This window comes from Podarcis bocagei, assembly GCF_964188305.1.
Source record: "Podarcis bocagei genome assembly, chromosome: 15".
In the NCBI taxonomy this organism is placed as follows: Eukaryota; Metazoa; Chordata; class Lepidosauria; order Squamata; family Lacertidae; genus Podarcis; species Podarcis bocagei.
Window position 1 is genome coordinate 14,316,842 of NC_138141.1, and position 63,664 is coordinate 14,380,505.

A 63,664-nucleotide genomic window follows, 5' to 3' on the forward strand; every position below is an offset into this window, starting at 1 on the left:
CGTGCTTTCGAACTGCTAGGTTGGCAGGAGCAGGGACCAAACATCGGGAGCTCAACCCGTTGCAGGAATTCGAACCGCCGACCTTCTGATCGGCAAGCCCTAGGCTCTGTGGTTTAACCCACAGTGCTACCCACATCCCATGAGAGTACAGTGGTGCCTCGCAAGACAAAAAGAATCCGTTCCGCGAGTCTCTTCGTCTTGCGGTTTTTTCGTCTTGCAAAGCAAGCCCATTAGCGGCTTAGCAGATTAGCGCTATTAGCGGCTTAGCGGATCAGCTGATAAGCGGTTTAGCGGCTTAGCGGATCAGCTGATAAGCGGCTTAGCGGATCAGCTGTTAAGCGGCTTAGCGGCTTAGGATCAGCTGATAAGCGGCTTAGCGGCTTGGGAAAAGGGGGGGAGGGAAAAAATCCCGCAGGAACTCGCAAGACATTTTCGTCTTGTGAAGCAAGCCCATAGGAAATTTGTTTTGCGAAGCACCTCCAAAACGGAAAACCCTTTCGTCTAGCGGGTTTTCCGTCTTGCGAGGCATTCGTCTTGCAGGGCACCACTGTACTGTACCCCTAAACATTATTTTAAGAGAAAAAGCACTGTGTGCATGTGTGTGTATATTGGTCTCCGCATTTTCACAAGGGTGGCTGTGAATGCTGCGAAGCAAAAGGCTGGCAGCTGCCATTTTCATTTCCACAGAATTCTCAGAGCATGTATTCAGGTTGCAAAATTGAGATTTGGGGTGCGGGGATCCTGGGAGTGCATTTCCATTTGGGAAATCCTGGGAGAGTATTTGTACATGGGGAGGCTTGGAGAAAATGGAGGGATGTATCTATGCACATGGTACATGACTTTGATGCAAGCATGTGAACGGATAGTTTTTGGTGCTTCTGTGTGAGATTTTGTGTGTGTGTGATCCTGAAAAAAGAGAGTGCTTTAGGTTGGGTAACCCTGGGAGAACATTTGGGGCAGAAGAGATTTCCTGAGTTTTAGTGGGGTGGTTTGGCAGGAATGTTTAAGCTGTGCCACCAATTAGGGTGAACCTGAATATATGTAATTAAACTCAAGATATTACGAGACACTCATAAGTCTGCAAGGATGCGCTTCCTAATTAAATCTGGGTAAGCGTATTCATGTGTTAAGAGTTCTTGGCTTTTAACGACTGTTTTATTGAAAAGTTTGAATTATGATTTGGATCACAACGAGAATAAAGTTTGAACCTAAGTGCTAAAAAAAAAAAAAAAAAAGAGTTGCACCCCTGCACATCCTGTTTGGGTAAGCAGGAGAAGTGTAACAATACGTGTGCTGTTTTTGTTTCTGTGCAACCTGGAAGCCCCCAGCTCAGGTGTGGTGAACCTTTGGCCCCCAAAATGTTGCAGTACAACTCCCGTCCACTGGCCATGCTTGATGGAGCTGATAGTTGTAGTTTGTCAACATCCAGAAGGCCAAATGTCCCCCACAAGTGATTTTGTTGGCAAACGATTATTGGGTCCTTTGGTCTGATTGAGCAATGCTCTTCTAATGTTGGGATGCCAAACCAGGAATAGGAATAGGAGGAGGAGGAGGAGGAGGAAGAAGAAGAAGAAGAAGAAGAAGAAGAAGAAGAGGAGGAGGAGGAGGAGGAGGAGGAGGAGGAGGAGGAGTTGTAGTTTGGATTTGATATCCCGCCTTTCTCTCCCTTTAAGGAGTCTCAAAGCGGCTAACATTCTCCTTTCCCTTCCTCCCCCACAACAAACACTCTGTGAGGTGAGTGGGGCTGAGAGACTTCAGAGAAGTGCGACTAGCCCAAAGTCACCCAGCAGCTGCATGTGGAGGAGCGGAGACGCGAACCCGGTTCCCCAGATTACGAGGCTACTGCTCTTAACCACTACACCACACTGGCTCTAGAAATACTATTAATTCATACAAATTGCATTAAGTGCTGCAAGCACTCAGTTTTAGCATGTCACTTTTTGATTGGTTAACCCAGTTTTGCTTGGGAGCCTACAGAAAGTGTAATACATTGGTACTTGAATGGCTTATAAAACCATTCCATTCCCACCGACAATACTAACCTCTTAATCCCACCAGTTCCTAATTCCAGCTCTATTAACAGAGCATTCCTGGCCCCAAGATGATGCTAGCATTGTCCCAAATAATTCTTGAAGATTCTTTGAATTTAAATCCTCTGAACTGGCTGCGCCCCAATATGCTACGCTTTACCCCACCTTATGGACTTACCTGCTGCGAAAGTGAGCATCATTGAAAAGCCAAACACCAGAACCTTATTCGCTTTAGTTTTCATTCTATAAAGGGCAGAGAGACAAAAAGAACCCGCTCAAGTCTGGTCTAAACAGCATGTGAGGTTTCCCAAGTCTCCTCTGCCATATTACGTGGTGGTGTTGAAACAGTCCGGATTACCTATTTATATTCTCAGTCTTGGACGAGGTTATCAGTCAACAGGAGACAGAACAGCCAGTAATTATTATGATGCAGACATGCACACCTACAAACATCAATTCGTTGGTTTGGTGCTTCGGGCAACAAACAGCCCACAAAATGTTCCAAGGACAGGTGCTTTTCCCCTTTAGTCTCCTACGGTTCCTTATCTGTCATACGGGATGGCACAAACTAGCAGTTTTATTTTTAAAAAATCCAGAACTGTACATGCTAAAATGACGTAGCTTCCCCAATTCAGAGCAGCTTTTCTGTCACATGTCAGAAACACAGGCAAGACCACCACCCCCTTCCTATCCAGAGTAAAGAGGGAAGAAATGTGCCAGTTTTGGCCTTTCTTTTCCCAGGGAAATTTTAAAAAATCCCTTGTTGGGCAACCCATGAAGAAACATGTTGGGAGCCACTGAATGCAGACCACAGATAATAAATATACCAGTAAGATGTATCATCTGAGTGCAGTACAAGTATACTGTTAGTATCTGGTGCTTTTTCCCAACATATACATGTGTGGGGTTGCTGCTAATATGGACTGAAAACATGTGCTTGTCACAGCAAAAAAAAAAAACCTCACAAAACTTCACTGTGCTACATAGAAGCTACATAAATACATGGAGTGGAACCTCAGGTTTTGAACATCTCCACTGACAAACATTTCAGAACCCAAACGCCAAAAACACGAATAAATGCTTCCATTTTCAAACGCGCCTCAGAAATCGAACTTCCAAGGCGGCTTCCATTTTGAGTTTCCCTATTGTACAGTGGTACCTCGGGTTACATACGCTTCAGGTTACATACGCTTACAGACTCCGCTAACCCAGAAATAGTGCCTCGGGGTTAAGAACTTTGCTTCAGGATGAGAACAGAAATCGTGCTCCGGCGGCACGGCAGCAGCAGGAGGCCCCATTAGCTAAAGTGGTGCTTCAGGTTTAGAAACAGTTTCAGGTTAAGAACGGACCTCCGGAACGAATTATGTATGTAACCAGAGGTACTGCTGAATTGAGGCTTCCATATTGAGTTTTCGGTTTTCGAATCTTTCGGTTTTCGAACCTTTCGGAACCTGTTCGGAAGTCGAACAGTCTTCTGGAACGGATTATGTTCAGAAACTGAGGTTCTACTGTACAGTGGTACCTCGGGTTACATACGCTTCAGGTTACACACCCCGCTAACCCAGAAATATTGCTTCATGTTAAGAACTTTGCTTCAGGATGAGAACAGAAATCGCGCTGTGGCAGTGGGAGGCCCCATTAGCTAAAGTGGTGCTTCAGGTTAAGAACAGTTTCAGGTTAAGAACGGACCTCCGGAACGAATTAAGTACCCGAGGTACCACTGTACGAGTATCAATGGGAACACACTGTATGCCACACCACATCTCCCTACAAGATCTTCAGTTACTGAAACCACTAGAATTTTCTCAATTTAACACATAAGTTAAGTTCCCCAGAAATACTTCCGTCCATTTTGGTTGCCCAAAGCGTATATACCTTTGTGATGTAGTTTATTCCAAACCACCTTGCTACAAGAGGGAATTATCAGGATCTTCCATTTCGGGTGAATAAAGAAGAAAACTTGCATGCTATACACTGACAGCGTTCTTTTAATCTGAGATCATTCTTTATTTTGCAAATTGTTTTATTTTCTTTACAGACACGTTAAAAAATTCACAGTTTTGTAGATTTAAGCATGGGTCAGGAAGTATGGTCAGAAACAAGGTTTGTGTGTCATCCTCTTACTCTCTTAGTGCAGGGGTAGCCAACCTGGTGCCCTCCGGATTTTGCTAGACTACAACTCCGATCAGCCCCATGGTCAATGGTCAGGAATGATGACAGCTGCAGTCTAGCATCCGGCCACCTCCACGCTAGTGTATTTGCATGGTACATTCAAGTTTAACCAGTTTGAAAGAAGTTTGCTTCCCAAAAGGCAGAACAGTACAAAAGGAAATAAAAAGAGTGAGGGGTCTGTTAATCCATTACATCTCTTTCCATTTAGACTGGTGTTTCCCAAACTTGGGCCTCCAGCTGTTTTGGACTACAGTTCCCATCATCCCTGACCACTGGTCTTGCTAGCTAGAGATGATGGGAGTTGTAGTCCAAAAACAGCTGGGGACCCAAGTTTGGGAAACCCTGATTTAGACTAAAGATGGGGCACCTATGGCCCCACAAGATGATGTTAAGACTACAAAATCCATTATCTTTGCCCACCCTGGTTTGCCCACTTCTACTTTAGAGGCTCAGCCAGTCTGATCAGACCTATTCAAGGACTGGAGGAGAGAGAATTATACCCTAAAAATAGAAGAGAAATATTTTAAAATTGGAACTGATGCTAAAAACAAGCACTGGGCTTTATGTTTTCTCAAGGGTGACAGTAGAAACCAAAAGCAATGAACTGCAACTGTATAGCTTCATTCAGAAGCCCTGACTTTGGGAGCAAATAATCATAAACCGAGTGAAGTGATTTGAGGAGGACCTTATTCTGGACCCAACATTCCTACAACTCTTATCATGTTTATATAAAATAAACTTATTTTTTTGTTGTTGTTTTTTAAAACCAAAGTCATCGAAGGAGCATGATAACACTCATGTTATGTTTTACAAAGGAGCAACTTTCAAGCTCAGTCTGAATTTTTTTTTTACTTTGGAAAAAAGAAGGGAAACACATGTATATGGATGAGGAGCTTGAGCAACCTACAAAAACCCCCACTTCTAAGTCAAGAATGTGAACTAAGCTAAGCCATTCGTGACTTGCATGATCATAATCAAGGGTGGGGTACCCCAGCCAACCATTGCAAATGTGCACCTTCACAACAGTTATTGCCTGTTACCATATGTGGATAGCTTGAACGCCTATCCCCATAAAACCTAAACAAAACAAAAGATTTCCATTGAATGACTGGAGTTTGGGGTGTGGCAGGCATGACTGTCCCTTAGCAGAAGCCGCTGAATCAAAACAGAGCCGCTCTCAACCACAACGCCATCATGTGACAGGAAGCCACAGCTTCTGTGTGCTGACGACATCACTCAGCTTCCCTTTGATCTTCAGGAAATGCCTCTTAAACTCCAAGCCGTCACCCTGCACAGGGAAGGGAGGTGGGGAAGAATCCAAGTGAGTATATGTCATTGGAAGGGCACGTATTAACTAGAGAAACGATACAAGAGGGAAGTAAACCACCTTATGAGTACAGCCGTACCTCGGAAGTCGAACGGAATCCATTCCGGAAGTCTGTTCGACTTCCCAAACATTCAGAAAGCAAAGCACGGCTTCCGATTGGCCGCAAGAAGCTCCCACAGCCAATCAGAAGCCCCGTTGGATATTAGGGTTCCAAAGAACGTTCGCCTGTCTAGCTGCCGCATTCTGGATTAGTTGTAGTTTCCGGGTCACCTTCAAAGATAGCCCCACATAGAGCGCATATCATCCGCATAGCTGAGCTTTCCACTAAGCACCCTGCAGCTCTTGAACCAAGCAGAAGGCTAACCACCAGCCCCAGCCCATACAGTATGCTAGAACAGATTAGAAAATAAAATGACTGCAATGGCAAATATAATATTCTGAATCAGAACATGTTGGCAGCTGGCAGTGTGAAAGCATTCTGCAGTACTGAGGAGCTACCACTGGATGGAGCCCAAGTACTATTCCAGCACATAAAACATTCTCCCCACAAATTGCAAATCTCTCAAGAGATTAAAAAACCCAGGTCAAATCAAATCTTTGTTTTCTATTGTGCTAGGTAAAAATGTAGCTTTATTCCTATTTAAGTAAGTTTGACTGGTTAGGTTAATATCTACTATAAGTGCCAAGGCATCCTTCTTATCCTTAGAATGAAATGTGTTGGTTAACTTTGTATATACCTTAGACAGGCGGAAGTCAACAAGTATTTTGTCATCCATTTCCAGGAGGTTTGCCTTGAAAATCAGTTTGTTGTTTCTTCTATCTGTGGTTGATATGGTAACCTTAGAAGGAAAGCGAGTATTTTATCAGGGGAAAGAGGTTTACAAAGCATATTTACAATCAATAATGCTCACTCTTTTTATGCTGTCAACCACCCTGAGGTCTGCCGATATAAGGTAGTATACAAATCAAAACAAATCAAAAAACAAATCTCTGGAGTTGCAAAGTTAGGCTCTCTAAGTTTACGGCAGCTTTCACACTATTTTTCTCACTAGCAACCGAATGAGGATGCATCTGTCGAAAGATCTCCCCAACAGGCCCTGAATTCAAAAATGACTATTTCTTCCAGGACATTGTGTATCTCCTAGCTCAACAAATCATATACAGTGGTGCCTCGCAAGACGAAATTAATTCGTTCCGCGAGTTTTTTCGTCTAGCGAATTTTTCGTCTTGCGAAGCACGGTGTCGGAAAAGTTTTGGAAAAGCTTCAGAAATCGCCAAAAACCTCAAAAAAGGCTACCACACCGCGTTCTATGAGTTGCTCCTCGAAGTCAAGTCGCAACTGTATTAACGGTGTTAAGAAAAAGGAAACAAACTTGCAAAAAACGCAAGACGTTTTCGTCTTGCGAAGCAAGCCCATAGGGAAATTTGTCTTGCGAAGCAGCTCAAAAACCGCAAAACCCTTTCGTCTAGCGAGTTTTTCGTCTTGCGAGGCATTCGTCTTGCGGGATACCACTGTATATTTATTTTGTATGCAAACGCATACAAGCAGTGCTTTTTTTCTAAAAATGTTTAGAGGTACGCATACCCCTGTGTCCCCCCAGAAAAAAGCACAGCATAAAAGTATGTAAACACAAATTAATTATTTTTTTTAATTACCTGCCCTACTCGGTGCTGCTTACAACTTAAAATCACAGAGTGAAAATATAAGAAAATCACGTTGAATAAAATAAAAATAAAGAAACAAACAGAAATGCAAAAGAGAAGAATTAAAAATACAACAAAAGCAAGCATCACAGGCAAATCACGACTTTTAGAGCAGGTTTTCCCTGCCAACTGACAGAATAAAAATGTATGTACCAAGCAACAACTACAACTACCAGAGAAGGAATGATCCATCTCTCACAGGGCCAGGTGTTCTATAATACTGATGCACCCACTGAGAAGACCCTCTCTCTTGCTGCCATCAATTGTGCCTACACCACAGTGCCTGTCTGTCCGTCTTGTGTGTGATGTACACACACAATTAATTCACACCTGGTTTGTGCAGCCCTTCTTCCAGACGTAGCCCATTTTTTCGCAAACCTCCTTCAATACGTGGTAAGACTGGTCAGCGTCTAGCTTCAAAAAGAAACGGGTCATTCTCTTCACTAAGCGCTGCCATGAATTCTAAGAGAGAAAGGAAAGGAAGACACCAGAAGTCAATTGAAGGCTAAAACAAATGTCGAGTTTTCATCAAGGCTTTGCATTGTTTTATGACGCTAAAGAATTGCATATATGTGCCCTGTGCATGAACCAAATATATGTACCCTTGTGCAAATTAATTGAAACAAAGCATGTTTTCTATCTTACTCGTAATCCTGTACTCAAAACAAACACGAAAATTCAGTTGATCATTATGGTGTCGGAAGCCTGCAGCCAGTAGAAGGAATGATGCGCTCGCCACAATATATTGAGGTTCTACGAAAGAGTTATTCCAGAGCTGGAAATGAGGTATCCTGACGGTTCTGGGATATTGCAGCAGGATCTATCCCCCTGTCACACATCGAAAGCGGTGAAGAAATTCATGACAGAGCAGCAAATACAGATACTTGATTGGCCAGGGAATTCCCCAGATGTAAATCCCATTAAGAATTTGTGGGTTATATGCAAAATCTCCATGCTGTAGACTGGAAGACTCATACAGGTGCTGATTCAAGTGTGGTACAGTGAATGTTCAAAACTAGTAGACTCCATGCCAAACCGTGTTCAAATGCTGCTTAAAAATAGCGGAGGTCATATCCGTTACTAATATAGGTATCTGTGAGGTTTGTACATGTATACAGTGGTACCTCAGGTTAAGTACTTAATTCTCTCCGGAGGTCCATTCTTAACCTGAAACTGTTCTTAACCTGAAGCACCACTTTAGCTAATGGGGCCTCCTGCTGCTGCTGCGCCGCCGGAGCCCGATTTCTGTTCTCATCCTGAAGCAAAGTTCTTAACCTGAAGCACTATTTCTGGGTTAGCAGAGTCTGTAACATGAAGCGTATGTAACCCAAGGTACCACTGTATGTGATTTTTGTACAATAAACTACATTGTTTGTTTCAATAAATTTGCACAAGGGTGTATATATATTTTTTTGAGGGCTGAAGCATTAAATTAGGGAGGGGGGTTGCTGTTACGGTGCAAAACAAAAGCACAAGGGCCTCTACAAGTTCCAAAAACAACGAAAGACGATAGCCGAGCCACCGGACCAAGTTACCTGGGAAGAACTGGGAGTGCCAAGCAGTTGGCTGTTGAGCAGCATGTGTTCAGGGCAGGCTGGCTGGGAGAAGCTGATGCCTTGCACGAGCTTATCAATGCCAGCTGGACCGCTATCCCACAAAGAAAGTCCAGTGCCAGGTTCCGGCTGAGAATTGGAGCAGGTCTTTTTCTCCTCACTGCAGCAATGAAAACAAAGCAGTGTTACATTCCTAAATGGCGCAACAACAAATTGTCTAGAACTTTTTTTGTTTCCAGGAGTTAATCGCTACATGCGTTGGCCCTCATAACTGGGCATTAAGGTGGCCTTTTTCTTGGCAATTTTCATCATTATTTAAATCATTCTATCATGATTGAATTGCCTTAATGCAGGCACGTCCAACCGGTAGATCACTGGATGTCTGTGGTAGATCACTGGTAGATCACTGGAGCTCTTTGGTATGCTTGAATGGTTACAAGTCTATCTCTATTCTAGCTATTATTCTAGTAAATTTGGTTTTATACTTATAAGCCAGTTTGTGGCGGTGTTGTTTTGATGCAAAGAAGCTCAACAACTTAGGCTGCCCGTAAAAAAAAAGCTCAACATTTTTGCCCTGCACCCGCCAAAAACGGGGCTTTCCTCCTCCCTAAAGAAAGCTCCTTAGGGACGCGGGTGGCGCTGAGGGTTAAACCACAGAGCCTGGGACTTGGTGATCAGAAGGTCAGCGGTTCGAATCCCCGTGACGGGGTGAGCTCCTGTTGCTCGGTCCCTGCTCCTGCTAACCTAGCAGTTCGAAAGCATGTTAAAGTGCAAGTAGATAAATAGGTACCGCTCCAGCGGGAAGGTAAACAGCGTTTCCGTGTGCTGCTCTGGTTCGCCAGAAGCGGCTTAGTCATGTTGGCCACATGACCCGGAAGCTGTACGCCGGCTCCCTCTGCCAATAAAGCGAGATGAGCGCCGCAACCCCAGAGTCGGTCACGACTGGACCTAATGGTCAGGGGTCCCTTTACTTTTACAAGTCTCCCTGCACTCTAGGGCTGTGTGTACACTATACTTTACATTCAAAACACAATATTTCCCTCAAATAGTTCTCAACATTGCTGTTTACCCCTCAGAGTTACTATTCCCGACAACCCTTACTACCATGCCCAGAATTATCTGGGGGAAAGAATGTACCGTAGGTGCTGTCGATTATGAGGGGTTTTTTTGGATTCTGTCAAGTCAAGGGGGCAGACAACAATGCAGAGAAGGAGAGGCAAGAAGGAAGTGCAGATTTGGCTCTGCTAAACTGGCTACTGCAGCCTAGTGGCACAGTGCAGACATGCCATAGATCACCTCTGGTTTTGTTACTCGCGGAACACGAGGAGAAGAAGAAGAAGAGGAGGAGGAGGAGGAGTTTGGATTTGATATCCTGCTTTATCATTACCTGAAGGAGTCTCAAAGTGGCTAACACTCTCCTTCCTCTCCCACAACAAACACTCTGTGAGGTGAGTGGGGCTGAGAGACTTCAAAGAAGTGTGACTGGCCCAAGGTCACCCAGCAGCTGCATGTGGAGGAGCGGAGACGCGAACCCGGTTCCCCAGATTACGAGTCTACCGCTCTTAACCACTACACCACACTGGCTTAAGATATGGCAGCACAGAATAAGCCATTGTAGAGCTTCAGAGTAAAAATAAAATAAAAAGTTCCCCATCAAGTTAAAAATATTAGCCGGACACCACATAGACACACATTTTTGCCTGTGTGTTGGACACGATGAATGAATATATTTTTCACCTGCGTGCACTTTTCACTGGAGAGAAGTCCGTATCGGATCGGATGTGCTTAGAAAAACACCCTGGGGAATCGGATAGTCCCCCCGAGGAGACTCGAGGCCGCTTGATGCCTAGAAAGAAAAACTAGTACTCAGTTTTCAAAGGGGGAAAAAATTATTTTTGTCATTCACTGTTAAGTACATAGTAAATTCCAAGTAAAATAATTGAATTGTTGCTGTTGTTTTTTAATGGCTCCAACCTTTCCAAAGGTGCTATGTGCCAGTCTGCCACTCTTCCCAAGACCAGAAGAAGCTAAACACACATCACTTGTATTTGTGAACACTAATGTAAACTCAAAACCACCGACAGTGGTACCTTGGTAGTCGAACGGCTTAGTTGTCGAACAAATAGGCTCCCGAATGTTGCAAACCCAGAAGTGAGTGTTCCGGTTTGCGAATGTTCTTTGGAAGCCGAACGTCCGATGCGGGTTCCACAGTGGAAGCTGCACCTTGGTTTTTGAACCGTTCTGGGAGCCAAACAGACTCCCAGAATGGGTTAAATTTGAGAACCAAGGTACCACTGTATTCAAACTTCATGAATGGTGGGATCAAATAATTGCAATAGAACTGCCAAATGATCTGCAGAATTCTCAGGCCAACAACCAACCTCTTCCCATTGTTAGAGCTAGTTAAAATGTGATTCAAAGTGACTAAGGAGGCTTTCCGGATCAGAGTTTTCATTTAGATGGGTGCTCCCACATGTCACTCAGGAGGGGTGTGAGTGCAGGATCATAATATTGGAATGATTTACACTGGTTTTCATCCTAGAGTCAAACGTGAATGTACCGATTCCAGGCATAGGCAAACTCGGCCCTCCAGATGTTTTGGGACTACAGCTCCCATGATCCCTAGCTAACAGGACCAGTGGTCAGGGATGATGGGAATTGTAGTCCCAAAAACATCTGGAGGGCCGAGTTTGCCTATGCCTGGATTAACCCAAGATGAGCCCTTATTAGTAGCAGACCTTGATAAATGGGACTGATCAGCAAAGGGGATGAAAAAGCAAGCAAAATCTATCTTCAAGTAAGATTAAAATAGGGTGAGCCACCTAAACTGTAAATATCAGTATCTTTAAATTCGCTCCTTTCGGTGGCATATATGAGAGATGTCAACTGAACCGTTTTCAGATGTCAAAAGATTTCAAATATGCAACTACATATAAAATTCACATGCATTTATTTATTTTTAAATTACCTTTCTTTAAAGCTTTTGTGTACCACCTGTCCTTTTTAAGGTCTTCAATAGTAAGCCTTGATGCGGGGTCCTCAGTTAATAGTTTGAGGAGTAACGCTGCAAAGAAATAAATAATTTGGTTATATGCATGGCCTACAAGTTCTGAAATTGTCCACCTTCTGTGGCAATGGCTTGCAATCCAATTGAGATGCCCTCAAACATTGTTCCAGCAGTTTCCAAATAAATCATTGCAATTTTTACATGAACCAGAGCCACCCAACTTTTAAAGATGTTCTTTGGAGGATATGATCTGTACTCAGAAAAATAACACACTCATTTCTTAGCAAAGCTATCAAGACTGCCCGCCAAGTAAATATAAAAACAGTCAGTAAAGGTCTGTAAAGGTACCCCTGCCCGTATGGGCCAGTCGTGTCCGACTCTAGGGTTGCGCGCTCATCTCGCTCAAGAGGCCGTGAGCCGGCGCCGTCCAAAGACACTTCCGGGTCACGTAGCCAGCGTGACGAAGCTGCAGCTGGCAGGCCAGCACCAGCGCAGCACACGGAAACGCCGTTTACGTTTACCTTCCCACTATAAAGCAGTACCTATTTATCTACTTGCACTTAGGGGTGCTTTCGAACTGCTAGGTGGGCAGGAGCTGGGACCGAACAACGGGAGATCACCCCACCGCGGGGATTCGAACCGCCGACCATACGATCAGCAAGTCCTAGGCACTGAGGTTTTACCCACAGCGCTACCCGCGTCCCTACCTAGTGGTCTGTACCTAGACCACTGTACCTAGACCCGCGTCTGTACCTAGTGGCAACGAGTCTATCTTCTTCCATGGTGACAAATATGTTTTCTTTTCTTTCCAATCACAGTATTCTTGACAGGTGTCAACAGGCTGGTCCCATGGCAGTTCTGCAAGAAAGAAAGCCACATTTCTTGACAAAACTTGTCAGTGATCTGGGGACAAACTAAGAAGGTATTTGGGCTTCAACCAAATGGATGTTAGTATTTTAAGAGGAAGTGACACACCCAAGGGTTATAATAAGGTCACTAATAACCACATTAGTTACACAGCAAATTCAAAACGTGGAATTAATAACTACTTAGACTAGTAGAATAGTCTCCATTAAAGCTGTGAGCAAGGAAAATCTCCAGCAATTTCTTTTTTTCTGTTCCAGCTTGGCTACAAATGTCACACTATCAGAAATCATGGTTACTATGCAATATGCTCCAGATTTATGCAGTAAGCTAAATCCCTCGAAAAATTCTTGCAGATACACTTGTTTTAAAATTAATTTTATTATATATATTACAACATTTATATCCTACCCTTCTGGTACAAAAGCACTGCTCAGGGGTGCTTGCAATATTTAAAACTATACGAAGCTATCTACCACTGAGAGAATCAGTAGTTGTATGCTGTTAAAACTGTGAAGAATTCATTAATTACTATTATTATTATTATTATTATTATTATTATTATTATTATTATTAATGCTGGTTTTGGCAACACATTTATAAATGAACATTCTATGCTGAATGTATAGAATGCTTTAACTTAAATGGCTCTTCCTTCCAAAGCATTAAAAAAATAATAATGCAGTATCTTGCAGGTTTATCAAAACACTGGAAATTTGTTGTGGTGTATTATTGCTACTTTTAGTGTTGAATCGGTAGAAATGCTTGTGCTTTTATTCTATCTGCTTAAATTTGATCTAAAAATATATTATTATTTTTAAAAGGATGTATTGAAGGAGAGGGAAAAGTTCACATAGCTGTTTTTAAGAGAAGAGCTTTCTTGTGGTAGACAGTTGGAGAGATGTTCTCAGCTATTCTTGGGAGTAACCATACAGAGAGTGATGGTTAGAGGGTAATTAATTAGCTTCAACAATCTCCCCTTAGCTACACTGGAAGAAAGATTTAGTGGCACTCCATATATGAATTGTGTAACTGTGTGCTAATAAATGTGCTACTATGGTATCATTTTTAAAGAGGAAAAAGGAACCACTTGTATTTGTCCTCTGATGGCTCCCTTTGCAACTCAAGCTTTAGAGTGGTGTACGACCTTCCAAGCCATGGGTGCCTCATCTCATGTAACCAAATCAGTCACTAAGTTTGTACTTCAAGTTAATAAGATCAGCTAGCAACTTTTGCAGAACTGCTGTGGGTGTTGGTTGTTCTACTCTTGCTTAAATTTTTCAAGAATGAAAAATGTACATGGGCCTTTCTCTGTTTTTTTAATGTCCCCTCCCCACCAGCAAATTTGTTCTGCTGAATCGTGAAGGCCTGTAGATTATTACAGTGGTACCTTGGTTCTCAAACGCCTTGGTACTCAAACAACTTGGAATCCAAACACTGCAAACCCAGAAGTAAGTGTTCTGGTTTGCGAACCTTTTTTGGAAGCCGAACGTACTCCGATTTGAGTGTTACGCTTCTGATCTGAGTGCCACACTTCCATTTTGAGTGTTACGTTGAGGTCTGTCTGTTTTTGCTATTCATTTTACATTTTTGTTTTTGCGGGTCTTTTTGTTTTGTTTTTGTGACTGTGTGGAACCCAGTTCAGCTACTGATGGATTGATTGTGTGACTGCAGTACACCGTTTATTGCTTTCATTTTATGAATCAATGGTCTCGTTAGAGAGTAAGATTCATGTTAAATTGGTGTTTTAGGCATTGTTTTTAAAAGTCTGGAACATTACTTTCTATGGGAAAGCGTGCCTTGGTTTTGGATAGCTTTGGTTTTGGAACAGAGTTCTGGAATGGATTAAGTATGAGAACCTAGGTACCACTGTCAGGAACTAGATCAAGAACCACACCTTAATAAATATCCTGAATTCCCAAGAGATAATACACCAAGGCGCACTGCTGATCTGCATCCCTGTTGTGTAAATGTAGAGCATTAGTTTTAGGAGGCAAATCCTTATCAACAAACTAATGTTAATCAAACGAATTAAAACTTGGGTAGCTCTTACCTCCTGCCAACATGGCAGTGAGTACGATTCCACATGACCAAACATCAACGGGCTCGGCATGGAATTCTTTTCTTTTAAGGACTTCTGGCGCAATGTACGGGAGCGTGCCACACATCTTGTTCAACAATCGCTCACGACCATTGTACTTAAACACAGTTGCTAGTCCAAAGTCAGAGATTTTGAGATTATCTAAACAAATACAAGAATAAAGAAGGTATCTTGCACATCATTCTAATTCATCATCTTTGTTTGAGGCACACTAAAGCATGGGTAGGCAAACTAAGGCCTGGGGGCTGGATCCGGCCCAATCACCTTCTAAATCCGGCCTGCAGACAGTCTGGGAATCAGCGTGTTTTTACATGAGTAGAATGTGTCCTTTTATTTAAAATGCATCTCTGGGTTATTTGTGGGGCCTGCCTGGTGTTTTTACATGAGTAGAATGCGTCCTTTTATTTAAAATGCATCTCTGGGTTATTTGTGGGGCATAAGAATTCATTCATATATTTTTTTCAAAATATAGTCCGGCCCCCCAACAAGGTCTGAGGGACAGTGGACCGGTCCCCTGCTGCCTGCTGAAAACGTTTGCTGACCCCTGCACTAAAGTAACATTGATCTAAAGACACAAGCATTTAACTTTTTTAAAAATGGTCCTTTTAAGTATGCCAGCTCAGAAATTTGTCACCAATACTAATCTACCCTACTCCTTAGTATGCCAGTTCCAAAATATCCCATTGATACTAGTGGGCCATGTCTACATAAGCAGACATTAAGTGTTCTATTGCTGCTCCAAATCAAGGATAGCCGAGTGAAATGCTAAAAAAAACCAAACCCAAGTCCTCTGACTGCTTGATGTTTGGTGTTAGCAACAGAGAGGACTTGTTGCTTTCACATCCAAAGTGTGGGCTGCTTTTTAACTTGTGGAAAATTGATACTGAACTATAGAAATTAGTGATGTATGGAAGTGAGAGCTGGACCATAAGTAAGGCTGATCGCTGAAGAATTGATGCTTTTGAATTATGGTGTTGGAGGAGACTCTTGAGAGTCCCATGGACTGCAAGAAGATCAAACCTCTCCATTCTGAAGGAAATCAGCCCTGAGTGCTCACTGGAAGGACAGATCCTGAAGCTGAGGTTCCAATACTTTGGCCACCTCATGAGAAGAGAAGACTCCCTGGAAAAGACCCTGATGTTGGGAAAGATGGAGGGCACAAGGAAAAGGGGACGACAGAGGGCGAGATGGTTGGACAGTGTTCTCGAAGCTACCAGCATGAGTTTGACCAAACTGCGGGAGGCAGTGGAAGACAGGAGTGTCTGGCGTGCTCTGGTCCATGGGGTCACAAAGAGTCAGACACGACTAAACGACTAAACAACAACAACAAGAACAAAGTGGTCTCTCTCTCTTACCCATTCCATTTAGCAGCAGGTTCTCAGGCTTAATATCCCGATGTGTTACTCCTATACTGTGAAGGTAGACCTTTCAAAATGATACAAGGCATTAATAGAAAGCATTCATTCAACCTGCTTTCACACACAAAAAAGAGCTTGAAAAAGCAACATAAATAAACTTACGACTCCAGCTATAAGCTGGTGGAAAAATTTCTGTGCTTCTGCTTCAGGCATTCCTACATCTGGCTCTGCAAGGAAGGCACCATAGCTTCATGAAGAAACATACTAATGAAATTTACACAGTGATAGCAGTGTTTCTAATGAATATAACCTTTCTGGTTGTTTGCTCTGAAATAGTTATGGCCGAAGGCATTATTGGTAACAAACTGAACACCATGTTTCACAGTAGCATTGATAGCAGCAAACACCATTTTTGTTTGGATTTAAGTTCATAAAATGATTGCAGGCTACCATAGAGGCTTGCTTTGAATGTGTTTAAATATCCCTGAAATGCAAGTTGCAGTGGTACCTCGGAAGTCGAAGGGAATCTGTTCCAGAAGTCTGTTCGACTTCCAAAACATTTGGAAACCCAAGGCACGGCTTCCAATTGGCCACAGGAAGCTCCTGCAGCCAATCGGAAGCCACAGAAGCCCTGTCGGACGTTCGGGTTTTGAAGAACGTTCACAAACTGGAAGTCACTTCCAAGTTTGTGGCGTTCAGGAGACAAAACATTCACGTCGCAAGGTGTTCAGGATCCAAGGAACAACTGTATATAGATGACTTAAATAAATAAACCATTTGACCCTTGGAGAGCATCCTCATCCAATGACCAGTCTGTGGCCTGCCTTCCTATTCCATAAAATCCCCTGTACCTATTCGGTCAAAGAGTTCTCCCCCGCTGCAGTACTCTAGGAACAGATACTGAATAGTGCCTTCTCGCCGATGTCCGTAAAACTTGACAATGTTCTCGTGATTTAACATTTTGTTAATGCAGATCTCCTTCTTTATCTGATCTGGGCACTCTATAGCGCATTTCATGTCAACAATCTTCACCGCCACTGCTTCTTCCGTGCGTCTGTTCACAGCCAACTGAACTCTATAAAGAGAAAGCGGAAAGCAGGGTTTTTTTTATAGATAGGCTTTCCTCACCGAACATTATTACTAAAAATTACACGTTAAGTCTCAGCTTTGCTTGCCAGCCACAGCACACATTTTCTCCTCCTGGAAAAAAATGGGCAAATTCAACTACCCAAATTAAAGCTCTTGTGATTTTTGACAACCCTCGACACAAGAATACAGCAGCAGTTTCAATATACCATTTACTCTTGTTCTGAAACCATTCATTTGCCTCCATGTATTATAATATGTTACATGTTATTGCCTAAGCTATACTCACTCTCCATAAGCGCCTTCCCCAAGGGTCTGCACTAAGTCCCAGTCTTCCACAAAAGGCACGGCCATCTTGACAAACAGAACACACTCTGCAGATCAAAGAAATAAGGAATTGGAAGTCAAGGGTCATAAGTATTTGGCTGCCAAGACCGGGGGGGGGGCAGTGGCAGAGAATTTATTTTGCATGAACTAGATCCCACATTCCAGTAGTGATGTATGGAAGTGAGAGCTGGACCATAAAGAAGGCTGATCACCAAAGAATTGATGCTTTTGAATTATGGTGCTGGAGGAGACTCTTGAGAGTCCCATGGACTGCAAGAAGATCAAACCTATCCATTCTTAAGGAAATCAGCCCTGAGTGCTCACTGGAAGGACAGATCCTGAAGCTGAGGCTCCAATACTTTGGCCACCTCATGAGAAGACTCCCTGGAAAAGACCCTGATGTTGGGAAAGGACACAGGGCACAGGGAGAAGGGGACGACAGAGTATGAGATGGTTGGACAGTGTTCTCGAAGCTACCAGCATGAGTTTGAACAAAATGCGGGAGGCAGTGGAAGACAGGAGCGCCTGGCAGGCTCTGGTCCATGGGGTCACGAAGAGTCGGACACGACTAAACAACAACAACAAAGATCCCACATTCAATCCCCAGCATCTCCAAGTAAGGCTAAGAGAGAACCCTATTTGAAATCTTGGAGAGCTGCATCCGGTAATTGTAGTAACATTGAGCTAGATGGACTAACAGACTGATCAGTATAAGGCAGCTTATTTCTGAAAAAACGCTAAAGGGGATAATAAAGCAGTCTTACCTCAGAATGCTAGGGGTTGTACTCAGTGCTAGTCCTACTCAAGAGTAGGCGCACTAAAGTTCATGTTTATACTGTATATATAATTTTTATTAAATTTTCTGTTTTACAATTTAGAATACTCATTTAAACATCCTTAAAATATCCCTAACTTTCCTTCTTCTCTTTCCATGGTTCATCTTGCATATCTTATATCCTTGAATATTTTACATAAACTAAACCATTCAGTATCCCATTACAGTTGTACCTTGTTTGCCACAAACCCGGAAGTGACTATTCCGGTTTGCAAATGTTCTTTGGAACCCAAACATCTGACAGGGCTTCTGCGGCTTCCGATTGGCTGCAGGAGTTTCCTGCAGCCAATCGGAAGCCGTGCTTTGGTTTCCGAATGTTTTGGAAGTCAAACGGACTTCCAGAACAGATTCTATACGACTTCCAAGGTACGACTGTATTACATCCATCAAAACTTATTTACACCGTTGAATTAATCTTAATGCTGCCAACGTTTTCAAGTGTACACAATTCCCCCCATATATTCAATAAACATTTTCCAGTTTTCTCAAAACATTTGTTCTTCTTGTTCTCTTAGTCTATATGTAAAGTCTGCAAGGTGTGTGTATTCCATGGCTGGCGGGAGTAGAGACTATAGGATGGATGTGGATTATTTGGGTTTTTTAAATACTGTACTGTACAAGTAAGGCTTCTAATCTCCTATACCTTTTTATGCAGGCCTGTAGAACCTCACTTGTTGAATTGCTCCTGTCAACAAGCTTTTAAAAGGTACTGTGGAATGAAACACCCACTGTAAAGAATACCTGGTTCCACAAAACAAGGCAAGTAGGACAAAACAAATTCAAATCTTTTAGGACCACTATTAATTCGGACAAGCTTTCAATTACACAGAATTTTGTGCGACACAGCTTGCTTTTCAAGTTTTGTTTTTTTAATGAGAAATGAAAAGGACTCAATGAATGACTCAACATTTGTTGCCTTCTCTGCAATACACATTGTTGCATCCCTCATTCACACACTTTAAAGAACTGCTAAACAGGAAGTACATCAACAGGTGAGGCTTTCTCCAGTTCTGCAGACACAGTGATGAAGTGCTACACCTATTGATTGCAGCAAAGTCACTCTTAGAGGTACAGGAGCAGTACCAGGAAGTTGGGGGGGGGGATTTGAAAAAACATTAACAATGCCCACGCATCCTATACTATTAGCAAACTTAATTCTCATCGAGGTTATCTTTATCCAAAAGAAAGGTTTGCAGAAATAAATAAAAATTGAGGACCGTAAGCCACAAAAACAGCAAAATGAGGAGTGCGGATTGACCGAAGAATGTGAATTAAATGGAGCTTCCTAGAAGACATATCTGGATGGCACCTTGCACAGGAGCACACTGCACTGTTTTTTGTTGCATGCAGGTCCCAACACTTTATTGCATGCAAACCTGCCAGGCCATTTATTGCACAAACCAACTTTCAACCATTACAGCAGTTTAGCAGCATTCATAAAACAGATCGTGAATATAAATCAAAGTTTAAAACTAAAAATCCCTTATCTGCCCCAATTCCTGCTCTCCGTCAAAAGTTTATCCCAACCCAGAACCCTTACACACACACACACACACACACACGTGTCTCCCTCAAATATCCCCCATGCTCACTTTTCAGAAAGGTACCAAAACCCGCAAAGACACAACATGTATGAATTGCCGCCCACCCTTTTGAAAACATCCGTGCATTAGGACACAGAAGGGCACGTGCATGAACAACCAATGAAATGGGCTGTTTTTTTAAAAATGAAGTTATTAGTCTCCAATATGGACACCCGAATTAAAACAGCAGCGAAAAGCACAAATAGCCACGACGACGCTCCTTTGGCCCTGCGAGCCGACCTCACAGGGTTGTTTGGGAGGGCAAATTGGGGAGAACATATGCATGCCGTTCCTTGGAGGGGAAAGCGGGATGCGCGAAGGAAACAAGGAAGAAAAGTCTCCCACGGTGGGGGGGGGGGGGCTGGCAAGCCAAAGCATCTCTCCCACGCCCCGCTCCCTAAGAATAGAGACCCTCCTCCGCCCCACGTGGGGAGGAAAGAAGAGCGAGAGGAAAGGGGAGCAGCCCACCCTCCCTCTCCACATTTTGGGCATTTTTTGTCCTCACCCGCCCAGCGGCGAGGGCCGCTTCCCCGGCTGATCAGCAAGCGGCGTTTCCCGCCGAAGAGCGTCGAGAGCAAGAGCCGGGCAGAGACTGGGAGAGAGCCGGGAGGAAGAGGCGGCGGCGAGGGGCCGAGGGGAGGAATCCGGCGCCGGCTCCGCCTCCTGCCCCGGCCGCCCGGGTGAGGCAGCATAATGGCGTCCCGAGGCCAGAGAGAGCGCAGGAGCTGCCGCTTTGCTAACTAATGCGAACTCGCGGCATCTTTAAGCTGTCGGTCCCGATCCGGCTGGCGCGGGAGTAGGAAGCGCCTCACTGCATCCCGCCGCGGGGCTTCTTGCTTCCGAGTAGACGCGGTGCGGTGTTTGGCTAGAAACTGCTCCTGCACGCTTGTAGGGAGATTTTTTGAGACTTGTCCCCCCCCCCCCCGGGGTCAGAAGAAAGTGATTTCAAATAACTGTTGCTGAGACCCTTTCCATTCCGAATCTGCTAGACAAAAAGTCAGGCAGAGGGTGATGACACTCGGGCTTCCTGCCTCCACTAACACAATTTTTATAATTTGATTTTACATGTTCATTCACAGAAATGATATTCTTGCAAATTTTAACATTTTACACTAGATGCTTTCAAATCCTAGGACTTCCCTCCTCCCCTCTGTGAGTTCTTTAGGCAACTTTTTCAACTGCATATTAGTCCAGTTTACAGTCCTCCATTACGTATACCCAAAGTCTGTGTATCATTGCAGGAGTTATTTAAAGCCTGCCCAAGAGTTCATGTGTTTGCAGTGGTATTTTAAATACTACCTACATTTGCCCCCTTCTCTGTTGCAGTTTTGATCCTCCCGGTTTCTGATTTTCCCAGTTAATCTTGCAATCTCCACATAGTCCAATAATTTCATCTGCCAGTCTGCCCTCGCAGGTATTTTATCATCTTTCCAGCTCTGGGCAAGCAGACTAACATAATAGAAATCTGTAGCCCTCCCTTCCCCACAGGTTGCTGGACAACCACGTCATTCCAAGCGGTCCCTGTGTTGTAACAAGCGCATGCATCTCGGAAGAGGATCCTGCCCTTCCCCATGCTCATGTTCATTCTAGAGATGCATTCACACGTTGGCTTGTACTCCTGTCGTGTACAAGTGTTTGTATGAGTGCACACTTGCCAGTTTACACCACTCAGCTATTGTGCTGACTGAAGACGTGCAGCCCAACTATGTGTGCAAATGGTCCAGTTGTTGAATGTAAGAGTGTGAACGCCCTTTAGGAGGTGCTAACGTTTTGCACTTGGGTGTTCTTGAACTCCAGCTCCCTGCACCTTGACCGTGGCATTGGCTGGGCTGACTGGGGCTGATGGGAGGCAGATCAAACATCTGCACAGCCACGTTTCCCATGCCTGCTTTGATGTGCTGCAAGGCTTGTTTCTTTGGGTTTCTGTGAACAGTGCTGCCCCTTTTTATATCTTCTGGGAGATGCCTGGCTAAACTTTGGGTAAATTAGTAGCACCGTCATTTTTCAAAGTTCAGCCTCAGCTGAATCCAGTAATGAAGGAACCTATCTTATACCAAATTAGACAATTGGCCCATCTAGCTCAGTACTGTCTGCAAGTCCCCCCTCCCCCAGGTTTTAGGCAGAGGTCTTTCCCAACCACTTTTGGAGATGCTGGGATTTGAACCTGGGAGCAAATTCTCTACCACAGACCTACTGCCCTTCCCCAGGACCCCTAGGACTCAGGTTCCCACTCTAGTGTATGGGGAAGACTGTCTAGGTGATCTATGTCCCCAGTGTACTACTGTCCAGATGTAGCAGTTAATGGGCAACTTTGAGAGCCCTGGTTTCTCTTAAGGTTCTCTTTCAACTGGACATAGACCAACTTCAGACCACTCTACCAGAAATCCTAGGGCTAAGTTTCACTGAACAGAATGGGTCTTCCCTAAGTAAACGTACATAAGATTGCATTGCAAATTTAGGATCGTATTATACATACTTACTTGAAAGCAAGCCTGGCTGAACAGTGAGCTCAGTAAATAAAGGTAAATGACTGCCAAAGTGCTAGTTACTTAAGCATAACTTTTACTTGAGAAGCTTTACAACACTAGGACTCTGGCTCAAAATTCAGGAGTTTAAAGTAAAGGCCATGAGAACAAGGGGACAATTCTCAATCAGGCTTGTTCATTTACCCAATATGGCTGCCACTTTTTGGTTTTGCTCACCCCTGACCTTTAGAATACATGTGATATGTCTGGAGACTCACTTTGGGGTTAATGCAAATTTTAAGAGCCTAGTTTTTAAGATGCCTACTGCATATGAAAATATACTTCATTTATACACAAAGTACTTGGATTCCCTCAATGGCAACAGCTGGAGGGAGGCTTGCTCTTTGTATGGCAAGTGTGTGTGTAAATTAACAAGCTAGGCTTATTTACACAGGTGGAAGACCTATTCCAGCTGCTTCATTCTCTTACAAGAGGGAACAAGGAAAAGTAATTCAAGTGTTGACAGATCCTCTTTCTCCGAGCTACTTATGTCTGATCATGTAGAATATAACTGAAAACCATCAAGTGAAGGGACAGAGATAAATGAATACAAATGCACACTTTTTCCATACCCCTTTTAATGATCCCATCATAAAGCTACTGTTTCTGATTTGGTAGCCGGTTCATATTTATAAAAATCATTCCATCTAATACAGACTCATTACATGAGGACGGGATTTCTTGGGCAATTAAATCCCAATTCCTTACTGACAAACAGTATAAAAAAATTCCAACTGCTTCACAGGCAATGGCTCGGTCAGTGCTCATTATTGTGTATCTGAAGGCAAATTACGTTCTCGACAATCCACGATTATCCAAGTCCTTTACCTGTTAAGGCAAAATTAATATTAAAAAAAAGTTTTTTGCAGTTTAGCTTTATTAGGAAAAGGTCTCTAACCAGTAAAAACAGAGGACTCTTCTATGAAATCTCTGATAATTAACCTAGCAATTAACAAAGGATTTTATATCTTCAATAGAGAAAGACATGGCTCTTTATGCTTTTGCTATTCAGTGCTGTTGAGAAATCTAATAATTTAACATTCTCCAATCGTTCCCCAACACCATCCTGTCTGGGTAAAAAGCAGAGCAACCATTCCACTTCACTAGTATTGTGATGTAGTGGCTCATGATAGATCTAAATGTTGTAGCAAGACAGTGTTAATTACTTTCTAGGGTTTAGGACTTTGAACAGCCCAGACACATACCATTCCAGAAGCAAATGGGGCCCATGCGACATTTCTCCCATGACTTTCAAATACAGGAAAGAAAACTCAGTGTCTGGAAGCAGACAGACACCACACACAGCACAACAACTTACTTTGTATATTCGGACTAGCCAGTGTTCTGTGGTATATGCCTCTTCCAATACATCAAGCTCAAAGTCCTTGTTGCCAATCTCAGCATTTCTCACTCTGTCATAACCTGGAGGACGCTCTGGAAAAGAGAGGTGGGAGAGAGAATGAACAAAAGTCGCTTCAGTCAGTTCCCTGGTGCCCTTCTCCCTATTAAGTCTAGTTTTACCACTGTAAGAAAAAATCTGTTCATGTTAGCAAAAATGTAGACGCTTCAACATCAACTCCCCCCCCCCCCGCCCCGCTAGCTTTCCATCAATTCACAGCCAATGACTTGTTAAATAAAAGGGGAGTGAGAGGAAGCAAATTAAACAGGATGTAATGTGAGATTGAAAGAAAAAAACCTCCCCTGCCACAATCTATTATGCGATAAACACTAATTACGTGTCAGGAAGAAGACCAGGGATCATCCAAAAACACAACTCCTAGGCAAAATTTCTGGTTCTCATTTGCAGTGCCCAGATAAAAGTGACTTACTGGCTTCTGTATAGACTTGGCCAAAGCGATAGTAGCACATCTTGTACATGAGGCAGTTAAGCAGCACAGGAGAGCCCTCCCTGTCCACACGGAACTCTCCTGTTGGTGTGTAGTAATCATGCTCTTTTATGTGCTTTCCAGTGTCTGTGCTGCCTCCTATTCGCACCATCCACAGAAATTTATTGATATCTAAGGAAGAAGCAGCAACTTTGTCAATGTAATAGAGCAGAAAACCCATTAATATAGAACAATTAAAGGTCCATTCATGGGAAATTTGCACAATACAGGTATGAGATTACCATCCGAGGAATATCCAGTGAGGCCTCCAAATATTACCAGCACATAACTGACATCCAGCTCCCTCATAATCTCGTAAGCTCGCTCTTCGGTGGATGCCATAGCCTGAAAATTAAACAAACAGCAGCTTATAAATTCACGTATCTCAGTTACCATGCCTTCTATTATCTATGTATAAATAAAGAGTCTAAACTCCTTCATTCAATTTTGTAGTTCATAATAAATAGCTGGGGCAAGAAAACTGCAAAATGCCTTCAGTTTCTCTGGAATGCAATGGAAAAAATCCCCCTGGTATTCACAGAGCTACTGCACCTACCTGACCAACTCGAGAAATGTGGGTGTTATTCCAAGTGTTGTTATCCACAAGAATTGTTCGGTTTGCCATGGCTGTTATCTGATATCCATAATCCCACCAGGACATTACTTTCGCATCCTGTAGTGAATTAAAAGGCAGTAAATGAGTTTGAGCTGATTTGTGATGCAGTGAAAGGACAAAATGACTACAAAAAATTATCTTTGTGGGTCAGTATCCTAGGATTATCAGTTGAATGGAAATGACAGTATTCTCAAAAATTCATATGTGACCATATGAAGCAGGTTTTTGCAAAACAGAAGAATGATGAATTTGCCACTGTGAACAGATTTAATACGTATGCCGACAAAGTATTTTTAATAATAGAAGTGTTTTAATTAGAAACCATTCTGCTTGGGCTTGGAGACTCTTCACATGCCATTTTCCATTAGTAATTTTCTAAAAAGCTTTTTAAAAAGTATTTACAAGAATTGTACAGTGCCAATTCATTATATGTATTTTAAATTATTGGGGGATGAGGAAGAATTTAGTTTTTTAATACTATGTATCTGCACGTGTGTCCCAATTAATTATAAAACATTCTGGAGTTTCAACAGATTCTGAAGGTTCAACATTCACCAGATTCAGTAGCCAACAGCATTTTCCCTTCCCCCCTTGAAGTTCGTTCAAGACAATTAGAGACCGCACACATTCAGACAGGTACCAGTGCCACCACAAATATTTTATATTGAAGGAGAAAATATATGCAGATTCCCTAAAATGTAAACTAACCACCTGCTTCCAAATAAACTTGATGGATCATCAAAATAATCTTCAGAGGCCCTACTCAGGATCCCTACCCTTGTCCTCAACTCCCACTCACTTGCCAGGGAACCTCCTTGATGATTTTTAGGGGAAGCAACGCTTTATTCCTCAGTAGGATCTGATCCATAATGCTTCTACTGAATCTGTAGATTATTTTATCAGTTCAAATACTGCTGTCTAATGATTTTCTTTTCATGTATTGTTAGCTGCCTCAGGAATCTTTGTGAATGAAATATTGAAAGTATTTATAATAGCTGACACGTGTGCTTTAGACTAAACTTCAGCCAACATAAAGATTAGGAAGCATACCTGCTCCTTTAGGGCAGGCCCTCCAACCTCTCCACAGAGCCTAAAACAAACTCAATGTGTGTGCAGAGACCAGCCCTGTAGAGATTCATACCTCTGGTGTATTGTGACGAAGCCAATAATAAGCTTCCCTGAAGTCATCAAAGATTATTCTGCTGCCGTCACCACCACGTGCCGACAGCACTATGGAGGGAGAAGAGTAGGCTTCACTGGTTACCCAAGTTGAATGGAAAGTGTAGGTGATCAAGAAGAAAGCCATGACCAGGATCATGCCACTGGCAACCTAGGAAAGCAAGAGTAGCCATCAAAATGTAAAACAGCCACTTAGTAGTTATACAGAAACTACCTTACTTACAACACAAAAACTGTTACCCATATATAGCAGGTGATCTGTAGACTATTCAAGTGCAATTCCCACAATATTTCTTTCCTATGCACATCTTAGTGGAGTACCTGGCCTTCTTCTTTTGACTCATATTTTTAGTATCTTCCAGAAAAGTATGATAAAAATCTAACAAGCAAGGAACCTCACATAGCAACTTACTTCGTTTTTGATGGGGTAAGTAGCATCCTGTTGCTTTTTTGTCTTCTTGTCAGGTCGGCTGATATCTAAATTTTTCATGTAAGTTGACAACACTTGGGAGACTCCAATGCCAGACAGAATGCACATAACTGGGGCCAATACCAGCATGAGACGAACCTGTTAAGACAGAGGCATACTGAGTGCTTGGCTACCATGCAAATGAAATAAAAACTGTGGAAGCATAGGGACAGCAGAAACAAAGAGATTCCATGAAAAAATTGCCAGTCCCATAAGTCAACTCTCAGTACTCACCATCACCGCTGAGAAGTACATGCTGGTCACACCATACATGATGATAAAAATGCGGGCATCAGACAAATTACTGAAGCAATAATACAGTCCAACTGTAACAGAAAAAGAAATGAGTCAGCTGCCAGAAGAGTTACATCTATGCATTAGGGCAGGTTTTCCCAGCCTGGAGCCCTCAAAATGTTTGGGGCTAAAACTCCTTGCAGTTCCAGCCAGTGTGGATAATAGTCAAGAATAATGGAGGTTGCCTAAAATATCTGGAGGGCACCAGATGGTGGAAGGGTGTTTTAGAGACTAGCAGTCACCAACTCAAGAGTCAGATATTCCACAGAAGGTGGGTGGTATGAAAGCATAGTAAAAAGCTATGCTAAACTCACCTGGGAACATGAAAACAAGGAGTTGCAGATCAAAATAGTAGGATGACCATGTGGTAGGCTGATGCTCAGAAACTGAAGCAATGATGGGAATATTGTTCTTCGCATAGGAAGGATCCAGCAGTGAATAGAAGCGGCCAGTCCATGGGGAGATCTTTCCTGTATGAGAGTAAGAGATCCAAATGTACATGTTCAAGTTTACAGAGTAATTAATATCTCTCAACAAGTTTACACAATATCTCATTTCCAATATGCATATTCTATACCTAAATTTCCCCAAAGCTCAAATTTAAAAGTTCAGTTTCCTAAAAGGTAAAAGGTAAAACAAAACCTGATGGACCCCTAGTGATGTTTGTTTTTCAGTGTTTTCAGGTAAACATCAAAACAGGTTTCTTCCCCTTTCCTTAAGCAAATTCAACATAAAATAAGGATATTATTAATTCAGTTATTGTTACTGAGACTGTATCTAAATAAAAACTGTTATTCCCAGCATGGCAAAACCAAATGCTTACACAGTTCAGCTACTGTGTGTATGCACACAGCTGAGAAAAACAAGTATTAAAATATTTAATGGAAAAAATGGTTCCAGACAAAAACATGAAAATTCTCTACTGATTAGGAAAAATATTGTTCCTACTGTAAGAGTATAGGAATCGCATGCATTTTAGTAGCACCAACTGCACCTGTAAGCATCAGAACGGCTCCTATTGACAGAAGGACAAACCCAACCAGGGAGATTACACTCCTGAAGAGAATCTCGAACTGCTGAGGGTTCAGTTTGCTGCGCAAATAATCCACAAAGGCATGAATCTGGCACAGGCCAAATACACCCAAGGCAGCCATATGTTCAGAAGACAGGACAGGCTGCGGGAAAGAACAAACATGCACTGTTAAGCTGCATTATGTGACAACTAAATAATTTGTCTCTGGCCAACAGTCTCACATAGAATACATTTACCTACTAGCCCCGTTTCTATTATTGTTACTTTATATGGGTCTGATGAGTGTCTCCCCCTCCAATTTTCTATTTCAGTTCAATAACATTTATCTTAATGGGGCTGAGGCAGAGCTAAACGATCTGGGTAAAGCCCAGAAAGACCATGCTTTTCTGTGGCGAATATAATAAAGAGAGAATATGGTTGTTTTATAGCAAAAGTGGCATTTTATCAAGAGGCAACAATGCAATAATGCTCCTCTATTAAATGAGAAATGCTATTTGAGGACTGATCCTGATGGATGATCTTATCTTTTCCCTATCATACAGTAAGGAAGCTTCTGCTAGCCATGGATTTGCACAAAATCACAACCAACTTTCTTCAGTATCCCAGATTTCTCACCTGGAAGCCAACGAAAGATATCTGCATTGATAAGATGGTTCCTAGGCAATATACTGTGCAGTAAGCCACATATATCCGATGGGAGAATCGTCCAGTTAGCATCAGCACCAGTACATGAAGGGGAATGAGGTTAATCAAAAACACATAACCACCCCATGAAGAAACCTGAAAAAAGATTAAAGGGGGCACAGCATTTTACATCTATAAATACTATTGTTTGTTTACTCCACAAAGCAAAATATTTTTAACTTCTAAGTAGAAGTCAATACTACAGAGGCATACTTTTACAAAAGAGCCTTGTTCAATTGCTAAATGAAAAGGCCACTCAATACCCCTGTTGAGCTAGTGGGAGAAAAAGCTGGGCCTGGGCCGGATCTCACAGATGGAGGGATGTGGTGAAGATGATTGCTTAAGGTTTTCTTGTGTATTCATGACTCAAGCAAAATTTACACAAGAGAATCTGAAGGCTCACAGACAACTTGACTGTTATGGCACCAATCACCAATTCAACCACCACCACCCCTCCCACAAATACAGCAATAACAATATTGCTGAGTACTCCTTATTACCAATACCTAGTCCCTTCACAAACTTGCAGTGATGTTGGATCCAGGATTGCAAAACATATTCAGCTTGGTAGGCTGAATTCCACTCACTCTAGCCAGCTCTGATGATGGAAGATTAATCTGATGGGTGAAACAACTGCTGCTCAAGAAATTCAAAGCATTATTGAAAAATCGCTTACCATGTAGAAATAGGCAAGTGCACACATGGCTGCCCAATAAATGGAGCCTGTTTTCACTGCTTTGATCCACATGTAGTAAGTCAGAAGCATACAGAATATAGCAATACCTGGAAATAAACAAGACATAGGAGTCAACCGCATGAAGAAACCCCCATCATGCAATCTCCACATGCCAGTAAGCAGTGTGCTTTAAACACTGATCTTACCTTCATTGTCATAGGATCCAGCGACAGAACGAGATATGTAACCAGGTACCACAGCTATCATTGCTGCAGCCAAGAGACCTGCCCCTGCATCCTAGACAGAATAAAAAAATAAATTGAACTTTGATTGCCCAGACTGTCTTTCACGATATGTAACAAAAGACTTCCCGGTTCCTTCTTCCTCATCAATCCCAATATTGACTTTAAGATCTGTACAGGCTTCAGGTTAGCAAGTATGCATTACAATTCAAGTTTGCAAATGAGGTCTACTTGTAGAATGTGGATTTTCTTGTTTAAAAAATGAAGATTTTCATATGCAAATATACAATTGCATCATCTATATGAATTAAAGGGAACATGCACAATGTTAACTGCCTCATAAATTGTGTGTAAGCAACGATTAGAAACTAATAATACCAGCCTCAGATTTTTTACAGTGATGAATGAAATTAGCACTAGGAAGCATTGCAACCACGACCCATTCTTGTTTCTACCTTGAGTTCTTTGGTGAGGTGATACGTTACTATGGTGGTGAAGGAGGAGAAAAGGGGAGCCAGGAAAACACAGACATTTCGTATGTCAATTGTAATGTGGAAGAAGTGCAGAACATGGTAAATCGCTGCTGATGTGATCATTAAACCTGAAACAGAGGGAAGGAAAGATGTTCTATTGGCAAGAAATCACAGATTTTCCAAATGCAAAAGAACAGAACGAGCAGGTGCAGGACTTGGAAATATGAGCCAAATCTCATCCAGCAAGGGGTGATGCCTGACCTCCAAACGGCCAAGTAAAGCCTCTTCAATACTAGCAAGATATTTATTTGCTCTAAATAAGTTTGACAAAACACTACAACCGTTCTGGAAGATGCATGGCAAGTGTTCCCCATTCTCTCTAGCACTTTTCATCCAGTTTTAAAAAAGGACAAAGTTCTGGACATCATTTTACCTGGATAGATAGTCCCACCAATGATTCGACCCAGCGGATACCATGCTCTATCGTCAAACCAGTTGTGGAATTTATAGAAACCCTCTTCTGCCAGGAAGCGAGTTGTGCGGTAGTTAAAATACCTGTGATAACAACAGAAATCCAAGTGCCTTTTCAGCTGCATATACAACACTCTATTTGCTGCTCCTCATATTACAGTCTGAGGCTTCATCTAAGGTTCTTATGGAAAAGCACTGCCACATCTAATACATAAATCAGTGTCAGCCTGATTGATGAGAAATGTTTCCAGTTTCTGTCTAGTAGAGATCTGATTTCCTAACACAAACACTCCAAACAGTTTTCACCACAAGCAACTAAAAGCATCCAAATTACTTTTATATATCATTTGGCATACTGCAACACAAAGTGCATTGCTTTATACAACCTTCTCTAAATCATACTGGAAATCTGAAGCAAAGAAGCTCCATCTCCCATAAACATGTTCATGCAACCACTGATTTAAGTGTTTCATTGAAAAACAGAATTGTCATTGGTCTCACAGCTTCAGAAGTTACTTATGAAAACATTCATTCTACTATACTTTCATCTTTACATTTTTAAATCAATTCCCTATTCAATCCAGATGGGTCTAACTAAAATTGATACTACTTCTACTGTTGAATTCACCAAGGCTAACCCTATTAAAATTTTCTGCAGAAAAACTCTTATCGTTCAGATATTTTTGAAGCCCTGTCATTAGAGAAGGACAATCTATCAATATACTTCTGGGTAACACCACAATCAACACCTGTACATAGCAGAATTGCTCTCTCAGAGCAAAGTAGACTACTAAGAGGCAACAGGAATACTTACGGATCAAATTCATGAATGACACTCTCAAATCTTAATACAGAGAAGAGTCTAGTAGAGAAAGCTGCAACATAAAAGGGAGGAATATTAATGCAGTTGTACAGGTAAAATGTTTTTAATGCTGGTCCTTTGCTATGTGGAAGCTTAATAGTTTGAAACTGTTATAGCCATCAAAGAAGCATCTAACATTGTGTTATAAGCATCAAGGCATAAGATACAAAATGAACCAGCAGATGCAGATGATGCTTATAGTCATATAGTTATCCCTGACTAATTTTTTTAAACTCATACTTACATAACACAGCTGCCATTGACAGAATCAGGAGCTTGAGGAGAGTGTCCTGTTTCTCATAAGAGAGGCGGAGGAAGCCTAACTTGGTCATTTTGGCAAAGGCAACAGCAAGCAATCCTTAAATACCTGGAAGGAAAACAGAAAGTAGAGATCACCAAGGTTGTTGGGGTTTTTAAAACTGAACTAGTGCAACCAAGTCTTCAGGCTCTCTAAATTATAACATTACAAGCAAACATATTTCCTAGAACAGGTCATCTCCTGGGTCATTTACAAGGTATCCCTCCTATGAGAACCAATCTAAAATCTCAGTGACACAATTCCACACAAAAGCATTCCTTTTTCAGAGGAACTGATCCAATACCATCTTCTGCCCATATAAAGTCTCTAAGGTTGCATACCATACACACTTATCTGAGAGTAAGTTCCAATGGACTCAAAAGGGTTTGCTTCTGAGTATATACTCATAGATCTGTGTTAGCCAACATCAAGTGTTCCGACACATTAACATAGCAGCTTTCAGGTATAAAATAAGCCTATGCCAGCTAATTGTTTATAACTTGTTTTTAAATGTTATATGTTAATTTGGATTTTATATTTATATTTGTGGGCTGGGTATTGTTTAGAGGCTTTTGTTGGGGGAATGTATTTTTATTAGTTTGTATACATTAGTATTGTTAACTGTTTTAATCATTTTTATTATGCATTTTGTGCTTTTTATATTGTAACTTTATGTTGTGAACTGCTCTGAGACCTATAGGTATAGGGCGGTATAAAATTTAAATAAATAAATAAAATGTGTAATGACAGCCTGAATTGGAATTTTCTCTTATATAGTCATATTTTTTCAAATATATTAAAAGAAAATGCATTCATTATTGTACCAAAATTGGGTCCTATCTATGCATTTGTGAGGCCTATGATTTTTAAAAGAAAATAAAGCACAGTATACAAAATATATTCACTTATACATTTCAACGTTACATTTATTTTCCCACCCAGTATCTTACAAACCGCAAACATCATATTAAAAAACACACACAAATATTGAGTGTGCATTTTCTATCAGAAATTCAGTAGTACAAAATTTTGGAAGGGTAATAAAGACAAAACAAATAGAAGCCATTTTAAGTAACTTGGTGCAACTGTGTAAGCGCAGCAGACTCTGATTGGCTTGTCACTGTCTACAACGCTGATAGCACTAGGTAAATATTGAGCAATAGTGATCGGTAGACAAATGTGTAAATCTACCAGCAAGAAACATATGGATATGAAATATGAAATTGAGAGAAATTAACTGTCCCAAAAAAGCATAGTTCATTTTGCATAGTTCATCTCTTGATGCTAAGGCAGCCTCTCACCCTTGAGTCTATATATGTTGTTGGACTACAACTCCTATCATTCCTTGCCAGCATGACCAGTGGTTAAGGATGATGGGAGCTGTAGTTTAAGAACTGGGGACCCAAGGCTGTGCTAGGGGTGGGGTGCAGGGATAGTCTAAAAGATGTGTCTGTACGGTATTTGCCATCTGAAATCCGACAGCTATCAAGCCAAGACTCCTCTGGTATTTTAATACCAATGTCAGGCATAACACACAGAGAGACATGTTACACAAATTAGTACAGTCAAACATTGGCTGTTGAACGTAATCTGTTCCGGAAGCCCATTCGGCTTCTGAAATATTCGACAACCAAGGCACAGCTTCTGATTGGCTGCAGGAGTTTCCTGCACTCAAGCAGAAGCCGCGTTGGACATTTGGCTTCCGAAAAACTTTGAAACACTTACTTCCGGGTTTTCGGCATTTGAGAGCCGAAACGTTATAAAACGGAGGTGTTTGGGAACCAAGGTTTGACTGTAAACCTACAGCTAATATAGCTAGCTGCATTACGCTGGATGTTCTCAACTTCCAAGACTACAGCTTACTCACCAGTATGACCATCCTTATCACAAGCAGAACCTTTAAGAAACAAATCTTTTGTACCATGAGGACATTTTTTTAAAAAGCAATATGCCTTATACTCTGATGAGAGAATTCATCCCAGCAGATTCTAGACAGCTGAAGATGAAATGTTATCTATTTCTGGGGATATTTATTACATGACTAAAGGTTCCAACCTCTAGGAACACAAGGCAGTTACTGCCTTATGACTCTGTGGACCTCAATTAACGCCCTATCCCAAAGAGTGCAAAAATGAGTAATTATGACACAGTATTTTATACCTGCCAAGGGTCCAAATAAGACTAAAAAAGAGATAGGAAAAATAAATGCTTTCAGTATCTCTTTGATACCCTGGTGGTCTACTTAATTTTATAGAACTAATTATTATTATTTTTTGTTAGATGACTTTGGGCAGGGAACCCTGTGTTGCTGTGCGAGTACAAGGGCTTATTTGCATGTTCTGTGGGTGTTTGCATGTGCAGGGATTAACCAAAGTTTGATTAGCCATACTGCTGATCTACACATGTACTGGTGTGCCACCAGTACATTTCTTAATGCAAGGAAGGAATTCTATGGTTCATGAGAAACTTGCCACAATATTATGAAATGGGGTGGGGAGCATATCTTTATAGAAACAGAACAGGGGAGGTCTGCTTTGCAAACATTTGTCTGCTTGCTTAAATAAAGCTAATTTACAATGAATAACACCATCAGTCCATCTAGTCCACAGCTGTCTGCATTAAGAACCATTAGCTCTTCAAGGCCTTTTAATGGGAGACACTCTGAGCTCTTCTGCACACGAAGCATGTGTCCTGCCTTTATAGCCCCTGGTGGGGAAGGAGGCTGCCAACTAAGCAGGGAAGGCATATCTTGCCTCACAGCTTTGATAGGGCTTTTAAGATTTGCGGGGGGGGGGGAGCACCCTCCCTTAAAAAAGTTAAGCATGCATTGCCTAGATCAGGGTTTCCCAAACTTGGGTCTCCATCTGTTTGGGGACTACAACTCCCATCACCCCTAGCTAAGCAGGACCCGTGTCAGGGATGATGGGAACTGCAGTCCAAAAACAGAAGGAGACCCAAGTTTGGGCCTAGATCTAGGCAAAGCTAAAGGTGGTGACGGGCATGTGCCACTCTAGATTTCAAGATGGGCCGCTGGAGAAGCGGGAAAACCGTTTTACCACTTTCAAAGCTCCCCAGGCATTTCAAAGAAGTCTCTACGATTCTATGAGGGGGGAAACCAGCATGACAAAGGGGACGTGCCACTGTTCTCTCCGTATGCAGTTTTGCTTCTTGCAACACAGACCCTGTCCGGCTGTATTGCTGCTGCTGCTTTTAAAAAAGGAAAACCACTTCCGTCAGAGTTCATCTTCTGCAGACCGCAAGCCCCTCGAGGGAAGGGGCCTGTGGCCCTGCCCTCCGCGTAATAGCCGGGGCACGGCTGGGGTGCTAAAGAGCGGCAACATGGGCCTTTGTGACCGGCGTGGGAGAAATAAGCACCGTATTTCAGGGCTGAAGGGGAGGCACTTTTCAAAGAAGGCGTCGCCGCTCCTGCCAGGCAGAAGAAAGCGGAACCGCCTCAGCCGGCGGCCAGCTCACTCCGAGGTCGCGGGTCTTCCCACCAGGCCAGCTTCGCAAGGAAGCCCACGGCCGCCCTCAGCCTCCCCTGCTCTCCCTCAGGCCCCGGCCAAGTCTCTTCCCGCTCCCCTCAGGAAGCCTCAGCCCAGCAGCGGCACCCGCTCGCTTACCCTCACCTGTGTGACTCGGGCGCCTCTCCTCAGCCCGCTCCCTCAGCCATCCGCTCCACGCGCATCCACTCCCTGCGGCAGAGACGGCCCGCCTCCCGCCAGCCCAACTGCCGGCCAGCGGTTGGCGGAGACGGCTGCCGATCACGCCGAAGGGGGGCGGCCTATCCGAAGAGCGCCGTTAGGACGAGGCCAGCGTCTTTCGCCAAAGGGGAGGTTTCAGAGGCACGCTCCGCCGCCTCCGTCGCTGATTGGCGGAGGGGAGAGAGACGGCGGGGAAGGCTGTCTTTTGAGGGACCAGGGAAGTTTGGTTGAGGGCGCGAGCAGTGACGTGTCGCTCCCGGTTGGTAGAATTCGGAGTCGGGCAGGAGGGGTGTGGCCACAGTTCTCCACATGACAGGATGCAGAGGGGCGTGGCCGGGGAAGGCGATCAGGGCTCTATGCTATGCCGGTGCAGTCCGATGCATCTGGTAAACTCCGCTTAGTGCAATGGGATTTATAGAATTGTAGAGCTGGGAGGGCGGTGCGACGGGGGTAGCGTTGCATAATTTTTCAAGAGCACGTTGGAAGATGAGTAGCTTCGGAATTGCAGAACTATACACCCATATTTAGTTGTATGCATACTGTATGCTAGGGACGCGGGTAGCGCTGTGGGTTAAACCACAGAGCCTAGGACTTGGATCAGAAGGTCAGCGGTTCGAATCCCCGCGACGGGATGAGCTCCCGTTGCTCAGTCCCTGCTCCTGCCAACCTAGCAGTTCGAAAGCACATCAAAGTGCAAGTAGATAAATAGGTACCACTCCGGCGGGAAGGTAAACGGCATTTCTGTGTGCTGCTCTGTTTCACCAGAAGTGGCTTAGTCATGCTGGCCACGTGACCCGGAAGCTGTTCGCCAGCTCCCTCGGCCAATAAAGCGAGATGAGCGCCGCAACCCCAGAGTCGTTCACGACTGGACCTAATGGCCAGGGGTCCCTTTACCTTTATACTGTATGCTTGTGACACAATGACCACTGATAAATGTCATCTCCAACTCCTTGAAAGATTCCATCAAGGTTGTCTCCAAAAAATGTTGCACATCACTTGGGAAACAGGCAAACTAATGCCAGTGTACTGGAAGAAGCAAAGATCACCAGTGTCAAAACAATGATTCTTCAACATCAACTTCGGTGGACTGGTCATGTTGTTTGGATGCCCGATTATTGTTTTCCAAAGCAACTACTGTATTCCAAACACCACTGGTCCAGAAGGATATTATGGTCGATGGTGTCAAAGGCCGCTGAGAGATCCAGCAGAACTAGGAAACAGCTCTTGCCTTTGTCCCTAGCCCGCCGGAGATCATAAACCAACGCGACCAAGGCAGTTTCAGACCCATGGTGAGGCCTGAATCCCGATTGGAAGGGATTCCAAATGGTCTGCATCCTCCAGGCGTGCTTGGAGTTGTTCGGCAACCACCCGCTCAATCACCTTGCCCAAGAATGGTAGATTTGAGAGTGGGCGATAGTTGGCCAAATTGGTTGGGTCTAAAGATCTTTTTTTAAGAAGCAGTTTAATGACCGCCTCTTTCAGCGGGTCTGGGAAGGCTCCCTCACAGAGGGAAGCATTCACCACCTCGCAGAGCCCATCGCCCAGCCCTTCCCGGCTCGCTTTTATCAGCCAGGATGGGCAAGGATCAAGGAGACAGGTGGTCGGTTTCACTTGTCCAAGCAGCCTGTCCACATCCTCAGAGGTAACAGATTGGAATTGATCCCATGTAACAGGACTAGACAGAACTCTAGCACTCTCCTGCCCAGGCCCTGCTCCCATGGTGGAGTCTACCTCCTTACTTAGGACTGTGTAGTCTCAGACAACCAGAGCCATTAGATCTTTAAGTACAGAAACAATTTAAGAAAACCTATTTTAAAAGACGTATTAGTTCACTATCAGCCTTTGGAGTTCTAAGAAACCCCAAAATAAGTGCAGTTTTGAAAGGTTCAGTCCACCATCTTAGTTCAAATGGCATCCTATTACAGTCGTACCTTGGAAGTCAAACAGCCTAGTTCTCAAACGTTTTGGCTCCCAAACAGTTGAAACCCGTAAGTGACTGTTCCAGCTTCCAATTGTTCTTTTGGAAGCCGAACATCTGACGGGGCTTCCAGTTGGCTGCAGGAGCTTCTGCTTTACTTTTTGAATGTTTTGGAAATCGAACAGACTTCCGGAACGGATTCCATTATACTTTCAAGGTACAATTATATATCCAAGAATAAATGAAAACCTGTTCCTTCCTTGATCTCGGGAACTATAATTCAAAATGGGTTGTTTCCAGTACTAGTCCTACTCAGCGTAGACTAGTTGAAGTTAATGGGCATGCCAAACTTAGATTCATTAATTTCAATGGGTCTACTATGAGTAGTACTTAACTGGATACAACCCAATATGTTCAAAGGTATCCAAATGCAACTTTCCAAAATATACAGAAATTGGCAGTGAGTGCAACTCCAAGTTCTCCCCTGTATCAGCACCACAATGAAATTAGCTTCAAAATTCAATCACAAAATCAATTCAAGGTCGTGTAAGGTTGTTGAGTTTTTTGCATTTTAATTTAATATTTCAGTGTGAAAATACTAGAGAAAAGGTTTATCTGTAGACTGACCTCAGTTCTGCAAAAACCAAAGGGCTCTTTTGAATTTCATAGTTTTCGGCCCTACAGAAGTCTTGACATGCATGAGAAACACTGTCTAAAATCAGGATCATTTGCGCTTCCTTTGTGTATACACAGTTACATATGTACACACAGACAGACGGATACATACAAATATCACATATCCTGAGCTGACTAGCAGTTAGTTTCAGCTGCAACTACAACCACACAGGAGCTCTTCGGCATACATCATTCTGACTTGGCAGGGACAACAATTGCAGATCAGGCAGGTTGCATATGAGCTGGAGGCCTCTTAACCGTGACTTGAAGTCTTTTTGCTGCAAATGCACACCCACCATACCTAGATTTAACAAGATAGTGACACCTCTTGAAACCCTGTACAGAAGTGCTGTAGGAAAAAGAGTTCTCTTGTTTTTCGTGGATATCCTTTGGAACTGCCATTGTGGTTTTTGCCATCAAACACCACCAAGATCTATAAAGACACTAATTTTTACACACATCTACCTCTTTCCATTAACAAAATATTACACTGCAATTTTTACAACCCCAGCCACAGATTTAACATGTTTCCATTTCAGTGCCTGAACTTACCCGTACACTTTTCATATTTTCCCTTTGAAAGTTCAGAAGTTTTTTGGGGGTGGGGGAGCTCCAAGGATGTAGGTTTTTTTTAAAAAAAAATCCATACATTCTGCTGCTAAGGTTAGGAATTTGTTTCATCCATCAAAGCAGATCCCTTCCAGCATAAAACAGTTTGAGTGGCACTCATCAAGGTCCTTTAAAGTGACACCACCAAAGTGTGTCAGTTGGCAGAAAGAACTGTACAGATGTCACCAAATACCAAAAAAGAAAAAAAAGAGGGCGGAATCCTCCTACTCTGCGTCTTGATCTTGAACCTAGAACTACATGATCCACTTTTCATTTCAGCACAACAGGGATTACAAAATCCTGACCTGAGTTATATGCAATACAAAGAACTACGATCATTGAGAAAACCCAAACACTCCTGGTGAGGCTCACCGTAAAGACCCCATCAGCGTTATCACAAAGCTACGACAAAATATGCATTACAAAAAAATCATTCATCAGGAGGGGGAAATGGCACAGGGTCAGGTGGAGAAGTATCAAAAACAAAACAAACAAACAAACAAAAAACACCAACCAGTATAGACACAGGTTCATTGCATGCCGTGAAAACAAGCAAAGAACCTTGCTTTCGGAAAAACTCACAAAAGGTGTTTAAAAAGCCCAGGCTCTACTGCTCCCTTCCCTCCCCACCCCAATATTTTACTCCACACGCTCAGTGTGACACAGAGCTGGTGTTCAACTGGGGCTCACAACAATGATGGGAGGGGGGGAGGATGCACAAGCCCCTTGGCAGAACACTGAGTGCCCTCCCCTGCACCAAAGGACCATGTATACAGCAGCCAGGAACAGTACTCTTCCCCCCCCCCCTGCTTTGGTTATGGTTCAGTGCGCCAAAGCAGCCTTTTGTCTGGCAGGTGATGAGTGTGGAGAGGGCTGAAGTCGATCGGCTGAAGCAGAGTTGCTCAGGCTAGACTGAAGGTAAACCGTCTTGTGAAAGAGTCTGTTGCTGAGGAAGACCACCAAGGAAAAGAGGCGCAGCTGGAAGTGGCTGGAACACAAGGGAAATGGCTATTAGCTCCCAGCCAAAGGCTTTCTGGTCCAAAAGAAGATTGGAGCACTCTGACCTTTCACTGCACGAGTTCTGCCTTGCATCAGTTAATGAAAAAACAGCACAATTCATTTGCGTCTCTTCAGGCCACTCCTTCCCCAAGCCACACCCCTCACTCACCCTGGCCCACACTCTAGTGCTTTTGCATGCCTGGCATGTGTCCTTGGACTGCGATGACTCTTGCTTGCCTGGAGTGAGAGTGCATGTGTGCGTGTACATAGACATGCATAGAATCCTCTGTATTTTGCATAGCTGGAATGAAGCTCCGCTAAGCAGAAGAAAGAATCACATACTTTGTTCCACCCACTTTTGTCTCTGGTATGTGGCCTCTGGAAAACTGGCCCTAAGGGAATGCAGCCCTCAGCTGGAAAAAAAAAAGGTTTCTCAGCCCTGTTCTAAGGGGACCTAGCACTGAAATTATGTCCTTTGAGTGCAATTGCTTAGGCTCAGAAATCTTATATGCAGGTGCACGTGCTCCTTTTGCACTTAACTTTCTGCAGCCCTACTTTCAAAACTATTTATTTCATTAATTTGCATACTGTCCTTCATCTGAAGACCACAGGGCGGTTCACAACACAAAACATACAAAATATGCCTATGTGTGTGCGCTCTAAGGGCCATAACACAGCCTAAGGGCATTTTATAAGTATTTTATAAGCAGACTGTAGGACATTCAGGGTTTAAATATCTTCGTAGCCAAGCACAGTTGGGAGCAACTGTATACACTACAGTATGCATTAGATAGGATAGTGTCTTCAGCAACATGTAATTTGCTTTATTGAGATTCAACTTTCAGCGTTCCACAAAAGTCGTCTCTGCAAGTGGCACCTGTAGTCATTCTGGGAATCTTAACTCTGTCCCAGTTACTCTACACAGAAGATAAATGCCTCTTTTGACACTCTCTCTCTCTCTCTCTCTCTCTCTCTCCCCACTCAACACTCCAGTTTCTGCTGGTCAAATAGCAAGCACACCCCACACCACCCATCAGGAATACTAAGAATGTTAAACTTGCAGTCAGGGCTCCCAAAGTTATCTAGTTCACCAACAGAGGGGTAAACTAAATCACAAAGATGGCAAGAAGCAGTTAGCAGCATGAAGAATTGAACAGATTTCATAGCCAACTGCTTAGACTTATTTTCCATCATTTCATACAGGAAGAGAGAATACATACTATGCTTTCCCTGGTGTCTTTGCTTCATTGGCGCTGATGATAAACAGAGGAAAAAGAATGGAGAACAGACAGCCACTGGAAAAGAAATAATAAATTAATCAGAGCATTCTTATTATGAGATGGTTTCTGTTCACACATATGCGCCTATTGGCACAAGATACAGCAGCAATGTTTACAGAACTACTGCTAGGGGTATCTCTATAGATCTGTGAAAGTCAACCTACGAACAAATAACATTGCGCAAGTTGAACACAAGTATATTGCAGAATTGGGTAGCGGAGGCGAGACAAATGCGAACGCAGATTCGGGGCAAATTCTTATCGCACAAGCGAGTCTAATCATTTTCCTTGCCACGTTTTGCTGCAGCCCTTTTTAATGTTAAGAAATCCAATAATAAAATTGGTCAGACATCAAGATCTTTTCCCACACTCAGTATTCACCAACACCAATTTGAGAAAACAATTAAGAGGCACTAATCCTACTCGAACCACCACTATTAATCATTCACTCACACCTTGCAGTCCACTGCACTAATGCAAAGCGCTTAAGAGAGTTTCATGCTCAGTACACTCCTACCCCAGGCAAGTGCCTGGCCCCCTATTTATGCTGATGCTACTCAATACACCACTACAAAGGGTAGGTGCAACAGCTGGATGCCAACCTCTGCACAAATCCATGGATCTCAGCACTACATCTGTGTGGTCTTGGCCCAAGACACAGGTGGATCAGAATTTCTGTGAAAGTTTTGAAGTCCTCTTTAAAACAAATCTTATTCTTATAGTCTACTTGTTCATTAGCATGCTGTGTGGTAAAGGGGAATAACATTCTAGAAAGAGGGTATCTATTTTCCAGATGTTGCATGGGGGGAAACAGATCTTGGCTGTACCCCTAGACCAGGTATCCCCAAACTCTGCCCTCCAGCAGTTTTGGGACTACAACTCCCATCATCCCTAGCTAACAGGACCAGTGGTCAGGGATGATGGGAATTGCAGTCCCAAAACAGCTGGAGTGCCGAGTTTGGGGATGCCTGCCCTAGACTCAAAAATTGTCTTTACACCTTATCTCCCTGCCCCACGCCAGTACCATCTATCCTGTTTTCTTATCATTCACGCAATATTACTTGCACTAGTCAGTTTCCCCCAAACTGGTGCCCCCTAGATAGTTATTGAACTACCACTCCCATCAGACCCTGCCGGCATAGTCAATAGTCATGTATGATGCAAGTTGGATTCAAAAGTATCTTGAGGGCACCAGGTCGGGGGTGGCTGCTTTAACCCCACACCTTCCCTTCCTGTCCCACTGCTTTATCTTGTGTACATTTGATTCTACATTTGCCTGCTGTAATATCCAAAGAAAATATATCCAAACAAATCACCTGATAATGTAAGAAGACTGCATTGCAGTGAGGAAGGCCAGTGGTAAGCCAAATCCAAAGTAATAAGGCCAGTTTCTTTCAATGTTGGATAATCGTTGATGCATTTCAATTCCTGACATGACAAAAGCCAATCACAAAGTGTTAAAAGAAGGCAAAGACACATAGATACTGGATTTCACATTCCAAGATCTCTCTGCAACAACATCAAAAGGGTGGAAGCCCCTCAAACACCATTTGCAAGCTTGAGCAGTCGAACTCACAGTGTTTCGCAACAAATGGGAGTTTCACAAAGATGCCAAAAACTTGGGTCATACATTGTGGTATGGTCTTTTGCCAGCACACAGCTGGGGCATGCTTACTAAGGAATCACTGAATTTGCAGGGATTACTTCTGGATAAGTTCTCTCTCTCTCTCTCTCTCTCTCTCTCTCTCTCTCTCTCACACACACACACACACACACACACACACACACACACTGCATTCCTCCATAAAGTTCAGAGTGACATTTTTAGAAACTCACAATAACCCAGTGAAGCAGATTAGACTGAAATACAGCAACATTCTCAACGTCTTTCCCAATCTGCTCTGCAGAGCAGCAGAGAAATGAACCTGACCTTGACCTGACCCCAACATCCTAGACACACCACCAGAGGGACAGTTCATAGATGATCAAGATCTCATCTGTGGCGGTAACATTTATATCCATTAAGCACATGGGATGGATGGATTGCGCTAAAAGCTCCCATGGCAGTGTCATAAGTCTCGAGGGCTGATGCTGAGACTCTGCCATATAAGTCACCCTCAATTGCCACGGAGACCCCAGGCACAAAAGAAAGGTAAATATGTATGGACCGGCCCAAAGCTTTAAAGAAAACTCAGCTTTTTGAATAAGGAAGCAAAAAGAAGCACTTACCTTTGTTAAACCAACGATACTCAAAGCAGTAGAGTGAGTAGAGCAGCGACATATGAAGCAGGCTAATTAACTGGCCAATGATATCGATGGGAAACAGGCTTACAATCATTCCCTGCAGAAGGCAAGAAGGAATCAACTTAAAAAGAGGCATTCTTATCTGCAAAGCAGGTGCCTTCCAATCACAACAGAAGCACCATCATTCAGCCCCAAAAAAGCAAAAAATGAAGGGACTAGAAGCTTTTGCTTCTCTCATCCATTAACTGCCACCCATACACTCTTTATTATTTGGGCACAACTAAAGTTTAACCATCATTCCTGCGAGGCAACAGCTGCTGAAGTAATCATTCTTAAGAGGTTACAGCAGCGTGGCAGGAGAGGTACTCAGTTCACACCTTTGAGTCACCTGGAAATATTTTACCTGCCTGCAGCTTCCTGAGCAGCTTTCTACTTTAGGTACTTCATGGTCTGAATGCACAGTTTGGTCTCTTGAAAGCCTGATTGATGCCAGGTTTTGCCTCATAGTTCACATCCACACTATTCATTTAAAGCATATGGCTCCCCCCCCCCCCCGCAATCCTGGGAACTGTCGGCTTCGTGAGGGATAAACTACAGTTCCCATGATGCTTGGGAGAAGTCAGGTCTGTGAAAAGTGGTATAAATATACTTTACATGTACAGTGTGGATGTACAAGGCCTAGGTGATATTCAGGTCCATTTTTTTACTACAGTGGTGCCCCGCAAGACAAATGCCTCGCAAGATGGAAAACTCGCAAAACGAATCTCCTATGGGCTTGCTTTGCAAGACGACAATGTCTTGCGAGTTCCTGCTGGTTTTTTCCCTTCCCCCCCTTTTTCTAAGCCGCTAAGCCGCTTATCAGCTGATCCGATCAGCAGATAAGCCGCTAAAAGCCGCTAATAGCGCTAATCCACTAATCCGTCAATGGGCTTGCTTCACAAGACGAAAAAACCGCTAGACGAAGAGAATCACAGAACGGATTCTTTTCGTCTTGCGAGGCACCACTGTATTCTGTTAAGTGTCTGTGCAGCCAGAGTCCAGGCCTTCCTTGCTATTATTTTATTTTATTAACAACAACAACACAAATCTAACAAAAAGAAAAGAAACAAAGAATCAAAAATGTAAACCATAAAGCTTCACTGCCTGGAAGGACAAAAATACAAAGATACAGTGCAGCTATAAAAGAACTATAAAGCATTAACTCATACAAATATTCCCTTTACAAATAAAAGATTCATAAAAACAAAAGTATTCTCCACCTGCGAGTTCCTCTATTACCGAGAATAAAAGTTCTATTTAGTCTTAAATTTGCCAGACATTTGCATATACTGATGGTACTAAGTAACTGGGTTGTTGTAAAGAGATGCCAGGCCTTCCTTGCTCTTACCTGGATGAGGAAAAGAGCTTGCAGTAAGAGATTAAACAGCATGTCAGCAATGATTTTACTGACGCTGGGGAAAGGCTGGGGCTTTCTTCCCGACACCTCGAAAGCCAGATCAGCAATGTCCTGAAACACAGGGAAATGTTTTTGCAAAACTGATTTCTTAAGGCAAGATTTAACCCTCTCACTACATAGGACCACTGTCACCACAATACAGCTTGTATAAGGAACAAAACAGGCATAGTAAATATAATCCATCTTGGGTAAAACATCTGTAGTTGTTTGTTTTAAAAGAAAACACAGAATATCTCATCAGAAAACCAAGGATTTCATTCATGTTCTGCCTAAGGTAAGAGTCAGTAGCATTTGTTACTGTCCTGCATTTTAACACAGCTGCTTTAACTTCCAAGGTGCTGTTTCCCATCCTTAAAAAATGAAATGAAATGAAATATGAAAGCTTTCAATAAACCACTCAAAACAGGTGGCAGCAAGAGCAGTAATAGACTTCTCCTAATACCATCACTTTACTTTGTTCCGCTTTGGAAACTGATGAGATCCCACCCTCCTCCAGGCCGCTCACAACCAATCATGAGGTGCACATCATCTGTACATAATCAGACATGTATCCATTTTCACTTTACATACTGCTGAATTTGCAATATGCACCCCGAAAGGGGACCAAGCTGGGACACCAGACTTAGGGGGAGCGGCCTTAAAAATACTGGATGTATGTGTGCATATCCAAGTGTGTCTGATTGCATGCATTTGTGTGTGTGGATATACAGATATAAATAGATATGGACCAGATAAATGAGATACACCCTTAAGCTACAATCCTAAACACACTTACTAGAGAATAAGCACCACTGAATACAGTGTTCTTATTTCTGAATAAATTAGTACAAGATTTTGGTGTTGGTGAGACAAGCACTGAAATCATCAATTGATAAGCATTGCACAAAAGGGAATAATATCTTCCTGGCAAGGTCACCTACCTGAAACCAGATGGCATTGACAACTTTACTCAGCACAAAGAGGGGAAGAACCCAAAGGGCACTGAAGATGGAGGTGAGGATAAATTCCAGCCAGGACCAGACATCACCGTGTAAGGAGGGGTCACCTTCCAGAGACAAAGATAAAAAATCAGCCACCCAATGTCTGGGACCAAAGTACTGTGAATTCTACAAGGCTTGTGACAGGAGCCAAAAAGCTACTTTAGGTGCACTGAAGGAGATGGCAAAAGCTAGCAGTTCCCACCCAGCCCGCTTTTGAATGGCAGACCCCTGTATACCAGGTTCCCAATTATTTTTGAAGATTCCCATCAGTTTCCAAAGAGGTTTGGCATGCAGGGCTAGTAGCTGAAACAAGTTCAAGGTCCCTCAGGCACACGGTTCATGTTGCCATGAGTTGATGACTGGCTAACCAAGATGCAAGCAATTGTCTCCTGGCAGTTTTTTTATTTATTTAAGGAAATTTATTTATATAACACAACTTGATTGTAGCGAAACCTCCAACGGATTTACAAGAAATGTTAAAATTATCAATAAAACTGTTTAAAACATTTAAAGGCAACTAAATTTAACAGTAAAAAACAGATAAAAAACATATGAACATTTACTTGCCAGGATAGGTAAAGGTAAATTGGGTCCAGTCGTGACAGACTCTGGGGTTGCAGCGCTCATCTCACTTTATTGGCCGAGGGAGCCAGCGTACAGCTTCCGGGTCATGTGGCCAGCATGACTAAGCCGCTTCTGGCGAACCAGAGCAGCGCACGGAAACGCCGTTCACCTTCCCGCCGGAGCGGTACCTATTTATCTACTTGCACTTTGATGTGCTTTCGAACTGCTAGGTTGGCAGGAGCAGGGACCGAGCAACGGGAGCTCACCCTGTCGCGGGGATTCGAACAGCTGACCTTCTGAACAGCAAGTCCTAGGCTCTGTGGTTTAACCCACAGCGCCACCCGCGCCCCTACTTGCCAGGATAGGCTTGCCTAAACAAGAATGTTTTAAGCAGGCACCAATGAACTGTACAGGAAAGCCTGATAACAATAGGCAACCACAGCAGATCTCTGAGCAGAGGATATATGCTGATAGGGTCTCACTCCCATCAGCAAGCATGCTGCAGCCTTCTGCACCAACTGAAGTTTCTAGGTCAAGCACCAGGGAAGCCCCACACTGAGGGCATTGCAGTAATTCAATATTGAAGTCACCAGTGCCTGAACTACTATGGTCAACAGTTAAAGTTGTCATACCAGGTGCAGCTAATAAAAGGCACTTCTAATACTTACCGATTATTTGTGCTGTGGCTGACTGAAGTACAGGTATAAATACCTGATAGAACAAGAGGAGACTAAGCTAAGAAGAAGAAGGAAAGAAGGAAATCAGTACAGTTTAACATGTTTGTACAGACACGCTCCGTTCTACAATTTAGCCATAATTCTGAAATCTCCAGTACCGTATTGGCCTGAATATAAGCTGCACCCGCAAATAAGCCGCACCTTTAAAATTCAAGGGGGGGGGGGAGAAAAAAAGAAAATGCCCGAATATAAGCCACTCCCTTAAAATTGGGTTACAGGCTGAAAATTGCTGCAGTTGGTAGAATTGTAACTTGGTGTCAATTTAAGCCTTCAGTCTTGAAAATCTACAAAAGTTATTGTACAGTCACTAAAATCACAAATCGCTATTTAATTGCTACAATTCCGCAGGCACTCACACCTATAAATGGCAAATGAACAGTCTCAAGCTCGCAAATCAGCAAGAAAACATTTTTTTTGTTCCATTTTACCATATGTCTGTTTCAAGCGATATCGTTTTTGTAAGGTCGCGAATTTTTGTAAGGTCGCAAATTTAAGCCACGCTTTAACTTTGGGTGGTCGGAATTTGGGAAAAAAGTGAAGCTTATATTCAGGCAAATACGGTATATTTGCAAATTAGTTTACCCTTTCAAAGTCTACAGTTTCCTCCAGGTGTGTATTATTCTTCCCCACATACAGACAGGTGTACAAGAAGACACACAAAAGGTATTGCCCATGCACCTTAGCAAACACTATCAGAAAGTTATCCCTTGCACTAGCATCTCTATGTATGTGGGAAACAAGATAAAGCGACAGACGTTGGGAATTCTACAGGCATATGCTAATCTGCTCTGAATTATGAACGACACAGATGGAGGTGCATAAAGCTAGACCATCAACACTGCAGCCTAACTATCAAGGAAGAACCAGACATGGAACCTACAGTAGACTTTTCATCTGGTGCAATCCAGATTTAGACTACAACTCTCCTATCATCTCTGGCCAATACAGACTGGGCCTGATGGACCTTGTAGTGCTAAACATCTGGAGGGAATCATATTGGCTAATTTTGGGATCTGAAGCACCTTGAACAACTCTGTTGTTGTTGTTAAGGAAGTTGCAGGGAACTTTTGGCCTTCCAGAAGTTACTGAACTACAACTCCTATCTGCCCCAACAAGTGTAACCAATGGCCAGGGATGATGGGAGTTGTAATTCAGCAACTTCTGGAAAGAGCCAAAAGGTTCCCCACCCCTGTTTAAGGAGAGGCAGTTACAGAGACGGCCGCCATGGGAGGGGGGAATGGTTGTTGCCATGGTCCCCAAATTCTGCCCCCTGATCACTTAAGCTTGCATTGCCTATGCACTTTAATATGTCTGCATGCACACAGCAGAGAAAGAGCTAGAAGCTCTATTAAAACAAAGAGCACCAGGGGCATCGTTCTGACTTTTCCTCTAAATACAGCCAAAATCCATATTAGATGGGTTCCTTTTTAGTGCTTCCATACTAAAACTTCACCAGCCAAGACACACTCTAAATGGAAATTTAAAACCCACAATAAATAATATTGTAATCAAGGCTGTGAACATCCATTATACTAACCACAAGGTCAGAAGACTCAGCTGGTTCTAACACACAATTCAGTTCAGTGGTGTTCTGCCCAAGACCACTTCTAGATCTGAATGTGCAGAAGTTTTTGAGGTTTGAGAAATAGGCTCACAAATGAAAGGACTGGTTTATGAAGGCAACGATTCCCCAAAAAATGTAAGTCTAGACATTCCGGTGGCTCACAGACATTTTGTGGGCAGGCCAGAAGGCAGCTGGCAATGATTACTGGCAACAAAGCAGCAGAAGAATTAAGTAGGCCGCATATCCAAATCCCTTTTTCAGGAACCCTCTGAAAAAATAAAATCTGATTTGAGATAGTAAAACATTGGCAAACCAATCTAACACGGAAGATTTAAGTCACTTATTGGTTTGCTCCTGGATTTGCAAGATTCCTGCATGCAAGCCAGCAAACATGTACACAATCATTTCAATGATGTTCAGATGTTTAAAACAACAAAAATATACTAACCCAGAATACACCGCCATTCCACGCACAACACTGAACTATTCGGCTTACTATCCGGGGCTCACTAGAGAGAAACAAGGGGAATGTGTGAGAGCTTCTGACAAGTGACAATGTGAATGTACATTCTGCCCAAGCCTCTCTCAACCAGGGAAAAAACCAGAATAAATACCTTAAATTACTCTTGTCAAATTCCCACTTATCTACAACCTAGTGGTTGGTTTGATAACTTTAGATGCTGAAACTGAGCAGATGTGGACCAGATCAGTTCCGTGGATGGGAGACCACCAGGACACCCATTTCCGAGTAGAACAATAAATCTACTTTTTAATTCTCTTTTCCCAAAAGCCCACCATATTTAGAAATACACACAGGTCCTGCTATCCACACACTCACTACCCAAAAATTCACTTATCCATTCATTATGCCCAAGTCTCGCTATACACTTATCTGAACAGCCAGTTTTCTTCCTTCTGTGTTTTTTCCCTTGCAGTAATGTTCAGGCAGAAACCATGAAGGTGGGGATAGGGATTGGGTGAATCGGAGAGCAGGAGAGATAGGGCAAATTGGTTTTTTTCCTTTGGTTGCAGCCGCTTCAGGAAGAAACCACTGAAAAAGCGGCGAGGGGGGCTTAGAAATATTTCCATAGGAAATAATGGAAATCACAGACTTGTTATGCAAACACTCACCTAACAAATGATCTCCATGGAAAACATTGTGTTTGGTAAGTGGGATCTGCGTGTATAAAATACACGGTTCCAACTTCTATATATCCCACAGTGCCGTTATCATATATTTCCAGGCATTCCTACTTTGATTTGTTAAATATTTCTTATCTTTGTATATTGAAAGTTGGAGCGTGATCAAACTCCAAACCCTCCCAAACTCACTTCTCCTGCTTCCTCTCTTCACTCTGTGCTCTTCGCTGGGCAAGCACACTGCTTGCTCTTCTTTTTCGCTGCTCTTCCCTTTTCTGCTGGATTCGAGCATCCAACTTGGAGATTGTCCAGATCCCCCATATGGAGTCTTTAATTCCCTATACAAAGAGGCAGAGAGAGACAAAATACAGTCATATCTTGGAAGTCAAATGGCTTGCGACTCGAACGTTTTGGCTCCCGAATGCAGCAAACTTGGAAGTGATTGTTCCGGTTTGCGAACATTCTTTGGAACCCAAACTTCTGGTGCGGGTTACACGGCTTCTGATTGGCTGTAGGAGCTTCCTGCAGCCAATCAGAAGCTGCGCCTTGGTTTCCAAACATTCTGGAAGTCGAACGGACTTCCAGAACGGATTCCATTTAACTTCCAAGGTACAACTGTAATCAGGTTCAAATTCAGTAATTTTGGGGGAAACTATGGAGGGAAAAATTAATAGGTGAGTTTTACAGATTAAATACAGATCAATAACCTTGTGAAAACTCTGATTTATGAACTACAGGATGAATTTAGGAAGAAGAAAGGGAAAGACTCACTTGTTCTGCCAGCTCAAAGATGAGCCATACCCTCTTCCTATCTTATTAACCAAATTCCAGTAGAGGAAAAAAGAGTCTGAAATGAAGGTTTACTCAGGGAAACCTACTTCGAGTGGGACAACTAAACCATGAGAATTTACACAGAAATAAGCAACTCCAGCTACTGGAAAGCCTATTGCAACGCCTGCTGGATTTCTGAAACTTCAGTCAAACATTATCTACACATTTTCGAACATATTTTCCAAGCCTAGAGGTCTAGAAACATGACAACGTAAGACAGATTTTGTTTTTAGGATGCTGTATGACAAGCCTAATGCCAAACCTTACAGATGCATACTGCAATAATGGAATCAATGTACACACATAGTCCATTGTACTATGCAGCAAACCACAGCTCAAGTGTTTGGGACAACTCAGATACTTGCATTACATGTTCTTTTTCCTTCTAACATTTTCTCAAAAGACAAGCCTGGATGTCTGCCAGTGGCTTTCTAGCCAAGCAGGAGCTCCAGCACTCTCAATTTTAGCCAAAGGTCAATCCATGAGCAACACCTAGTATTAACTACCCAGTGACCTAGAATAAAATGATTAAATGTTCCAGGGACTCAGAGAAAATGACATCAGAGGGTAGTTTGTTTTCTCTTTTGGCAAACTATTACTCCTTCAAAGATTTGTGTAGTCCAGGGGTCAGCAAACTTTTTAAGGAGGGGGCCAGTTCACCGTCCCTCAGACCTTATGGCAGGCCAGACTGCACAGTGTTATAACACATATAAAACGCTTTTTCTTTACTAATGTAGCCAAGTCCTTAAGTCTGATTAAATTAGGTAGGCCTTCCTTTTGAGAAAAGATGCACATGATTGGGTTGCAAGACCGTGATGTGAGAGGGTAGGGAAATCAACAAAGGGGGGGGGGAGTAAAAAATCTAGAATGCTTAGGACTGTGAGAGAGAAGAATCTGCTATTAAGAACAGATCTGTGGATAGAAACTGAAACAGTATTGTGGGCATTGTCTGGGAAGGAGTTCCAAGAGTAAGAGGCAGAGCTGGTTTTAAGAATAAGGGATTGTAGAATGAATAAAGAGCAGAGGATGAAAGAAAGGGCTTGATGGAAAATGAGGGGTGAAAGATAAGCTGTGACAGAAGCATGAAGAGCTATTTATGAGCATTTCAAAATCTCCCTGCCAGTGGGAATGATAGTGCCAAACTAGGAAGCCGCTCAAGAGGTACATCCTATGCAAAGGGGTTTAGAGTTAGTTCTTGTTTTCCTGCAAAGGTAGTTGTATTAGTTTAGCAGAATCAACCTAGGCAATACCTGAACCATCGACAACTAGCTTTGGGATCAACACCCGCAAACGTGTGTAAAGTGTTACAGTACAGAACTCTTAATGGCCTACAAAACGCTGCCTTTAGAAGTTCCCAAATAAGAGCAGAAAGCATAGACTGGATGCAAAAAACGAAACAAAAAACCAATGGAGGAGTGGTTAAATGAGATCAAAATAGCTGGCAAGGGGATTAATACTGGTAGCAGAATGCTGCACAGAGATACAGTGGTGCCCCACAAGACGAATGCCTCGCAAGACGAAAAACCCGCTAGACGAAAGGGTTTTCCGTTTTTCGATGTGCTTCGCAAGACGAATTTCCCTATGGGCTTGCTTCGCAAGACAAAAACGTCTTGCAAGTCTTGCGATTTTTTTCGCTCCCCCCCCCTTTTCTAAGCCGCTAAGCCGCTAATAGCCTTTTAGCCGCTAAGCCGCTAAGCCGCTAAGCCGCTAATGGCCGCTAAACCGCTAAACTGCTAATAGCGCTAATCCGCTAAACCACTAATAGGGTTGCTTCGCAAGACGAAAAAACCGCTAGACGAAGAGACTCGCGGAACGGATTATTTTCGTCTTGCGAGGCACCACTGTAACTATATCAAGATGAAATTCAGGAAGGTCAGTGTGAAGCATATTTGGTTGTTGCAAAGTGTGAAATAAGAGTACAGACAAAAGAAAACCTAGAAAGCATAGATAATAGTCATGGAGTATGGCAGTGGTGTAGAGGAAGATGGGAAAGCTGATTGAATCAAGTGGAAAGGAACCAAAGATGCTTGATCAACAAGGTAAATGTAATCACCATAATTGGAGACAAGATTGGAAAAAGCAAAATGAAGCTTCAAATTCATGCCCGCCCATCTTCCACAAGCCAAAGGTTAGAGATGGGAGTTGGAGACCAGCAATATCTGGAGGGGTGTATTACACTGTGTATTACACTGTGGTTTGCTCTTGATTTTCAAACCAGGTTTCCACTATCAGATTCTGAGGGCAAGTGTAAACCAGTTTCCCAGTTCAGACGTATGGTTTGCCACAAACTAGGAACTAAATAAGTAGAGCATGTAAGAGGGGGAAGGGTACACCAGATAGCTTAATCTTATAGCACCATACCATGGCGGTATGAACGATCCTATTATCAGGTCGCATAGCTCTTCATAATCAGACCCCAAGGAAATTTGCTTTGAGAATGATTTTACTCTACCATCACATTGATTGCCCACTGAAAATGCAACTCCAGATGGAAATAGCCCCGGAGGCTCTGAGCCCTCTCCTTGCTTTTGCTGTCTGAGAGAAAGAGGCTTCCTTGGCACCTTAGAAAACTAGAATCCACAAATCTTAATATCCAACTGGAAATACTTGAAATCTAATTTTAGCCTATAGGTAAAGAAAGGGACCCCTGACCGTTAGGTCCAGTCGAGACCGACTCTGGGGTCGCGACGCTCATCTCACTTTATTGGCCGAGGGAGCCAGCGTACAGCTTCCGGGTCATGTGGCCAGCATGACTAAGCCACTTCTGGCGAGCCAGAGCAGCGCACAGAAACACCGTTTACCTTCCCGCTGGAGCTGTACCTATTTATCTACTTGCACTTGATGTGCTTTCGAATTGCTAGGTTGGCAGGAGCAGCGACCGCGCAACAGGAGCTCACCCCGTCACGGGGATTCGAACCGCTGACCTTCTGATCGGCAAGTCCTAGGCTCTGTGGTTTAACCCACAGCGCCTCCCATGCCCCAATTTTAGCCTATAAACACACTTTAAAAATAGATGGTCATAATAAAAAGGAAACACTTACCCTGATGAGATCATTAAGGAAGATCTTGACACTGTCTGCCATCTCTACTCCAGCATTGCCTCCACATCTAGAACTATCAACTACAGGGTGAAGGGAAGAAGTGAAGCCAGAACTGTCTCATTGTGAAGAGGTGGGAAACTGGTCGAGCCTTACAGAAGAGAGAAAAGCAGAGATTGCCATTACTAAAGAAACAAAACACATTTGTGATTGATTATAAATAAAACAGTTGCATTCATTTGAATCATTCTCAGCTGCAGTGCATAACGGATGTTTAAAAGTGTTCCAACTCCCAAGACTATATCAGTGATAATGAGATGCCTGTTTTGTATGAAGTTCTGAGATAATTTCTAACTTTGCTGCTTGCAACCTACACTCAAGTAATAATGTCAAAGATTCTGCAAAACATTCCAGCTGCCGTAACAACCACAAGTAATTGGGCATTCACACACTGCCCAAGCATTCAGCTGTTGTGGTTTGGATGTGGGGTGATGTGATGTGAAGCATGTTGGCAGAATTTCAGGAGGTGGTTTCCATCATAGGTGGGGAACTAATGCCTACATGCAGTTCCCTCCTCCACATGCTAAACCAGTCCAAACCATTTGCGTTCTTTAACCTAACTCTCCAAATCTCCCTTTATCTCTACATCACTCTTTCCCGTCACCCAAAAAATAATAAATATGTTCCAAGGAGGCAGGGAAGTAAAGAGTCACAAAACAGACACACCCTAAAACGTGTATTTCACATACTTATTCTGAATCTCCGCTTTCTCAGCTATGAAATTACACACATAATATAAAACAAAGCAATGCTTCATAAATGTCCTTGCACTTTTAAGACTAAAATAGTGACCAAACCTAACCATGAAGAATATTTATTGTGAGTGCAGAAGGTGGCAAAGCGTATAGCGATCCCATTACACAACGGAGAAGGCTCTTCGAGGAAAATAAACCTGAAGCCAACAAATGATAAACTGATGTCTGCAATTAGCGAACACTTAAAAGGAAATAAAAGTCTTCCATATTCAAAATGGCTAAGCAATTTATTCTAGTGCGCATGAAATTTGAATAAAATGTAAGGTTCTAAGTTGTCAGTGTTGTAAGCTCCTTGTGCTGCTTCTTCACACAGTATGCTCACTGTACATCTCACTTGACAAAATAGTGTAAAGAAAAAAAGAAAGCTCTCTGCCCCAAGTAATCTACAATCTACATTTAGACAGCAGACAGTGAATCAGGGGGGGGGAGCGGACAGAGGAGCACCGCTGGAAATGTAATCTGGGCTAACTGTGAATAAATGCATTTTTAAATATTTAGACTAAGGCTGAATTCAGGCATCCAAACATGGTTAACAATGCTTTGTCAAATGTATTTTAGTGTGGTATCTGAATTGACAAACCATTTTTTGGGGTTGGCTGGAAAGCTAGCATCAGAAAACATTGTTTTCAAACTATAATTTGTGTGGTTTGGCATAATGAAAAACTACCAGGCTTCTGAAATCACTGGAAATACCGTCAATTCAAGAATTACCTAAAGAGTCAGATCAGCTCTGTGTGAAATGTTGTAGTTCCACTGTAGTTCAAGTAAATAAGAGCCACCATTCTAGCAAGTTATACCATTTTTAAAATCACAACTAACGTGATCTCTATCAGTGAAATGATTCTACTTAGCAATTTTTGTAGATAAAGAAAATAGAAAAGCAAACTGGCATTTATAAAGAAACTATTTGTGACTCATCTTGAACAAAATCATATTGTTCCTAGTCTTGCACTGGATTCTCAAGTTCCGTATTAATATATGCCTTCATATACACATTTTGCCTCCAGCGTTCAGCAAAAGGTAATTAGGAGTGTCAAGAAAGCACACGTTCCTGTTCAGAGCAGAATGTGTGTGTGTGCTTTCTTTTGTGTTTCATTTGCTCAGCACAGGTTTAGACTAGTTAGACCACACTAATGGCGCAGTCACTCCAAAGTGAACAATTACAGTGGTGCCCCGCAAGACGAATGCCTCGCAAGGCGGAAAACCCGCTAGATGAAAGGGTTTTCCGTTTTTGAGCTGCTTCGCAAGACGAATTTCCCTATGGGCTTGCTTCGCAAGACGAAAACGTCTTGCGAGTATTCCGATTTTTTTTCGCTCCCCCCCCCTTTTTCTAAGCCGCTAATAGCCTTTTAGCCGCTAAGCCGCTAAGCCGCTAAGCCGCTAATAGCGCTAAGCCGCTAATAGGGTTGCTTCGCAAGACGAAAAAACCGCTAGACGAAGAGACTCGCGGAACGGATTATTTTCGTCTTGCGAGGCACCACTGTAGATATAGAACCTCTATGTCATTAGAAAGTTTTTCTTTAGGTTATGTCTGCACTACTACAGACTGAAATCAGTTTTACACACAGTTAGCTGAAGGCTCCCATCCAGAGCCTATGGGAAGCATAGTTCTGTGAAGGTACAAAGAATCTGTTAGCAAATAAGTTTTTCATTCTCATAAAACTACTGTTCCCACAACCCCACTGGAGAATCTGGGTTCATTACACCCATTTCAAACTGGTTTAAAATGAGCAGTATAAATTTGGCCTTAGCGTCCCATACATATACAGCAATTCCATGAAGTTGTGAGCATAGTTCTGAACACGCACATATTGAATAGCAACTAAAATCCCTTCCAAATTAAGCCCCAGCTTGTTCATATTTTAAACAAGGATGGCACTACTTTCTCACCACTGCAAGGAGCTTTGATAGTTAGATGCAAAGCATAATTATGTATTATAGGGTCTCACAGGTCCTCACTAATGGGCATTAACTCTTCCTAACAAAAGCTATTCAGTCTGAAACAAGTGTTTGTCCATCTCTGGTATATGAAATACTGCCTAACACCACCCTAGGGACTACAGTATGCAAGCACAGCTCACTGAATCATCCTACTTGAGAACAAAATTACTGTGTTGATCTCACTATCCATTCATCCTCTTGCCAAAAAAGAATTTGTGCTGTTCCTAGCAAGTTGCTGAGTGCTCCAGTTAAAATAATGTACACAACACTACCTACAATATTAAAGCTACACTTCAATTTAATGATAATAGTGAGCATTAATATCACACTTTAAAAAAAACCCTGAAGAAAGTTTCTTAGTAATCCTTACATTAGCCCTGTCTTGTAGATTAGTATTATTTTCCCCATATTAACCATGATGGGCTGAGAGAACCAAGCCCATGTAGCAAATTTGTGGCTGTGGCAATACTTGAACTAGGGACTTCCTGGTTCAGGCTAAAATCCTAGCCACCCTTACCTGGGAGTAAGTCCCACTGATTTCAACAGGACTTACTTCTAAGTATATATGGTTAGGATTGCACTCAGTCTCATTGCTGCTGTCAGACGCTCAGATTTCACACAGGGCAAATAGGCCACTCTGGAACCATGTGGTGGAGGGTGGCACTTATAAATTATACAATATATACAAATACACAAGTGCTAGTTTCAGAAAATCGTAAAACAATCAGCAGTGATATGCACCCCATCTTCCACCTTTAGCACCTGTCTGCCAAGGAACAGCCGCTCCACCTCAAAATGGCAATTTAGGTCATTTCATGAGAAAATAAAGCTGCACACTTCAACAGAGAATTGATCTCAGTTACACCCAGAAAAAGATGGGAATGGAGTGTGGGGATGATGCAAAAAGAGGGTAAGAGTCCAGCGACGAAGCTAAATTAGTTAGAGAGAAAAGGGGCAGCTCAAGCACAGCAGACAAGGAGAACTGGGTGCAGCGGTGCTGAATTGCAGGGACAGATGCAAGATTTAAAGGGTTTGGGTGTACATGGGAATAGAAACAAAAGGTTTGAAGGGTGTGTGTCTTGTGGTCCTCCAAAGCAGAAAAAGACAGAAGGATGCCTGTCAGAGCAAACAGAGAGAAGGTGCCAGAGCAACAAACTGGAGGAGGAGTGTAAGGTTTATATATGGGGAAAGATCTGAGGTTATGTATTGCAGACCAGGGAGAAGAGATGGGGTGGCGAGCACAAATAAAAAGGGTGGTATTATGTTATTAAAGCAAGCGAAAAGAAGGGTCACAACTGCCGGTCACAACTGCATGCAATTATTAGAGAGAGTGTTTCTGAGAACAAGGTAATTTATTATACCCCAGAGGGGCGGGGTATAAATAATAAAATTATTATGATTAAAATTATGAATAGGAAAAAGGTGTGAGGTTGCCCAAAAGGGAAATGGTGGGAGGATATTGCTGGGTGGGTAGGAGGCAGGCATGGAGGAACCGGATCGAGGGTCCCCAATCTAGGCTTGCAACTAGGAAAAGAGGGACCGGGGAGGGGGGAGCCCCAGAAGAGGGAATTAGAAGGGGAGGCGGAGGAGGGTAAAGGTGTGTCGCAAGCCACACACACACACATATACGGGGTCTTCGATACTTGCCGGCCTAGGGCGCTCGGGGTCCGTGGCGGCGGCGGCTGACCCGACCCAGGCAATTGACAAGCAGCTGCCCCGGCCGCCAGAAAAGGCTGACTGAGCTGAATAACAAGCTCCTTGGGCAGCGCCGACCGGGAAGCCACTGCGCAGGCGCAGCGCACCGGGCACCCCCTCCCGCCCCCCTGCCTCTCTCTCCGGATTACAAGGAGCGAGACGGCCGGCTTGGGTTTGACGGAGACGCGCATGCGCCCTTCCGCGGATTCTCACCCCCACTCCTTTCCCCGAGGTAAAGAGCAAGCGCAGTAAAGGAGGAGGAGACGGAAGCGGGAAGCTCCTCAGAGGACGGGGGGGGGGGGAATGCAGCGTTGCTATGGAGACGCCCCTGCTCAGTCTCTCACAGACCTGCTTTGACAAATGAAAATAAAAATTAAGAGCATCGCAATGTGTGGCTCGTTTGCTTTTTGCTGTGCTCTTTTTTACAGGTTGTCTTAAAACACACATGCATATGGTTCGCCCTGTTGAAATATTTATTCCTCCGCCCCGTGCCAACAAGCCAAACCTGAGAACTACATTGCCCTTTTATTTTGAAAGCTGTGGTAAATATTTGTAAAAAGGTGACAGGGAAATTAATAATCAGGTGGCTTGCAATCCTACGATGTTTCCAGTCTGGAGAAAACACACACACACACACACACACACACACACACACACACACACAGCCTCTGCATTATTCGGTTGCCTCCCCTTTGTAGAAAATAAATAAAAGTCAATATTAACTCAAGTACTAAGCAGTTGAAGTCAACAGCACTTTCTATCAAGGCTGCACAGCGCTGCTGCCTCAGCGAATAAGACCCATTTGAACTCGGCTGGACTTCTGAGTAAACATGTACTTGCACCAATGCTCTCCTGAAAACATTTCAATCCATGGACAGAGGAAATACACAGGCCAATATTTTGTTCCATGTTAAACAGGAATACCAACCCATCCGTCATCTCAGAGTCATCACAAAAAAGTGGATTAAAATCCCAATTCCGCACACAAGCGTACTGTATATGCATTTCAACAGTTCAGCTTTTGGTGAGGCACTATTGAATTGTACCCCTCCTGGAATATACCAGTGGTTTTCAGCCTTTCTTAACATTTAGGAAATCTCTACAGCACCAACTTGTCTGCTATGGAGCCCCAGTTCCCCAAAAATATTGTAGAGGAGACTGAAATACATTCTGGGATGCAAATTAGAGCTCACGGTACTTACAGGGCCTATTGGGTTTCACCAGAAACTTGTGTGAGCAAAATAGTCACACATACACAACACACACCCCCCCCCCCAACACTTAAGATTTTCTTATGGCTGCAGGTTGTTGGAGCCTTTCAGGGAAGCTTGTCTCTTATTACTGATCTTCCTTACTGAAAAAAATCCTTAAAAGTTTTTGAGAAATCCTATGGTTTCCTACAACACAGTCTGAAAACCAGCAGGGAATCTGTGTCAGAGAAGAAGGAAATTTTAGAAGTTGTGGCGCCTAGATCTGCAATGTTTATCACTTGTTTAAGTAGCTTCTCTTGCATAGTATTCAGGTATAACAAAGATACTTAGGAATAATGGAAACCCAATATTGTCGACACCGACTGGCAGCAGCTCTCAGTTCTTTCAGGCAAGGGTCTCTTCCAGCCCTAGCTGGGAGATTCCGGAAACTGAACCTGCAACCATTTGCATTTTACTTGTTAAATCTTTATTAAGTTTCTTTATCTGATACATCCATTTCACAACAGGAGCATATCATATTTTCTTAGCAGTACTAAATGAATAACATTTTTCATTGTCCACATGTGTGACAAGATATACCATTAGTTTTTTGCAGCACTGTTTTAACTTCATCCACTATTTTTTTTTTAAAAGGGGGGGGCACAATCAATCTTGAGTTGGATTATACCTAACAATATACTTCTGTGTTTACTGAGAAGTAAAGCTCACTGTGTTCAGGGGTGCTTATCCCCATGTAAATTAGTTTATATATAATCACATACCCTTTAACATTTCTCCGATGAAAATAGGGACATCCCATTCCTTAATGATAATTTTACTATTTATACCCCACACATCTTACTGGGTTTCCCCAGCCACTCTGGGCAGCTCTGAACATATATAAAAACACAATAAAACATTAAACATTTTTTAAAAAATCTATACAGAATTGCCTTCAGACGGCTCAGGGGTTGGATAACTTCAGATAACCCTCCAACATTTCTCCAATGAAAATAGGGACATCCTAAGGAAAAATGGGACATTCCGAGATCAAATCAGAAACTGGGACAGCTTCTGTAAATCAGCGATGTCCCTGGAAAATAGGGACACTTAGAGGGTCTGTAATCACCAGTACGAAAACAAACAGAGTTTATATTCCACCATGCATATGCGCAAGATTCTCTAGCACAGCTGTAATGCGTAAAACCCGCGCCCTGCTTTTGCTTCCACCAAAAACTGAAAACGAAAAGACCCGTCAGTTTTCCTCCCTTAGAACCGGATACTATGCAAACCGAGCCCCCGTTATTTACAGCCCCTCTTTCTCCAGGTCCAAACTTACCTCCGGAGGCTCTCCAAACAGACCTCATCCAGGTGTCCGCACACCTGTCAGTCTCTGCCGTTCTGTTCTGTACAAACAGATCCCCTTTCCAAGGCCAGGGACATCTTTGTACACAGCCGGTGCCCTCTGGGAAACGTAGTTCCGAGCCTTCCTTTGCTTTGCATAACAGGAGGGTTGTGTCACTTTTACAGAGCCTTGAGTGGCCGCGGAGAGCAATCTGGGAGCTGTAGTTCAATCTAATGGGTCCTTCTCCGCTTTCTCGGCGTCCAATGAGAATTCTTCCGTGTGTTGTCCCCCCCAACGCATCCGGGATCCCATCGCAGCGCCGGGTTCTCTGCATAGATCGAGAGCGAGCACCGTCTACCGCGGATGCTTCCACAATTGCTATCAGTGCCCAAACCTTCCATTTTAGCATGCCTGAAAAGACCGGTTGGGGTGGGGAAAATCCTCCGTTTAGGCTGTAATCCTACACTTACCGGGATGGGGGAGGTAGTTCCCCGTTAATGGAACTTACTTCCGAGTAGGCATGCACAAGATTGTGCTCTTAACCTACCTCTGAGTAGGGCTAGGTGATTCCCAGGTTCCGCATGTGCGGATGACATAACGATGTGCTTAAATATAGGAAGGAAGAAGGGAGAAGGAATAAGCTCAGAAATCCTTTGGGAAAAAGGTAAAAGGCGGATCTACACGGATCCTCATGAATTCATATGATTTTTTCATTCAAATTAAATAAAACCACCATGATATTGTAGACCATGTCTTACTCTGTAGAAAGCATCAAAAAAATCACGCATCTACTGTTTCGGGGGGGCGCAGGGGCGCAAAAACATGGTTAAAAAACACGGATCCTCATGGATCCTCATGATTTTTCCACTAGATCAGCCCAAAGTCACCATCAGATCAAAGATCATGGCCATGGGTACAGCATCCACCACAAAAATCACGGATCCACGGCTTCCTGGCGAAACCGTGGCCCAAAAACGTGGTTTTCAAGAATGGATCTTCATGGATCCACACGCTTTCTGCATCGGGCCAACCCAAACTCACTGTCAAATCACACATCATAGTAAGGGGCACAGCCTACACCACAAAAAACTCGGATCCACACCTGCCTGGCCACGCCCTGGCCCAAAAACGTGGTTCCGAAGCACGGATCCTCATGAATCCTCATGATTTTTGCACTAGATCAGCCCAAAGTCACCATCAGATCAAACATCATGGCCATGGGCACAGCATGCAACACAAAAATCACGGATCCACGGCTTCCTGGCGAAACCGTGGCCCAAAAACGTGGTTCCGAACCACAGATCCTCATGGATCCTCACGCTTTTTGCATCGGGCCATCCCAAACTCACCGTCAAATCACACATCATGTCCAGAGGCACAGCCTGCACCACAAAAATCACGGATCCACGGCTTACTGACCATACCGTGGCCCAAAAACGTGGTTTTGAAGCACGGATCCTCATGGATCCTCACGCTTTTTGCATTGGGCCAACCCAAACTCACCGTCAAATCACACATCATGTCCAGGGGCAGAGCCTGCACCACAGAAAACTCGGATCCACGGCTTCCTGGCCACTCCAAGGCCCAAAAACGTGGTTCCGAAGCACGGATCCTCATGGATCCTCACGCTTTTTGCATTGGGCCACCCCAAACTCACCGTCAAATCACACATCATGTCCAGGGGCACTGCCTGCACCACAAAAAACTCAGATCCACGGCTTCCTGGCCACTCCATTGCCCAAAAACGTGGTTCCAAAGCATGGATCCTCATGGATCCTCACGCTTTTTGCACTAGATCAGCCCAAATTCACCGTCAAATCACACATCATGTCCAGAGGCACAGCATGCACCACAAAAATCACGGATCCATAGCTTCCTGGCGAAACCGTGGCCCAAAAACGTGGTTTTGAAGCACAGATCCTCATGGATCCTCACTCTTTTTGCATTGGGCCAACCCAAACTCACTGTCAAATCACACATCATGTCCAGGGGCACAGCCTGCACCACAAAAAACTCGGATCCACAGCTTCCTGGCCATTCCATGGCCCAAAAACGTGGTTTTGGAGCACGGATCCTCATGGATCCTCACGCTTTTTGCACTAGATCAGCCCAAACTCACCATCAAATCACACATCATTCCCAGGGGCACAGCCTGCACCACAAAAAACTCGGATCCACGGATTCCTGACCATACCGTGGCCCAAAAACGTGGTTTTGAAGCACAGATCCTCATGGATCCTCACTCTTTTTGCATTGGGCCAACCCAAACTCACTGTCAAATCACACATCATGTCCAGGGGCACAGCCTGCACCACAAAAAACTCGGATCCACAGCTTCCTGGCCATTCCATGGCCCAAAAACGTGGTTTTGGAGCACGGATCCTCATGGATCCTCACGCTTTTTGCACTAGATCAGCCCAAACTCACCATCAAATCACACATCATTCCCAGGGGCACAGCCTGCACCACAAAAAACTCGGATCCACGGATTCCTGACCATACCGTGGCCCAAAAACGTGGTTTCGAAGCACGGATCCTCATGGATCCTCACGCTTTTTGCACTAGATCAGCCCAAACTCACCATCAAATCACACATCATGTCCAGGGGCATAGCTTACACCACAAAAAACTCGGATCCACGGCTTCCTGGCCACTCCATGGCCCAAAAACGTGGTTCCGAAGCACGGATCCTCATGGATCCTCACGCTTTTTGCACTAGATCAGCCCAAACTCCCTGTCAAATCACATATCATGGCCAGGGGCACAACATCCACCACAAAAAACTCGGATGCATGCCTGCCTGGCCATACCGTGGCCCAAAAACGTGGTTTTGAAGCATGGATTCCCATGGATCTTCATGATTTTTGCACAAGATCAGCCCAAAGTCATCATCAGATCAAACTTCATGGCCAGGGGCACAGCATCCACCACAAAAATCACGGATCCACGGCTTCCTGGCCATACTGTGGCCCAAAAACGTGGTTCCGAACCACAGATCCTCATGGATCCTCACATTTTTGCATTGGGCCAGCCCAAACTCACTGTCAAATCACACATCATGTCCAGGGATACCACTTGCACCAAAGAAATCTAGCATCCACAGCTTCCTGTTCATACCACTGCCCAAAAACGTGGTTTTGAAGCACGGATCCTCATGGATCCTCACACTTTTCGCATTGGGCCAACCCAAACACACTGATCAATCACACATCATGCCCAGGGGCACAGCCTGCACCACAAAAATCATGGATCCATGGCTTCCTGGTCATACTGTGGCCCAAAAAT

General features: G+C 43.3%; 3 protein-coding genes across 4 annotated transcripts; all 3 read right to left on the bottom strand.

Moving 5' to 3' along the window:
* Window positions 1–4,013: 4,013 nt before the first annotated feature.
* CHEK1 (checkpoint kinase 1) lies at window positions 4,014–20,861 on the bottom strand. Its single transcript, XM_081171564.1, has 13 exons — window positions 20,453–20,861; window positions 17,492–17,576; window positions 16,968–17,191; window positions 16,279–16,343; window positions 16,114–16,183; window positions 14,711–14,899; window positions 12,547–12,651; window positions 11,755–11,850; window positions 10,524–10,632; window positions 8,769–8,946; window positions 7,564–7,695; window positions 6,267–6,368; window positions 4,014–5,490 (listed from the first exon to the last, which is right to left on the bottom strand). The coding sequence occupies exons 1-13, from the start codon at window positions 20,637–20,639 to the stop codon at window positions 5,395–5,397; spliced, it is 1,638 nt and encodes a 545-aa protein (XP_081027690.1). The 5' UTR covers window positions 20,640–20,861; the 3' UTR covers window positions 4,014–5,394.
* A 2,172-nt stretch (window positions 20,862–23,033) lies between these two features.
* On the bottom strand, window positions 23,034–35,438 carry STT3A (STT3 oligosaccharyltransferase complex catalytic subunit A). Its single transcript, XM_081172266.1, has 18 exons — window positions 35,285–35,438; window positions 31,602–31,724; window positions 31,310–31,370; window positions 30,458–30,579; window positions 30,007–30,152; window positions 29,516–29,606; window positions 29,310–29,416; window positions 28,565–28,729; window positions 27,911–28,091; window positions 27,231–27,386; window positions 26,857–26,948; window positions 26,566–26,721; window positions 26,116–26,304; window positions 24,915–25,031; window positions 24,601–24,703; window positions 24,302–24,490; window positions 23,791–23,906; window positions 23,034–23,300 (listed from the first exon to the last, which is right to left on the bottom strand). Exons 2-18 carry the CDS (start codon window positions 31,687–31,689, stop codon window positions 23,262–23,264), a joined length of 2,118 nt encoding a protein of 705 aa, XP_081028392.1. The 5' UTR covers window positions 31,690–31,724; window positions 35,285–35,438; the 3' UTR covers window positions 23,034–23,261.
* A 2,386-nt stretch (window positions 35,439–37,824) lies between these two features.
* On the bottom strand, window positions 37,825–60,531 carry EI24 (EI24 autophagy associated transmembrane protein). Of its 2 annotated transcripts, none has more exons than XM_081171819.1 (11): window positions 60,374–60,531; window positions 53,397–53,544; window positions 49,717–49,862; window positions 48,833–48,893; window positions 46,752–46,818; window positions 45,460–45,584; window positions 44,471–44,590; window positions 43,069–43,180; window positions 42,156–42,267; window positions 40,781–40,855; window positions 37,825–39,549 (listed from the first exon to the last, which is right to left on the bottom strand). In XM_081171819.1, exons 2-11 carry the CDS (start codon window positions 53,436–53,438, stop codon window positions 39,384–39,386), a joined length of 1,026 nt encoding a protein of 341 aa, XP_081027945.1. In that variant the 5' UTR covers window positions 53,439–53,544; window positions 60,374–60,531; the 3' UTR covers window positions 37,825–39,383. The 2 variants fall into 2 exon arrangements, with proteins under 2 accessions (XP_081027945.1, XP_081027946.1); XM_081171820.1 differs by lacking the exon at window positions 60,374–60,531 and adding an exon at window positions 57,797–57,953.
* Window positions 60,532–63,664: the final 3,133 nt, after the last annotated feature.

Bases quoted from the DNA above. Each gene is read 5' to 3' on its own strand.
- CHEK1 (XM_081171564.1), bottom strand. From the start codon at position 20,639: ATGCTGCCTCACCCGGGCGGCCGGGGCAGGAGGCGGAGCCGGCGCCGG. The intron at 8,947-10,523 runs GTGAAAAATATA...TCATTGCTGCAG, and splicing joins CCAGTGAAAAGTGCACGCAG to TGAGGAGAAAAAGACCTGCT. The intron at 7,696-8,768 runs GTAACTTGGTCC...TTTCTCTCTTAG, and splicing joins GCACTCCCAGTTCTTCCCAG to AATTCATGGCAGCGCTTAGT.
- STT3A (XM_081172266.1), bottom strand. From the start codon at position 31,689: ATGACCAAGTTAGGCTTCCTCCGCCTCTCTTATGAGAAACAGGACACT. The intron at 30,153-30,457 runs GTAAAATGATGT...CCTCTGTTTCAG, and splicing joins TGGTGGGACTATCTATCCAG to GTTTAATGATCACATCAGCA. The intron at 28,092-28,564 runs GTGAGAAATCTG...TCTTTCCCGCAG, and splicing joins TATCTTTCGTTGGCTTCCAG to CCTGTCCTGTCTTCTGAACA.
- EI24 (XM_081171819.1), bottom strand. From the start codon at position 53,438: ATGGCAGACAGTGTCAAGATCTTCCTTAATGATCTCATCAGG. The intron at 45,585-46,751 runs GTAAGTATTAGA...TGTCTCTGGAAG, and splicing joins AGCCACAGCACAAATAATCG to GTGACCCCTCCTTACACGGT. The intron at 40,856-42,155 runs GTGATTTGTTTG...TTTCTTTTCCAG, and splicing joins CAGTCTTCTTACATTATCAG to TGGCTGTCTGTTCTCCATTC.